Consider the following 72,089-nt stretch of genomic DNA (forward strand, 5'->3'; position numbering starts at 1 on the left):
AGGTGGTTACCTATAAATAGGTAGTGATGGCTTCAGGAAAAAGATGATGCATCTCATTCCTTCAGAGAAAATCTTCTAGCCGCCACCTTCCCTCTTCTTTTCTTCTGCAATTTCGAACCTTGAGTGAATGAGTGAGTGCCCACACACATCAAGTGGTATCTCAATCATAGTGTGGAAGATTGTGAAGAATCCAATCAACAAGAAAGAGAATCAGCATCAAAGGAAGGAGAGAAAGAGATCCAGGTTCAGATCTTGGTGATGCTCTGCTATAGAAAGGAATCAAGGGCTAGAGATCTGAACAGAAGGAGTCATTATATTCCGCTGCACCCAATGTAAGGTTTCCTAAACTTTATATGTGTTTATTTCATTGTTTTAGAATTCATATTAGGATGTTAATGAAACATACATAGTAGTAAATCTAGATCATGGTAAAATATTTCCAACAACTGGCATCAGAGCCATGGTAATGATTTACTTTCATTAAATATGAATTATGACGATGATATGTGTTGATTTGGATAGTTTCATGTTGATTTGTGGGTTATATGATGATTGATTGATGCTTGTGAAATTTTATGAAAAATAATTGAATTTTCATTTCTGGAATTATTTTTATTGGATAGTTTGGAAAAAATTTAGCAATTTATTTTTTTTACAGAACTCAATTTCGATTTTATTTGAATTAGTTATGATTTTTTGAAGTTTTGAAAAAAATCGGGGGTGGTGACACACCCTTGTGCGCGCGGATGGCTGCTGGCAGCACCCTTTGTGCGCCCAAGCAGCCCCTTGCGCCCAAGAATGTGCACTTGTATGGTGTGCTTTGCAGACCATCCGTACAGCTCACAATTTTTTCGTTTTTCTTTGATTTTTCATGCTATTTCATGGAATTAACTTCCGATTTTTGGTGTAGTTTTGTGTTTAGATATTTACTATTCCCATTTCAATTCTAATTATCAGAATTAAATTAATTGAATTTTTTAAAATTAATTCATGGAGGACTTACTTAATGCTTTTAACATACCTTTAAGGTTTGTTAAGTGGATTATGGGATGTCTTCGAGCTACATCTTATTCCTTAGTTATGAATGGTAGAGTGCAAGGTGGCTTTAAAGGGGAAAAGGGGTTGAGGCAGGGAGACCCGATCTCTCCTCTCCTTTTTGTTCTCATAATGGAGTATCTCACGAGATGTCTCCAACTGTCAACCTCCCATTCAAGCTTCAGGTATCATCCATTATGTAAGGGCCTTAAGATTATAAATCTCTGTTTTGCTGATGATTTAATTTTGTTCAGCAAAGGTTCCTAAAGCTCAGTAATGGTGCTTAAGCAGGTTCTTGAGGACTTCAGCTTGATATCTGACCTCCATATTAACTCGAGCAAATCCCAGATTTACTTGGGAGATGTGAAAATTGAGGCGAAGCAAGCTATCATTGATGGGTTTCACTTAACAGAGGGCACCTTCCCCCTCAAATATCTAGGTGTTCCCTTGAGACCGACAAAGTGGAAAGCCGAGGACTGTGGGATCATTGTGGATAAAATCAAACAGAGATTACATACTTGGTCGAGCAGACATCTTTCATTCGCTGGTAAGGCTCAACTAATTCACTCTGTTTTACTTGGCCTTAGGAATTATTGGATGAGTATCTTTGTTCTTCCTCATAGTGTAACTAAGGAGGTTGAAAAACTGTGTCGGGGCTTTCTTTGGGGAATGAATGGCAATAGAAGCAAGATTCATGTTGCTTCCTGGGAGAAAGTTTGTCTGCCAAAGGCATATGGTGGCCTAAGTTTTAAAAATGGTCTCAAATAAAATCAATCAATTTTGGCCAAGTATGTCCGGCGATATCTACTAAACATGATCTTTTATGGGTTAAATGGATAGATAATGTCTATCTAAAATCAGGGAGGTTTTGGGATTATGAGCTCAAGTCTGACACTAGTTGGTATTGGCGCAAGCTATGTCATTTGAGGGAGAAATTCAAGAGAGCAGATATCCTTAAAGCAGGAGCTAAGGACCGATTCAAGACTAACTGGTTATGCAATACCAGTCTAGTCCAAAACCAGGTCAATTATCACAAAGCTATCTGGAGCTCAACCATTGTGCCAAAACACAGATTTATCCTTTGGCAGGTGGTTAACTCTCATCTGCTCACAAGGGACAAGTTAGTTCGATTTCAGATCGAGCTAAGTTCTACCTTGTGCCCGATGTGTGAAGCTGAGTTGGAAACCCATGAGCATATTTTCTTCTCTTGTGTGTTGTCGAGCAGGGTTCTTGAAATGGTGTTTAATTGGATGGGATATAGAGGGTGACCGACTGATTATGCGGGTTGGTGTATTTGGTTAGCATTGCGAGGGAATGGATCTATGCACAGGATCAACTTGTCTATTTTGGCAGCTGTGGTCTATAATATCTGGCTCAATAGAAACAGATGTATCTTTAATCGTTTCTCGAAATCAGTTCGTGGTGTTGTGAATGATGTAAAGAATGCAGTAAAGTATAGATTACAAATTGTGAACACTAGAAAGCTAACTACTCTTGAGAAAAGATATATGTCAAAATTACAAAGTAGCTAGTTCTAGTGTAGTTGGGTCACCTGCTCCTTGTTTGGAGTTTGTGTTTGGGTCCTGTGTTTATTATTGGTGTTTGTATTTGCTCAGTTGATTAATGAAGTTCTTCCTTCTTGATCAAAAATATTTATGATATTAGTGTAATTTGAACTTGAAAATAGGTAAATATCTATCTTTTTTGCTTAATTATCTATCTTATTTTTAAATTTGATTATTTTATCTTATTTTTAAATTTAAGGTTAGATATTACCTTTTTTTTTTTTTTTTAATTATTCTATTTTTAAATTATTTGACCTTATTTAAGTTTAAAATAAGATTATTATAATCATGGTATTTTAAATAGAAATAAGATATTTTTTTGCTAACTTCTAAATTTTGTTATTTTTTATTTAAATTAAATTATAAAATCAGAAAAGGATATTTATTTATCTTTTTTATTTTATTGAATATTTAATTTATTAAATAACATGAAATTTAAAAGGTGGTTAGCAATTTTTTTTTTAAATGATATTTAGGTTAGTTGAAACCTAATTTTTCAAAATTGTACGTTTAATTTTAAATATTATTTTATTTCTTTTAAAAAATCTAAAAATATTTTTTAATTATTATTTAATAATTTTCGAAATTTAATAAATTATTTAAAATTAAATAAATCCTACATCAAACTATCCAAATTGAACTTGTTGCAGGAGTATATGTTTTAGCTTGTTTGTAAGTTTTCTAAAACCTATTATTGCTTGATCTAAATTGCCATGCTTAACTTGTTGACAGATCCAATGATCTGATTTTAACCCATGGCTCAATCGTCAATAGGTCAAGTAAATAATTTGTAACAGGTAAATTTTACATTCTTCTTTCATCTGTGTATGACCTAGTAACATGATAGGATCCATCCAAATCTGTGTGCCTGTGTGAGCCTATATGTTTACTTTATGTTTAGATGCATATAGGTTGTTGCTAAATAAAATGTCACACCATGATAGATTTTATTTAAGCCCATTTAGTTTTTGGACATATTCAATTAATAACAGTTGTTGATTTTAAGGTTAAATTCCTCTCTTTTGGGCCTTGTGTGAGAGTTGGGGGCTAATAGAAGTGGGTACGACATACTGAACCCAACTCTCCCTCACATGAACTACCCCAATTGTGAAGGCCCATTTGCCTGATTTGGATAACTGTGGTTGGTTAATTAAATTAGTTTAACCTAATAAAATTGATTAGCAACATAATTAATTTCAATTTTTTTTTTGAAATTAATTTAAGAAAAACACAATTAGTTTAATGAATTAATTTCTAGATAAACTATTATATTTTTCTTGTATTTAATTATATAAAGAATTATAACTAACTAGATTCTTTCTGAAGCTTATTTTAATTATTTCATTAAATATTCCTAATTAAGTTGTAAATTAGTTATTTCTAACTAATTTTATCTATCAACTTAAATTTGAATATCTTTTGAATTTCAAAATTAAGTCGAGGAATTCTAGGAATTGGTTATTGAAGATTCTTAAGATATTTTTTAAGTTGATATTTTTTTTAAATCAACTTAAAATGGAATATTTTTCAAATTAGGTGGTTACAACTTAATTTTGATATTTAATTAAATTTTATTTGAAAAATATTTAAGTTGGATATTCTAGATTTTTTCTATAACAACTTAAATTAGATATTTTTTCAAATTTTAGAAAAACACTTACTTATTGAAATATATTTTAGATAGTTATTTCTAGAACTAGTTATTTTTTCTACAATTTAATTAGGAAAATATTTAAGATTGTAAAATTAGTTATTTAATAATTAATTTTTGGTTCAATCTAAGTTAAGAATATTTTCTGAGTATGAAACTAGAATTAATAATTAAGTCTCCTCTATACTTAATTATTTATTTTTTGAATTTAATACATTTAATTAAATTGAAAATTTAAATATCTAAGTTGATTTTCATCATGATACTTAAATATTGTTATTTTCATGATATTTAATTAAATAGAAACTTATTTTAAGTTGGAAATTTTCTTTAAAATTTCATAACAGCTTAAATTTAAATAATTTTCAAAAAATATTTTATTTTATTTTATTAATCTTTTTCCCACAATTTCGAAATTGCATTTCTTAAATGCAGAAATTTCGAATTTTATTTGAAAATAGATTAAAGTTGAAAATTATTTATTGTAATTTTTGGATCAACTTAAATCAATGATTTTTTCATTTAATGATTAATTAAAATAAATGAACTAAAATATATTATTATTAGAAAATGAATTAATTAGTCAATGAAAATCTAGATAGATATTATATGTTTTGCTTAAAAGTATTTTTTTAGTGATATTTAATTAAATAGAAAATTAATATTAAGTTTTCATCATGATACTTAAATATTTAAAAATTTTCTTAAATATTTAATTAAATAGGAAAATTATATTTTTGTTGTAAATTAATTTTATTAATTAATTTTGGGCCAACATAAAATTAAGATAATTTTTCCAAGATTTATTTTTATTTTATTTTAAAAGCATTTTTTTTTTCGAAAATTGTATTCTTAAATACTTTAATTTTTCGAAATGCGATATATATTTATAGAAAATTAAATTTGAGTTGTAAATTAATTTAAATTAATTTTGAAACAACTTAAATTGAATATTTTTCTAAATATTTATTGGAAATTATTACTAAGATGGAAATAATTCATGTTATTTTCATATCCATCTGAGTATAATTTATAAATATATCAGTTAAATAAATATATATTTAAAATAAATAGATTAAAATAAATAATAGAAGAAAATACACTTTAAATAGTGAGCTTTATTATTAGGACATTCGATCTCCATTGTTGGTTCTACATAGTTCTTGTTTTAGTGAGCAATCCTCCCTAATGGAGGAACGTTCATTAGCAATTTAACAACGTAGAATCTCGAAAGATAATATTATTTGTAAGTGTTTTATATTAGTATTGATCACCCTAATGGTGACGATTGTATTTGACTTACAAAAGTATGAAACAATGGTGGAAGCTCATAAGATACAATAGCCTTGACTCTCGCCTAAACGGGACAACGCTGGATTCCAATCTTGATCAAATAAAAGGTTGCTAGAATGTTTATCATTTTAGATGAGCTGACAACTCTATTCAATGGATGGTATCACTGACTCTCGCCTAAACGGGACACTGATATCAGTTTGTTGAAGACCTTGAAAATTATTTAGGATTGTATGTTTTAGTATTTTCACTTGTCATTCCTACTTGCTATGTGTTTAATAATTTCTGAATTGTGTATGAATTTATATTGAGCCATATTATTTTCTGTTATTAAATTGTAGTTTAATTTTGAATCTTCATTGTTGGTCTAACTTGGTTTGTTGTTCTAATGGGACAAATCTATAATGGATTGTCACCATTAGACAAACATAATAGTGTTGGATCTTGAAAGATAAATATTGTAAATGCAACATCTAGCTATTCATCAATTGATGACACCTTAGACTAGTATTCACAATATGAAACAAGAAGATTGTATAAATAAGATTACTTTGATTCTCGCTAATCGAAGCATCGTTGGATTCTTATTCAAAAACGAAATTATCCTAATTCCTCTTAGCTTATTCATTTCGAATTAGCTCAATAACATATCATTGGATGAATGGTCTATAAATCATTTAATGTCATTCTATTTTCTCTTAAGAAATTAAATGACGCATATAATTATAATCCCAAAATGATATTAATCCTCAATCTTAAAAATCTCCTACTTGTATGGGCAAATCAGACTTAGAGTTAAATTAGTAGTGGTGGTCCAAGAAAGAATTATTCATTATACAGTTACACTTTCACAAGTGTTTAATAACCATTTTCTATCAATGGATCAGAAATAAAACCCACTTCAATATAATCAGATTTACTTATTAATAAAGATCAGAAATAACATTTTATGTTGCATGGTTCACATGATTTATTTCATGATTATATATATATAATGTATGAATTCTATTTAAGTCCAGAACATATGAATTTATTAATGATTATAGTGTTGTCAGCACAGTGGAATAAAATCTTAATGATATGTTCGAAAGTTTATTCCCTAATTTGTCAGTTCACTGGATTAAGACTGGCATGATATAATCAGCGATAGGTATTCTTACACCTTGGATAAGTGTTATGTCCTTTCCAGGGCATTGGCAAAGTTTACCAGTATCGGATGTATGGAGTATACATCGGAAGGGACTGATATTGAACATTAATTAGATATATTAAAATTTACCGTAATATCTATTCAATTCAATATCACCCGTTGATCCTAGATCAAATGATCTTAATCCTGATATAGTTAGGTTCGATCTCAAGAGTATTATACATGTTCTTTGATTTGTTAGTTAAGCCTACTTTTGGGTCAGGGTGATATCTACATTTTGCGAACATGATAGTATAATTGAGTGGGAGCGCTAACATAAATATGGAGTCTATAACTTCTATAGGAATTAAGAAGTGAAACGATGATATCCTTCGAGTTTGGCTAAACAGAGATAAATGGTTGAGATCTCATTTCACTTCGCTGAAATATCATTTATACGGAGCTAAGTGTTTTAAGGATAAAATACATTGAAGGTGTAACGGTAATTTAGTTCCTATTCAATGTAGATCATCTATTAGAGGGTCATTGATCAAATTAGGATTATAACAATGGATAACTAATAGCGTATCTATATCGTGGAACATATAGAGCGTTCTATATGTCTGAGAGTGCAATTCCAAGTTCTAAGTGTGGATTCAATAAGGAATTAATAAGTTAGGGAATTTACTTGGTAAATTCGGTTCGGCTTATTGGAAGCTCGGTTATATAGGCCCATGGTCCCCATACTAGTTGAGACCATACTGCTTGTAAGACTCAGTTAATTTATTTTAATTAATCAATTATAATTATAAAGTTAGACTATGTCTACTTTATGAATTTTCACTAAGCAAGGGAAAAATTGTAAGAAAAGAGATTCTAGGTTTTATTTGTTAATTAAGAGACTTTATATGTCTAATTAATAAATATATTAAATGACAATATTATTTAATAATTAATTTTTAGTTATTAAATAATTAGAATTGACATTTAAATGGTTAAATTGGAAAATTAGCATTTTTGAGAAAATGAGATGCAGAAATGATAAAACAGCAAAATTGCATAAGTAAGGCCCAATATCCAAAGCCCATGGTCGGCCACACTTAATGGATTTTATCATTTATTTTTTTCATTATTTTAATGTCAAATAATTATAACCTAAACCTAGGTGGTTACCTATAAATAGGTAGTGATGGCTTCAGGAAAAAGATGATGCATCTCATTCCTTCAGAGAAAATCTTCTAGCCGCCACCTTCCCTCTTCTTTTCTTCTTCAATTTCGAACATTGAGTGAATGAGTGAGTGCCCACACACATCAAGTGGTATCTCAATCATAGTGTGGAAGATTGTGAAGAATCCAATCAACAAGAAAGAGAATCAGCATCAAAGGAAGGTGTAATACCCGGGATTAAAAAAAAGGATTAGCAAAACCCTAACTAGATAATTATGAGTTAATTGAGGAATTATATTATTATATAGTTCAACATATGTGAAATTATATGAAATTTAACATGTTAAAGACCCCGTTGGTGAGCCAGGGGCATTTTGGTAATTATGACCCGAGAAGGGTAAATTGTTGAGATTAATTTAATTACGTGCTTAATAGAACTATATTATTATATAGTATGCCTGTGTTGTCTTTTCAGGTGTGTTCTGACAGGTTGGCGCGGTATAGTCACACCCGGGAATTTCGGGCCGAACTGGGTTCGGGTCCGAAATGTAAATTGAATTGATTATTTGGCATTTTATTTGATATGTGATAATCTGAAATTTAATTGGCAATATTTGGGTGTGAAATGACATTTATGCCCTTTAAAATGAATATGTGTGTTTTAAGCCTTAAGGGCAAAATGGTCATTTGACCATAAGTGATTTACTTGAGCCAAAAATTGATTTTTGAGAGAAATTAAATTGTATTTTCTGGTATTCTCTCTCTCTCACCCTCTCCCTCTCCCTCTCTTACCCTCTTGATGTATTTCAACTTGAGTTGTGAAAATTGGAGCTTGATTTGAAGCTTGTGGGTTGAAAGAAAGGTGTTGAAGGCTTGAGGCTTAATTGTGCAAGTGTTTGAGGTAGTTTCTTGGTTTTAAATTATGTTTCCCTTGCTGAAATGTTGTGGTAGAAACATGTTTAGGTTATTTGGTTTTGATTATGCATGTGTTGTGAAAAGGGTGCTTGATCTTGTTAGTTTGTGTGTTAAATCTCTTGACTTGTGTGGATTAAGTTTAGAGAATAAATCATGGGTGTTTTCCAGCTTGAATTTGTTTATTTATTTGCTGCTTGTGGCTGGTTGTTGCTGGAATTAGGTGTGAGTATTGGGTTGAAGCTCAAGTTCTTGAGCTTGAGTTTTCTTAGTTCAATGCATGATTTAGAATTGATTGTGTAGTTCGGATTTTGAGGGTTATTGTTGTTTTAGCTCTCTGTTGTGATGATTCTTATCTGTAAGAAGTTAATTTTGGGTATGGATTGGTTAAGGTTTGAATATATGGTAAAGTGGGCATGTTTAGACCTTAAAATCTGGTTTTCTGGGTATTTCGAACCCAGTGGCCGCGGCCAGATCTATGGTCGCCGCGGCCATAAAACCTGGCAGTGAGTCATCTTTTTTCTGATTTTGTTTTGGCCATAACTTTTGACTCGGGGCTCCGTTTGGGACGTTCTTTATACCGTTGGAAAGCTCTTTTTGAGCTCTATGTGATTATATATATTTGAAATGCCATGAATTTAATTTATGAATGTGAAATCAGGGGTTAACCCTATTGGTGAAAATCCCGGATTGTGTGTGACTAGGATTACCGGCACCTGGTCAGGAGCACCCGGGGATTTGGAATCTCTACTATTGTGGGACAACAGGTAAGACAGTAGTTTGCACGTAGAGTATGCGCAGTGGCGCTTATGTTGAATATGATATATGTGAGTTATGGTAACCGGGATTTGGGTTATTACCCTAATAGGAACGGTCTAATAGCCTACGGTTATTACCCTAGTGATATATGTGTATAATGCCATGCCATGTTAATTGAAATGAAATTTAGGGATTATGCGCTCAAGGCATAATCAGGTTGGACTTCGTACACATAACCGAGATGAACCATTTCTAAGGCCTTAATGTATTTAGACGTGTGAGAGCAACACGTGTGTCTACGACACGTAGATTTAATTAGATGTGTGAGCGCAACACATAGGTCTACGCCACGTAGACATAAATGGGCATGTTAATATAGTGATCAGGTCTGTGCTATACAGGCATATGTAAATGAGCATATTATGTTTATTATGATTTATACTGTCTTGTTGGGCTTGGCTCACGGGTGCTCTACTGTGCAGGAAAGGGTAAGGCATTAGTTGATCAGCCATGAGTTTCAAGAGCAGGACGAAGAATGTACATGTTCCCGCCACTTCAGACCAAGCGGGTTATGGGTCTAACAGTGTTGACTTTTGTATTCTGTTTTGCCGCATAGGTCGGCTAGTAATAAAGAACTTGTAATAAGTTGTAAATATTTTTGGGATCCCAACTATTTTGAAAAGTTTAAATATATTACAAGTTTTATTTTCAGTCTGTTTAATATAAAAGTTTAAATTCTGCGCTATTTTAATTAGTAATCCCCATTAGGGGATTAGGATTCATAATCAGTTTTGGGTAGCGTGCCTAATTATTTAGGGCGTTACAATTTGGTATCAGAGCTCCAAGGTTTTTAAACTTCCTGTAGACCTGCTGAACATGTACATTCATCGTCAGAGATAAGCTCGACTCATGGTGCAGTAAGTATTGAGAGTAAATACTTGACTGTATGTGTGATCATCTGTTTACCGCTTTCTATTTTAGGCAGTATGCAAGCATCTAGAGTATGTATGTGTTATGTGATGCCATGCTATAAATGCTAATTGTCTATGTAAATATGTATGAGCTAAATAGATGAGTTAGGGTTTAAGGCAACAAGTGCGTAAGTGTGGTATCGGTGCTTAACTCGCTGGGGTTGTTGATTACAGGGGTACTAGTAATGGACCCTCCGCAATCATCCAGACCACAGGGCGAGCAAGTAGGGCTTGGGGCTACCCGAACCGATCCACCAGCACCGCCTCCACCTCCGCAAAATCTGGGCGATAATGCGGAGGCTGTTAATGCTAATCCTCCTACTGACTGGCAGCAGATGTTTCATGAAATGCGAAGTGTCATACTTCGTCAAGAGGAAGAGTTGCAACGTTTGAGGCAACAAGCTGTCCCAGCTAATCAAGGGTTACCACCAGCTCCTGTGCCAGTGGTTGGTAACCAAGGGTATGTTATGCCGCACCGGGACTCTGTGTTTGAGCGGTTTGTGAAGCTGAAACCTCCAGTTTTTCTGGGAGGTATTGACATTATTAAGGCCGATTAGTGGATGAGCACTGTTACCCGTATCCTCGATAATATGGGGGTGACGGGAACTGAGAGGGTAAATTGTGCGGCCTTTATGTTTCAAGATCATGCCCGCGTCTGGTGGGACATAGTGAATCAAACTCGGGATGTCAGTGTGATGACATGGGATGAGTTTAAGAAACTTTTTGAGGAAAAGTTCTATAATGTGGCTGTACAGACTTCACACCAGGAAGACTTTGTGAAGTTGACTCAAGGGAAGATGTCGGTGGCTGAATATACTCTGGAATTTGACCGGTTATCTAAATTTGCTGGTGATTTGGTGCCTACCGATTTTACCAGAAAACAAAAGTACGTTAGAGGACTGAATGCTACAATTAGTCGGGACTTGAAGATTACCACATCACATGACACTCTGTATAAGAGAGTGGTAGACTTGGCCTTAATTGCTGAAGAGGCCGAGCAGCAAGTAATGAAGGAGCAGGCTGCAAAGGATGCCGCCATGGCATCAAACCCTCCTGCTAGTGGTAATATCAGTAAGGGGACCGACAGTGGCAACCCTGAGCACAAACGGAAGGCTGAGGCTTCCGGAGCTTCAGGGGGAAATAGAAAATTTTTGGGAAACAGAGGTGGCCGTCAGGGTCGCGGGTCCTCATTCCGATCATATCCAAAATGTCCTAAATGCAAGAAGCATCATCCTGGTGAGTGCCGAGCCAAGGCATGTTTCCAGTGTGGTATGGTGGGCCACTTATCAGAGACTGTCCCCAAGCTAGGAAAGAAGAGCCTAAGAAGAATGTTGCTCAGAACCCGGGGCGACTTTTCACTATAACTTAGGCAGATGCTGATGCTAGTCCGTCAGTTGTGACAGGTCAGTTATCTATTAATGGTTGTGCTTATACTGTGTTATTTGATTCGGGAGCTACTCATTCATATGTATCGAGTAGGGTGATAGAAAGTTTACATAAGCCATGTTATATTTATGCTTCGGGGTTTGGAACCCTGTTACCCTCGGGAGACCTGATAGTATCCACAAGGTGGATTCAGTCCTTGTCTTTTTGGATTGACGGTTGTGAATTGACCGCCAATCTAATTGAACTGCAATTATCTGATTTTGACATAATCCTGGGAATGGATTTTCTATCTAAGTATGGAGCAATGATTGATTGTAAACGGAAGATGGTGGTGTTTGAGCCCGAGAGTGCTAACCCAGCGGTGTTCGTGGGTAAAGTTTAGGGGGCGCGCATACCGAGAATATCGTTGTTGAAAGCTAAAGACCTGATGGGTAGAGGTTGTCTAGGGTTCATAGCCACTGCAGTGGACACTAGCCAACCTGTGACATCAGGGCCTGAGAATACGAAATTGGTATGTGAGTTCCTTGATGTCTTTCCAGAAGATTTGCCGGGATTGCCACCTGTCCGGGAGATTGAATTTGTTATTGAACTGGCTCCGGGAGTGGATCCAGTGTCTAAGGCACCGTACTGTATGGCTCCAGCCGAGTTGAAGGAATTGAAGATACAGTTGCAAGAGTTATTAAATCTGGGATTCATTAGACCGAGCTACTCACCTTGGGGTGCTCCGGTTCTATTTGTGAAGAAGAAAGACGAAACCCTGCGAATGTGTATTGACTACCGAGAGTTGAACAAGCTTACCATTAAGAACAAGTATCCTTTACCTCGAATTGATGATCTGTTTGATCAACTGAAGGGGAAGACGATCTTTTCGAAGATCGATCTTTGCTCAAGCTATCATCAGCTGAGAATTTGAGAGGAAGATATCCCGAAAATTGCGTTCCGTACTCGGTATGGACATTATGAATTTCTGGTGATGTCTTTTGGACTCACTAATGCCCCGGCGACATTCATCGATTTGATGAATCGGGTGTTTAAGGATTATTTGGATAGGTTCGTGATTGTGTTTATTGATGACATCTTGGTGTACTTTGAGACCGAAGAAGAGCATGAGTTGCATCTCAGAGCGGTTTTACAAAGGTTACGAGATCACCAACTTTATGCCAAGTTCAAAAAGTGTGAATTCTGGTTATCCTGTGTCTCATTTCTGGGGCACATAGTGGATAAAGATGGGATCATGGTGGATCCGACCAAAATTGAAGCTGTTCGGGATTGGCCAGCACCGAAATCAGCTACAGAGGTTAGAAGTTTTCTGGGTTTGGCTGGTTATTATCGTCGGTTCGTTGAGGGTTTTTCAAAGATTGCTGTACCCTTAACGGAGCTGACCCGAAAGAACCAGAAGTTTGTTTGGACTGATCAGTGTGAGAAAAGTTTCCTGGAGTTAAAGCAACTCTTGATTACCGCTCCTATACTAACTCTTCCTTCAGATAAGGAAAAGTTTGTGGTATATTGTGATGCCTCGAGACAGGGTCTCGGCTGTGTGCTTATGCAGGCTGGGAGGGTAATAGCTTATGCTTCTCGGTAGTTAAAGGAGTACGAGCAGAGGTACCCTACTCACGATTTAGAACTCGCAGCAGTGGTATTTGCGCTAAAAATTTGGTGGCATTACCTTTATGGCGAGAAATGTGAGATATACACTGATCATAAAAGTCTGAAATATTTCTTTACCCAGAAAGACTTGAATATGAGGCAGAGGCGTTGGCTAGAGTTGGTGAAGGATTATGATTGTGAGATCCTTTATCACCCTGTTAAAGCCAACGTGGTTGCTGATGCCCTGAGTAGAAAAGGTCAGAATCAGTTGAATTCTATGAAGCAAATCTCCCAACAGCTGGCAAATGAAATGACTCGAGCTCAAATTGAGTTGGTTGTGGGGCAATTGGCTAATATTACCCTGCAATCCACTCTTCTTGAGAGAATTAAAGAAGCACAAAAGCAGGATTTAGATTTGGTAAAAACCCGAGCTAGGGTTTCGGCTGGGAAGGCTAGTGATTTTTCAGTAGATGAAACAGGAATGTTAAGATTTGGGAATCGAGTTTCTGTGCCTATAGATGAGAACATCAAGAAAGAGATCATGGATGAGTCTCACACGACTCCTTATTCGGTTCATCCAGGGTCAACGAAGATGTACCAAGACCTGAAAGCCATGTTCTGGTGGCCAGGCATGAAGAATGACATCGCTGAATATGTTTCAAAGTGCCTTACGTGTCAGCAAGTAAAAGCTGAACACCAGCGACCTGCAGGGTTGCTGCAACCGCTGAAAATACCAGAATGGAAATGGGAAGATATAGCTATGGACTTCGTGGTAGGTATGCCTAGAACCACGGGACAGTTTGACTCTGTGTGGGTCATAGTAGACAGGTTTACAAAGTCTGCTCACTTTTTACCTGTTCGGACGAATTTCTCCATTGATCAGTATGCTGAGTTATATGTTAGAGAAATTGTTCTTCTGCATGGTGTCCCGAAGTCCATTGTGTCGGATAGAGATCCAAAGTTTACATCAAGATTCTGGGAAAGTCTGCATCGAGCTATGGGAACTCAGTTAAAGTTCAGCACAGATTTTCATCCTCAGACGGATGGGCAATCCGAGAGGACCATTCAGATTTTAGAAGACATGCTACGGGCATGCGTGCTTGACTTTGAAGGATCATGGGTAAAGTACCTTCCCCTGATCGAGTTTTCTTATAATAACAGCTATCAGGCAACAATCGGGATGGCTCCTTATGAACTTTTATATTGAAGAAAATGTAGATCACCGATTCACTGGGATGAAGTAGGTGAAAGAAAGTTCTTGGGTCCCGAAGCTGTTCAGAAAACAAGTGAGGCAGTTGACAAAATTAGAGTGCGAATGCTCGCGGCTCAGAGTAGGAAAAAGAGTTATGCCGATCCAAAGCGTCGAGATATTGATTTTCAGGTCGGGGACATGGTATTTCTCCGAATATCTCTGATGAAAGGCATAAAACGCTTTGGGAAGAAAGGAAAACTTAGCCTGAGGTTCATTGGACCTTTTGAAATCCTAGAAAGGATAGGGCAAGTAGCGTACAGGTTGGCTATGCCCCCAGCGCTGGCAGTTGTACATAATGTGTTTCATGTTTCAATGCTTCGAAAGTATGTCTCAGACTCGTCCCATGTTCTGAGTTATGAAGCATTGGAACTTCAGCCGGACTTATCATACGAGGAACAACCAGTGCAGATACTTGATAGAAGAGAGAAAGTCTTGAGAAGCAAGACTGTGACACTGGTGAAAGTACTGTGGAGGAACAGTAAAGTAGAAGAGGCAACCTGGGAGCTCGAGACGGATATGCAGCAGAAATATCCGGTGTTGTTCAGGTAAATTTCGGGACAAAATTTCTATAAGGAGGGGGGTAATTGTAATACCCGGGATTAAAAAAAGGATTAGCAAAACCCTAACTAGATAATTATGAGTTAATTGAGGAATTATATTATTATATAGTTCAACATATGTGAAATTATATGAAATTTAACATGTTAAAGACCCCGTTGGTGAGCCAGGGGCATTTTGGTAATTATGACCCGAGAAGGGTAAATTGTTGAGATTAATTTAATTACGTGCTTAATAGAACTATATTATTATATAGTATGCCTATGTTGTCTTTTCAGGTGTGTTCTGACAGGTTGGCGCGGTATAGTCACACCTGGGAATTTCGGGCCGAATTGGGTTCGGGCCCGAAATGTAAATTGAATTGATTATTTGGCATTTTATTTGATATGTGATAATCTGAAATTTAATTGGCAATATTTGGGTGTGAAATGGCATTTATGCCCTTGAAATGAATATGTGTGTTTTAAGCCTTAAGGGCAAAATGGTCATTTGACCATAAGTGATTTACTTGAGCCAAGAATTGATTTTTGAGAGAAATTAAATTGTATTTTCTAGTATTCTCTCTCTCTCTCACACGAACCCTCTCCCTCTCTTACCCTCTTGATGTATTTCAACTTGAGTAGTGAAAATTGGAGCTTGATTTGAAGCTTGTGGGTTGAAAGAAAGGTGTTGAAGGCTTGAGGCTTAATTGTGCAAGTGTTTGAGGTAGTTTCTTGGTTTTAAATTATGTTTCCCTTGCTGAAATATTGTGGTAGAAACATGTTTAGGTTATTTGGTTTTGATTATGCATGTGTTGTGAAAAGGGTGCTTGATCTTGTTAGTTTGTGTGTTAAATCTCTTGACTTGTGTGGATTAAGTTTAGATAATAAATCATGGGTGTTTTCCAGCTTGAATTTGTTTATTTATTTGCTGCTTGTGGCTGGTTGTTGCTGGAATTAGGTGTGAGTATTGGGTTGAAGCTCAAGTTCTTGAGCTTGAGTTTTCTTAGTTCAATGCATGATTTAGAATTGATTGTGTAGTTTGGATTTTGAGGGTTATTGTTGTTTTAGCTCTCTGTTGTGATGATTCTTATCTGTAAGAAGTTAATTTTGGGTATGGATTGGTTAAGGTTCGAATATATGGTAAAGTGGGCATGTTTAGACCTTAAAATCTGGTTTTCTGGGTTTTTCGAACCCAGTGGCCGCGGCCATAAAACCTGGCAGTGAGCCATCTTTTTTCTGATTTTGTTTTGGCCATAACTTTTGACTCGGGGCTCCCTTTGGGACGTTCTTTATACCGTTGGAAAGCTCTTTTTGAGCTCTATGTGATTATCTGTATTTGAAATGCCATGAATTTAATTTATGAATGTGAAATCAGGGGTTAACCCTATTGGTGAAAATCCCAGATTGTGTGTGACTAGGATTACCTGCACCTGGTCAGGAGCACCCGGGGATTTGGAATCTCTACTATTGCAAGACAACATGTAAGACAGTAGATTGCACGTAGAGTATGCACAGTGGCGCTTATGTTGAATATGATATATGTGAGTTATGGTAACCGGGATTAGGGTTGTTACCCTAATAGTAACGGTCTAATAGCCTACGGTTATTACCCTAGTGATATATGTGTATAATGCCATGCCATGTTAATTGAAATGAAATTTAAGGATTATGCGCTCAAGGCATAATCAGGTTGGACTCGGTACACATAACCGAGATGAACCATTTCTAAGGCCTTAATGTATTTAGACGTGTGAGAGCAACACGTGTGTCTACGTAACGTAGATTTAATTAGATGTGTGAGCGCAACACATAGGTCTACGCCACGTAGACATAAATGGGCATGTTAATATAATGATCAGGTCTGTGCTATACAAACATATGTAAATGAGCATATTATGTTTATTATGATTTATACTGTCTTGCTGGGCTTGGCTCACGGGTGCTCTACTGTGCAGGAAAGGGTAAGGCATTAGTTGATCAGCCATGAGTTTCAAGAGCAGGACGAAGAATGTACATGTTCCCGCCACTTCAGACCAAGCGGGTTATGGGTCTAACAGTGTTGACTTTTGTATTCTGTTTTGCCGCATAGGTCGGCTAGTAATAAAGAACTTGTAATAAGTTGTAAATATTTTTGGGATCCCAACTATTTTGAAAAGTTTAAATATATTACAAGTTTTATTTTCAGTCTGTTTAATATAAAAGTTTAAATTGTGTGCTATTTTAATTAGTAATCCCGATTAGGGGATTAGGATTCATAATCAGTTTTAGGTAGCGTGCCTAATTATTTAGGGCGTTACAGAAGGAGAGAAAGAGATCCAGGTTCAGATCTTGGTGATGCTCTGCTACAGAAAGGAATCAAGGGCTAGAGATCTGAACGGAAGGAGTCATTATATTCCGCTGCACCCAATGTAAGGTTTCCTAAACTTTATATGTGTTTATTTCATTGTTTTAGAATTCATATTAGGATGTTAATGAAACATACATGGTAGTAAATCTAGATCTTGGTAAAATATTTCCATCAGTATCTTGTTCGTAGTGGTTTTGACAAGATCATTCTCTGCAAAGAGTTAATATCCCCATATCCACTGTTCATCTCATTCGCAGATGGATGTATATTCAGGGGTGGATATGAGTTTTCGTTGTATTCTTAAAACGATCACTCTAGATTTTACCTTCTGCAAAAGAAATTTGAAATGTTTGAAAAATTTCATGAATTTCTAGCAATGGTGATACACCATTAAGGTAAGTGGTTAAAGATCTTGCGAACTGATAGGGTTGGAGAAATAGTTAGTAGATATGCAGTTCAAAGATCATTAAGTTGATTTTTGAATTATATCCAAACTTACCTCCCTAGAAATTCAATTTGCATATTGATGATTAGTTACTAGTCGTTGCCTAAGTCCTTCTATGGTAATACAATTTCAGAATGATGTAATGGTTGGATACTTAGTGTAAACCATTACTAGATTCATGGAGGACCTAATCGAAAAGCTAGAACTGTTAACCATGGAGGACCATCTTCTTCTCCTTTCTTCTCTAAATTTTTGAACCTTGAGTGAATGAGTGAGTGACCACACACATCAAGTGTTATCTCAATCATAGTGTGGAAGACTGTGAAGAATCCAATAAACAAGAAGGAGAATCAACATCAAAGGAAGGAGAGAAAGAGATCCAGGTTCAGATCTTGGTGTTGCTCTGCTACAAAAAGGAATCAAGGGCTAGAGATCTGAACGGAAGGAGTCATTATGTTCCGCTGCCCCCAATGTAAGGTTTCCTAAACTTTATATGTGTTTATTTCATTGTTTTAGAATTCATATTAGGGTGTTAATGAAACATACATGGTAGTAAATCTAGATCCTGGTATAATATTTCCAACAGACACGTCTTCAACCCTCCTTCCCAGGATGGAAGGACTGTTTAAATTTTGTTTCACTCCTAGTGATGTTTTCACCCTTTGATCGTTTCAAGCGAAGTCATTGCTTAAATTTTTATGCAACTTTAGCCTTCCCTTGTGGAAGCCAAAGCTTTTTTTATAAAAATTCAACACGACTCTCGAATGCATGTTATTTTTGTGCAGGAAAGTTCACTGAGGGTGTAACACGTCTTCAACCTTCTTTCCTGGAGTGGAAGAAATGCTTGAATTCTGTCGCGTGCCCAGTGATGGTTACCTTTAGCTTTTGCAAGCAAAGTTATTGTCCGAATTTTTTGTGCACTTCAAGCCTTTCCTTGTGAAAGACAAAAGTTTGCCGCTATGAAATTCAAAAATGCATGACTCTTGCTTATTGAAACAGACCTCAGCATAGGAGAAATTCTCACGCAAGAACACAGGCCAAGCTTTCCCTCTAGGAAACCAAAAGCCTGCCATTCCGCGAGAGCCTATACTCTCCCTTACGAGGCCCATGTCATGAAGGAACTGTTTGAGGACATCCATCCATCTAAGTTTTCACCTATAATCCCACGACTCTTCCCCTAATAAGGCCAAGAGATTACTGCTAAACTTTCAAGATTTCCCCTCCAAGTAGTCATGTAGAGGGAAGACATGGCTTGGATTAATAATACGCTTCCCGGAGCAAAGTAGAACCGCACTCGGAGCCCCTCCTTGAAGATTGGAAAATGATAGGAGTTAAATTTCAAGCAAATGACCGAGAATTTAAAACCAAAATTCTCAGCTCCTTTTGGGGGTATGGTGCACCCGGTTGCTGACGACTACAATTTCTTACGTCCACTTGCCAAAGTTATTAGCTCAGCATACTTATGCAACCAAAAGAAGGAAATGTTTACAACCAAGTCTTCCTAAGGGAAACACACTTGAATTCTTTCCTCAAAGGCTAAACTTATGTACGAATCTGGGGATAAGATGCATATTCGACTAAAAATGTTAAAATGAAAAATCTACAAATATTCCTTCTTACAAACTGTTATCCCATTTTTTGCACTGTGATGTGGCAAAGTATATAAGTGACACGTCTCCTACATTCCTTGCATCTGGGCGGAGATGAATATCCCGAACAGACTTCAATTAGCACATCTGCACGTATAACGTCTATTTGCCCGAGCAGGGTAATTGCAGACTACCCAAGAAGGGGCATGTTTGGCTTTCCGAACTACTTACCAGGACTTGACTACTTCAGAATGATATCGTGGAGTCCAAGCACGAAGGCAATCCCTACAATCATGGGATTGAATTAGAGGGACACAACAAGCTATCTCAATCCCCTATTTTGTGTATTCTATTTTTGTAATGAATGTTCCTTCCTATTATAGACATTGTAAGCAAAAGGGAAACCTTCCTTCATGCATTAAAGCCCTATAAATAGTGATCTAGTGTCACTGTAAAAGGGATCGAAAGAATTGCTTTAGAGAGAGATCTAAGAGAAATACTCAGAGATTTCAAGAGCTTAGAGAGAGAAACACTGTGTTCTTGTTCTCTAGTGGATACAATCTGTGGGGAGTAGGCTATTACTGTACTATAGGGCCGAACCTCTTCAAAATCTAGTGTTCTTTATCATTTATTGGTTTTTGTTTTATTTTTATTGTATTCTTAATGGCTTAATGATTGACTCACTATCGTTGACTAAAAGTGAGGTCAACATTTTGGTGCTTTCATTGAGAGCAAAAACCCAAGTTTGTTCTTTGTCTTAAGTCTTAACAGGCATAGAGAATGATGGTGCAAACTCACAGAGGCCTTGTCGATCAGGGTGACCCAATGGTGATAGATTCTGCTGTACAAACCCATGGGAACACGAGGGTACCACCAAGGACCGATCCCGAGCAGGCCAACACACAGCCACCTACTGTGGGCCATGGTGTGACTTCCCCTTTGATTGGGATCACACCAGGTGTGCAAGAGATTGGGAATACCAGTTCTGCAGCTGACCAAACCACTCCCAATACTAGAGTCCCGTCCACCACCAATGCTAGAGGTGGTGGGGGATGATACTGAGATCCAAGACCTCCATGTTGTCCTTGGACTCATGCAAGTCCATAATAACGCCTTGCATCATGATCAGGAGGATCTCTATGCTTCTATAAACCCTGTGTTCGATGAGCAGCGACACCAACTCATTGAGTGGAGGGACAGGGAGATGGAAACATTGAAGGCTTAGCAAGCAGCCATCGATGACCGCACAAGGTAGGCTACCATACTGATATGGAGGGCCTACCAGTTTTCTAATCAGCAACCAGCTACCGCGTCTAGTATCCCACTGGGCGGTATAGGAGAATTTGCTACTGGGCATACCGTCTAGACTCATAATGGTCAACCGTCCAGTCCCAGCCACAGGTCCAACCTGTGGGCCAAGTGGTAGATAGCCAGATCCTACCTAATCGCTCTTCATGTGGAGTTATACCTCATAACTTCATCCAAACAGATAGTTCTGACCAACCCACCGGTCAAACCAATCAGACACCGAGACCACCTAGTACGTAGGTATTCAATAGATTGGGTGCGGCCCATGACCTCAGGGCTGACCTGAACAAAAGAAGAGGTCTGGACAAACAATAGGTTCAACCAGGTGCTTAGCCGGGTATCCACATCCAAGACCCAGTTCCAAGAGATCTTGATGTGAGACAGGTTGGTCAAGAGGTTGAACCGGTTCATCCTTCTATGCAAGCATAGTTGGATCAACTGAACAATATGGTACAAGGCCTGACCGGCCGAAAACTCACTGATCTCGAGCTGGACCGAGCACCCAGATTACCCTTTACTCCGAAGATCGATGTTCTTGAATTACCCCTTAAATTCAAGATGTTGACGTTGATGTACACAGGGAAAGAAGATCCCTTATCACAACTTAAATATTTTGAGATGCAAATGGATCTGCAGGGAGTACGAGGTGATGTGCGATGTAGAGCCTTCCCTGCTACACTTGTAGAAGCTGCCTAACAATGGTACTTCAAGCTATCACCAGGGTGGTTTAATTCATGGAAAGCCTTCTCCTCAGAATTCCACGCACAGTTCTCCTCCTCTCGTCAACTCCCCTCGCACCTAGAAGACCTAGTCAAGGTAAAATAAATATCGGGAGAACCCTTCAGAGCCTACATAATCAGTTTCATGATAGAGGCTACAAAGGTTGCAAGGTTAACCGAGGAGGGAAGGCTAACCGCCATACTGGGGCATTGAGCCACTCAGAGAACTGTGGAAGGACATCCAAAGATGTGGCCCTGTGGGGTCTATGGCAGAATTTTTGGACCAAGCAGATGGGTTTATTAAGTTCAAGGAAGCTGTTCAGTGAGTGGACACCGATGGGCATAAGAAAGGGTGACCACATATCTCCTCAGCAGGGGCACCTGCTCAGAGTCCACAATATCCTATCAACTCAACTCTGAGCGGGAAAAGGTCCAATAACAGTGGCACGCAAGACAATTGGAAAAAGGGAAGGTTCACAGGCAATGGCGAACATAACCCTAGAGAAAATGCCTCCAAATTTACTCCCTTCTCCATCCTAACTGACAACCTAGAGACAATCTACGCAAAAATTTAGTCTATGGTCCCATACAAAAAACCTGCTCCCATGAAGAAAGACGTAAGTAAAAGAGACACGTCTAAGTTCTGTCGTTTTCATACGAATTATGGCCATGACATTAATGAGTGCAACAACCTGAAGCAAAAAATTGAATTCTAAATCAGAAAGAATAACCCGCACTTGCAAAAATATGTCAAGGCCAACCAGAACCAGAGGGCCACCTAACACAGACAATAATCAAGATCTACTAATGGCCACACCGGTGGATGGGCATTTACAAGTCATTATTGGGGGCACACATCTAGCTGGAGACTCAAGCAAAGCTCGAGAAAAGTATGCCCGAGCCTTATAGCACGAACAGAAGGAAGCAGTTTTGGCCGTAGAGGAGAGAAAGCCAAAAATACCACGGGTAGGGGAACCCACTATAACCTTCACTAAAGCAGATGTTATCCACGTCCACTTCCCACACAATGATCCCTTGATTGTGGAAGTAAAAATAGCAAACAAGACAGTGGCAAGGACCATGATAGACAATGGAGCCTCCTCAAACATCCTGTTCAAAACAACATATGAGAAGATGGGGCTCCAGCTTAAAGATTTAATCCCCTGTACCCAACTGGTGTATGGTTTCTCCAGCCAAAGTGTTGCACCTTTGGGGCAAATCCGGCTACCCCTCACTATTGGGCAAGCTTCGAGGAGCATAATTGTGATGGCACAATTCCTGATAATTGATGTTCCATCAACTTTCAACGTCATGTTCTGCCGACCAGCCCTATATAACCTAAAAGCTGTCACATCAGTTTTTCATTTGTGCGTCAAGTTCCCAACAAAGAATGGGGTAGGGTGCCTCAAAGGGAATCAAAGAATTGCCCGAGAATGCTATAACCTTTCCCTGACTAAGGTCAAAAAGGAAAATACTTCTAGGTAGAGTTTGGGCAAGGGGAAAAGTGTTTCCAATTAGGAAGTCGCCTAAGGCGGGGATGAGGATGTGGATCCCCGACTTGGGAACCAAATACAAATGTAGGGCCAGTGGAAGAACTGGAAGAGATAGAAATCGACCCAAATATCTCAACCACAAAACTCAAAATTGGCAAAGGTTTGCAGCTCGAAGTAAAATTAGCCTTAATAAAATTTCTAAGAGAAAACCTAGACATTTTTTCTGAACACACAAGGATATGGTCGGTATCGATCCTTCTGCAATATTTCACGCCCTAAACATCGATCCAAACTTTCGTCACGTTCAATAAAAAAGAAGACTATTGGACTAAGAACGGGCATAAGCATTAAAAGAAGATGTAGAAAAGCTGCGTAATAACAAGTTCATCATTGAAGCTTTCTATCCGGCTTGGGTAGCTAACCTCGTACTGGTACCCAAGCCTAAAAAAATGGCGATTATGTATTGATTTTACAGATATCAACAAGGCGTGCCCCAATGACTGTTTTCCACTTCCAAGAAACGATCAACTCGCGGATGCAACAGCCGGGCATGAGATCCTAAGCTTTATGGACGCCTATTCGAGGTATAATCAAATCAGAATGCATCCACCAGACCAAGAACTACAAGTTTTCGAACAGATATGGGTCTGTACTGTTATAAGGTCATGCCATTTGGTTTAAAGAATGCTGGAGCTACCTACCAGAGGTTGGTGAATAAAATGTTTAAAGACCATATCAGATAAAATATGGAAGTATAAGTGGATGACATGCTCGTCAAATCTAGGAAGGTTGGGGGGCATATAGAGGACCTGGATGAATGCTTCAAAATCCTCAAAAAATACAACATAAAACTCAATCCCTTAAAGTGCTCTTTTGGAGTTAGCTCGGGTAAGTTTCTTTGTTTTATTGTTAACGCCTGAGGTATCGAAGCCAATTCAGAGGAAATACAAGTCCTCCTAGATATGAAATTGCCAATAAAAACTAAGGAAGTCCAAAGCTTAACTGGTCGGATAGCCGCACTCAGTAGATTTCTTTCAAAGTCAACAAAAAAGTGTGTTCCTTTCTTCAACATCCTTCGACGTAACAAGAAATTTGAATGGACAGAGGAATGCAAGAACGCCTTTTAAGAACTAAAAAGACAACTTGCGAAGCCTCCTCTACTCTCAAAACCCATGGACGAAGAAGAGTTAGGAATATACCTAGCTGCTATAGAATATGTTGTGAGTGCCGTGCTGATTAGAGAAGAGAACAATGTCCAGCATCCAGTCTACTATATCAGCAAAAGACTCGTTAAAGCTGAAGGACAATAACCATTGATAGAAAAGCTTATTTACTACTTAATCTTAGCAACAAGGAACTTAAGGCCTTATTTCCAGGCTCACCCTATTCAGGTATACACCGACCAACCACTACACCAAGTATCGCAAAAACCCGACACTTTTGAACGGTTACTTAAATGGGCGGTAGAGTTCGGTTAGTGCGAAATAATCTTTCAACATTAAACAACAGTCAAAGGATAGGCCCTTGCTGACTTTGTAGTTGAGCGCATGGGCAAAGAAAAAGCACCTTAAGCGACAACCCAAAGCCAGTACAAGAATCCCTGCCGAACAATAACAAAGATAGACCTACCTAGAAATTGCACGTGGACGGATAAGCTATAAATCAACTGTTTGGTGCAGGGATTGCCCTTGTCACACATGGGGGGCAACACCTGCACGAGGCATTCAAATTTGGATTCAAAGTTGTAAAGTCATTTTTTGGCAAGTTAGTTGACAAAATAATTTTTCTTTTATGGTAAGATTCTTGTGCATTCAAAACCGATTTCTTACCTTGTTTATTCGGTTTACAGTTGCTCTTTTCCATGTTAGGAAACTTGCACTTTTCAGCTGAACTTTCCTTTGTTTGGAAACTTCTTAAAAGAGAAGCAATTCTCTTTTGGAGAGTTGTCTTTTTTAGGGAAACTTTGATTATTGCCTTTTCCTTAATGATTTCGATTGTATCTTGATACAATCAGAATATCTAATCTGTTTTTGGTAGGAATCAAGCATTGATAGAGGATCAGACCCAATTATAGCAAGTTTCTCGTTTCTGGTCTGATCTGTTGCGTCAGCATCCGAATCTGATGTAGCAGATCGTGTTTTCTTAGGAAAGCTTTTGTACAGCTTTAGATTCGACCTTGTGACTGTCGCTAAGGTTTCTATGTTCTATAAATAGAGCCTAGAGAGCAGTCATTCGAATCAACTCTTCTATTATTCATTTTTTGCACTTATCTTATTTGAGAGAAGAGAGTTTCTTTGTTTTGTGAGAGCCTAGTTGTTCATCTAGGTTCTAGTTGTTTATTTCTGTTCTTACTCTGTCCTAGAGGTTGTGAAGAACTACTTAACTAAACAAGAGATTGTTCTTCGGGAGAAGACTTGATAAAGCCTTACTTCGGGAGGAAGTAAGCACTTGGTCTTCGGGAGAAGACTTGTTGAAGCCTTACTTCGGGAGGAAGTAAGCACTCACACTTCAAAGACGAAGGGAGTTTGGGCTTGAAGGTGTTTCAAGAAGTCAGATTCATAAAGTGGATTACAAAGGATTGCGGCAATACTTTAGAGGGAGTCTAAACTTGTTTAAGTCAATTGTCTTTGTAATTTTGATACTTTATTAATTGATTTCATTCTCTTGGTGTGGCCCCGTGGACTAGGAGTGTTCGCGAGAACACTGATACCACGTATAAATCTCTTGTGTCAAGTTATTTATTTTTCTACAAATATTTTATATTCTGCCTTTTTTGTTTTGCTGTAGTAGAATTACTTTCTGCTTTTGCAGACGCATACAGTTTTATATTTTCTTATATATAACTGACATTTGCAAAAACACGATTTTTCAATTGGTATCAGAGTAGGACACTAAACTCTTAGTATGGCCCTATAACGTTTTTGTGTTAAAATGTCATTTTTTGCAGAAGGAAGTTCTATTTCTAGACCACCGTTGCTTAATGATTCTAACTATCCTTATTGGAAAGTTAGAATGAGGGCCTTCATCAAATCTCAAGATGAGAAAGCTTGGAGGATGGTTCTATCAGGTTGGTCTCTTCCAGTAGAGACAGATTCTTCAGGTAATACTACTATAAAATCTGAACTGGAATGGTCTATTGAAGATGATAAACTTTCTGCCTACAATAGCAAAGCTTTGCATGCTATATTTAATGGTGTAGGTGAAGGTTATATTAAACTTATATCATCTTGTGTTTCTGCCAAGGAAGCTTGGGAGATCCTTCAAACTCAGTTTGAGGGAACTTCTGATGTTAAGCGATCTAGATTTATTATGCTTCAAACTAAATTTGATGAGCTTAGAATGTCAGATAATGAAACTTTAACTGAATTCTATGAAAAATTATCTGATATTGCTAACGAATATTTTGCTCTTGGTGAAAAACTTGATGATTCTGTTCTTGTGAGAAAAATTGTTAGAGTTCTTCCAGAGAGGTTCGATACTAAGCTTTTGGCAATGGAGGAAGCTAAAGACTTTAGCACAATGAAGGTGGAAGAATTAATGGGTTCTTTGCGCACTTTTGAATTGAATCAGCAAATGAAGCAGAAGGACAAACCCAAGTCCATTGCTGATAGAGGTAAAGGTATTGCTTTTAATGTTACTGAAAAAGAAACTTCAGATGATGAAGAAGATGATGAGATGGATGTTTTAACTAAAAACTTTCAAAAATACATGAAAAAGATAAGTGACAAAAAGAATTTTCCAAAATTCTCCAAAGGTAATATTTTTTCAAAACCTTCAATGACTAACAAAAAGGGAATTCAGTGCAGGGAATGTGATGGTTTTAGACATATTCAATCTGAATGTGCTAATACACTGAAAAAGAATAAGAAAAGTTTCAATGTCACATGGAGTGACGATGAAACTGATAGTGATGAAGATATTTCTAAAAATGTTGCACTAACCTCAGTTTCTTCTAAGTTTGTTTGTGATTCACAGGTGAAAGAAAGATTGGTATGTTTGAATAATACCATTGAAAAAGAAAATTCTGATTCTGATTCTGATGAATCTGACATCTGTGAGGAGTCACTGGCTGAGTCTTACAAGGTTATGCATGAAAAGTGGATACAGGTTACTTCTGAAAATAGATCATTGTCAAAAATAAATAAACAATTGTCTAATCAAACTGAATCTCTTGAATCGAAAATTAAAGAATTTGAGACTGATTTTTGTTTAAAAGATGAAGAAATTATTCTATTAAAGAAGGAACTTGAAAATTTCAAGAAAAATATTCAAATGCTTAACCCTGGATCTTCTATTTTTGAGGAAGTTCAGAATGCAGGTCAAAGAGGCTTTGCTAGTCTTGGATCAAATGGTATTGAAAGTTCTGGAAAAACAAAATTTGTAAAATCTAGTGTTCCAGCGAATTTACCTGATGCTGCAAATTTAAGATCTGCTGCAACAAAAATGTCGTCTACAGAAGCAAAGTCTCCAGTAAGTTCAAAAAGGATAAGATCTCAGGTAAGAAGCTTTGTTCCAATCTGTCATTTTTGTGGTATTAAAGGACATATCAGGCCTAAATGTTTCACGTTGCAAAATATGTTTAAAACAAATTATTTTGGTAATTTGAAATTTTTTCAAAAGAAACATAGTGCTTTGAAACAAAAATGGATTGAAAAAGAAAAATGTCTAGCTGGTTTTTCTGATAAAAGTGCTGCTTCTCAAATGTGGTATTTTGACAGTGGTTGTTCTAGACATATGACAGGTGACAAGGATTTTTTAGTGAATATCAGACCAATACAATGTGGTGACGTCACGTTTGGTAATGGTTAAACAGGAAATGTCATTGGTATGGGAACTCTCAATTTTGAAGGGTTACCAAGGTTGAAAAATGTTATGCTTGTTGAGGGACTAAAAGCTAATTTACTTAGCATTAGTCAGATTTGTAATCAAGGGTATACCTTCAATTTTGACAATGATTATTGTTTTGTTCTTAACAGTGATAAATAATGCATTTTACAAGGGTTTAGATCTGTTGATCATTGCTATACTCTCACATCTATTCTTACTTGTCATTCTGCATGTGAAAATACCAGTGCCATAAATATTTCTAAAAATCCTGTTCAACATTCTAGAACAAAGCACATTGATATAAGGCATCACTTTATCAGGGAACTTGTTGAAAATAAATCTTTGCAAATAGAATATGTTGATACTGAAAAACAATTAGCTGATATTTTCACCAACACCCTAGATTCAAGTCGCTTTTACTCCCTCAGAAAGTCTTTGGGAGTTTGCATTGTCTAATCTCTCTTGTTCATATTTTTTTTGTACAATATTGTTAAGTTTTTTCTTTCTAGCATTTAATCTTCTTTCATTTTAATTTGACAAATTATGTTTATGCTTTTGGAATATAATTAGTTAGGATCTCATTTTTATCATACTTTTTGAAATTGAGTTAAAAGGTTCATGTTACTTTTTATTTGTGTCTGGGATTAAATAATGTTCTTATACAGAGTTGAGCGATTTTTGTTTCAGTTGCTTGTCAGGCCCCTTGCTGGAATAGAGCTACCCATACTGATGTGTGAAAGCCATCTTTTGAGTAAGTTGGAACATTGTAATTAGCAACTATGATGAGGATGCACTACCATAGAAAAGGGCTACCTTCAGTATGGTGTGATAGCATCCAGTTGCGGGATCAAATTGAAAAAGGCGAAAATGAAAAATCTTGCGAAAGACAATGATCCTATTTTCACTGCACACACTTATGTTTGACAAGTGTGTTCAATTCTGTAAGTCTCCTCTACTAAAATAAATTAAAAATCTTGGTTCACAATTGTTAGTAACATGCATATCTTTTTCCTCAACATCAATTAAGTATGATTTGTTCTTGAGATACTAACTATTTATACTCTTTCGAAAGCATAACATGTATTTTTGTCATTTGTAATGATTTTTGATTAAATTGCTTGGTTTAGAATTTCTTATATTTATTGTACATCTTTTATTTTATTTTTGGTTCTTTAAAATTAAAAAATAAAAAAAATATAAAGAGAGGGAGGTGTTGGTGACTTGATTCATGGGCTAAAGGAAATTTGTGCTTAATTGGTAAGTATCAATATTTATTCTTTCTTGATTTATTTTGATATGTTTCCATTTAAAGATTGATCTCTTATATGGTAATGTGTTTTAATCTTGAAAGATTGTTTTAAATAGGATATTTTTGGAAATAATGTTGGTATTTCTAGTTTCCCTTATTTTTTTTTTAAAAAAAAAAGGAAAGGAGAATTTTTTTTTTTGCAAGATAGTGGGGCGGTTTCCTTTTGTGTTCTCGGGCTGGTAGTTTCTCTCTTTGAGTTGGTTTCCTCTTTCGATCCTCTCTCTCTCATGATTATATAAACCAACTTCCTTTGTCTTTTATTTTCATAACCTAGCTACCCGATTCCTATTTCTTTGTGTTCTTGTACTTTGTTTCTCATTCTTACTTTCAGAAATTCATGGTTAAAACTAAGAACCTTGGGCATCCAAGGAAAATGGTGGAATCCGATCAAGGCCCCACAAATGCTCCTCTTGTTGCTCCAATCGTCTTGCTGCCATGGAGGAGGTTTAGCAAAAGATGTCCAAGCAGCTGTCCTCATTGATCAAGCTTTATGGGGCATAAGTTTTCTTTCTTTTTGTTTTTGTTGGACATATTTCTATATTTTCATTTCTTTTTGTCTTTGGCCCTTATAGATAAACAAAAAGGGGGAGTAATTGGGTTTTTAATTGTATACTCAACTGTCTAAGGGGAGTTGAGGTTTGTGTTTGTGTTTGTGTTTGTGTTCGTCTTTGGTCAAAGTTAGCTTTTTATTTTGGTTTAATGTTGTGCTTCTTAGGGGGAGTTTTTTATGTTTGTTTCGCTAACTTTGTTTTGTAAGTGTTTGTGAATTAATAATATTTTGATTATCTAAAGTGCCAAAGGGGGAGATTGTTAGGTCCTTTTTTGGCAATTTAGTTGTCAAAATATAATTTAATTAATGTGCATTTTATTGAGCATTCAATTTGTTTTTATCAACTCTGGACCCTTTTTCCAGGGGGAGTTGTGTTTGGTACTTGTGAACTTATTTGGATTAAAAGTTAGCATGTTGTTTTGTTGTTTTACAATTTCGAGTGTGTTACTCAGGGGGAGTTGTTATTTGTTCTTGCTAACTTTAATTTGCAAGTACTTTGTGTTAAAAAATATTTTGTTCATCTAAAGTGCCAAAGGGGGAGATTGTAAAGTCCTTTTTTGGCAAGTTAGTTGACAAAATAATTTTTCTTTTATGGTAAGATTCTTGTGCATTCAAAACCGATTTCTTACCTTGTTTATTCAGTTTACAGTTGCTCTTTTCCGTGTTAGGAAATGTAAAGACCGCTTAGTTTAATTTGGAAATTAGCAGTTAATTACGTTTAATTATGAAAATTATTTATAGATATTTAAATAATTATTTATGCTGTTATTATTGAATTCTGAAATGCATTTTATGTCATATAGTAAATTTCATGATTTTGCATTTCCGGTGCCTGGCAACATGGAACTCAGTGTTTGGCTTAGTAAAATAAAAATTTAGTATTTCAGTACAGTGGGACGGTTATTTAGACATTGGGAATGTCGGGTGTGGTCGGGAATTTAGAATTTCCTAAAATACCCCTTTAGTGCCCTTTATGTTATTTTAGCATGGAGGGGCAAATTGGTCATTTTGCCCCATTTATGATTTGTCCTTTAGTGGACTTAGTGTAATGTGTTATGTGATTATGTGGCATCTTGTTGGCTGAAATAAGGATTTATTATATGCATTTACTCTTTATTTTATTCAAAGTTAGAAAAAAAGGAAAAATCAAAGAAAAAGAAACAAGACCAATTTTTTCTTTCTCTCTCTCTATTCGGCCCTCTTTGAGCAGCAAGAAGCTGGCCATTTCTCTTGGTTTTTCAAGCATTTTCAATCAATCTAAGTGTAGTTCAAGTTGTTGGTAAGATCCTTGAACTTGTCTTGTTATTTTCTTGAGTTTTTGAAGAAAATGGTTAGGTTGCATGCTTAGTTTTGGTTTATTGTTGCTGTTGTGTTTATGGTTTGTTTCCAGAGGTTTAAGCATGTTGGATTAAGTGGAATGAATCTGATTTTAATGCATGTTTGGTTGATTTTAAGCTTTGGAATTTTGACTCAAAACTATGATTTTTGATAAAATGTGGAAATAGTTGTTGTGATTGTTAATGGTGCTTGAGTTTGTTTTCTGAGGTTATATTATGCTTGTTTGAGTAGATTCAAGCAAGGTTTGATGCATGTTTGTTAGATTTAACCAAGTTTGAGTTTTGAACTCAAAGCTTGGAGCTTTAATGGTGATTTTTGATTTTGTGCATGAAGCTTTGTTTTATCACTTGAAGAATGTTTATTAGGGTCTAATTAGCAGGTCTGGAAAGTTTGGTTGAGTTTGGAAACGTTTTGGTTGGGGATTTGTTGTTTGTTGGTTTTCTGGGTAAAACTGGCTAATCGGTTTTACACTGCCTGTAAAACCGGTTACCCGGATTTTGCAGTAGGGTGTGAAACTGGTTTTCTCAACTTGTCGTTTCATGCTAGTTTCGGGTTTTCAGGCAATTTTCTCTCTGCTAGTTTGGGGTATTTTTGTATTAAGTTGCAGTAGGTTAAGTTTGGTTTTAAAACCTTTGTCCCGGTTGTGATTTAGCGTGTCACTTATCGGTGTTGTGATTGTTACGGTTTAGGAGCCTGTAAATTGTCGTGCAGTTCGTTCCACTCAGGTTGACTGGCACACCTGAATTCGAAATCGAGGTAAGATTAGTATAACAGTATGCATATGTATTACATGTTTAGCGTGCATGTTAGGAAGCCTGTTAGATTACATTAGATATGTATGTTGGCTTCGTACCATCCGACCAAATCACATCGGTTAGGCTAGTGTATGACTAACAACTGGAGTATGACCAGTGTACCGAGTATAGGCTGATTCTAGGGTTGGTGGTACTGTGCTATTTGACCGTATAACATCGGTTAGGCTAGAGTATGACTAGCAGCTGGAGTATGACCAGTGAACCGAGTATAGGCTGATACTGTAACACATCGGTACAAGCTAGAGTATGACTAGCAGCTGGAGTATGACAAGTGTACCGAGTATAGGCTATTACTTGTCAATAGTACCGTCGTACGAACGTTCGGGACTCAGTATCGTGTGGGACACGGCAGTTAGGGTTATGGTCAGGGGTATGGTCGTCTGATCATAACCCGGGATTTATGTATGACTATGATTTATGCTTTTCTTACTGAGTCTGTCGACTCACATTGCTATGTTTATGTGTAGGTAAGGGCAAGGCCAAAGCTGAGGAACCGTGAGGACGAGCCGATGAAGATTGTAAATGCCGGGGCGGTTAGGCCTGGAGCGTACGATCCTCGGGACAACAATGCTTTTGTAATTAGTCGCTAGACGACAAGTATTTTGTATTAGTTAGTAAACTTTTGTAAGGTATTTTGTAATCGGGATCCCGAGTATTTTTGTATAAAATATTTTATAAGTTTAATTAAAAAGAAAATTTTTTAATTAATCACGATTTCCATAAACCTCGTTGATTAGCAACAAGCTGCACAGTATGTTTAAAAATCACGTAATACGCCTATGCTAGTTAGGATGTTACAGGAAAGTTGCACTATTCTGCTGAACTTTCCTTTGTTTGGAAACTTCTTAAAAGAGAAGCAATTCTCTTTTGGACAGTTGTCTTTTTTAGGGAAACTTTGATTATTGCCTTTTCCTTAATGATTTCGATTGTATCTTGATACAATCAGAATATCTAATCTGTTTTTGGCAGGAATCAAGCATTGATAGAGGATCGGACCCGATTATAGCAAGTTTCCCATTTCTGGTCTGATCTGCTGTGTTAGCATCTGAATCTGATGTAGCAGATCGTGTTTTCTTAGGAAAGTTTTTGTACAGCTGTAGATTCGATCTTGTGACTGTCTCTAAGGTTTCTATGCTCTATAAATAGAGCCTAGAGAGTAGTCATTCGAATCAGCTCTTCTATTATTTATTTTTTGCACTTATCTTATTTTTGAGAAGAGAGTTTCTTTGTTTTGTGAGAGCCTAGTTGTTCATCTGGGCTCTAGTTGTTTATTTCTGTTCTTACTCTGTCCTAGAGGTTGTGAAGAACTACTTGACTGAACAAGAGATTGGTCTTCGGGAGAAGACTTGATAAAGCCTTACTTCGGGAGGAAGTAAGCACTTGGTCTTTGGGAGAAGACTTGTTGAAGCCTTACTTCGGGAGGAAGTAAGCACTCACACTTCAAAGACGAAGGGAGTTCAGGCTTGAAGGTGTTTCAAGAAGTCAGATTCATAAAGTGGATTACAAAGGATTGCGGCAATACTTTAGAGGGAGTCGAAACTTGTTTAAGTCAATTGTCTTTGTAATTTTGATACTTTATTAATTAATTTCATTCTCTGGGCGTGGCCCCGTGGACTAGGAGTGTTCGTGAGAACACTGATACCACGTATAAATCTCTTGTGTCAAGTTATTTATTTTTCTACAAATATTTTATATTCTGCCTGTTTTGTTTTGCTGTAGCAGAATTACTTTCTGCTTCTGCAGACGGATACAGTTTTATATTTTCTTATATATAATTGACATTTGCAAAAACACGTTTTTTCAAAAGCTTCCAACAATGAGGCGGAGTATAAAGGCCTCATTGCTGGCTTGAAGCTTGCTCGGGAGCTCCATGCTGAACACATTGAGATCTATAGTGACTTGCAATTGGTAGTAAATCATGTTTCAGGAGAGTACGAGGACCAGGGAGAGAAAATGATAGCTTATCTGAGCAAAATACAGGATCTGCTTGCATAATTCAAGGGTTACACTCTCAAGCAAATTCTAAGAGAAGAAAACACAACTGTTGATGCCTTAGCTCGACTTGCGAGCAGCACCATAATAGATAAGACTAATTTAGTCCCAATTCAATTCCTAGAAGAGCCCAACATCACTTATGAGGAGGAAATTGAAATGATAGACACAGCTCCGAAGTACATGATAGATTCTGTGGCAACCACGTAGTTGAGTAAAGCCTATCAAAGAAAATACTATGGAAAAAAAAAAAGAGAAGAAGTGTGGGGAGAAATGACAAGAAGATATTGGAACATCAATTTGGAAGAGATGATGGAAGCAGGAGTACATTTTGGTCATGGTACTAAGAAATGGAGTCCTAGAATGGCACCTTATATATCTGCAAAGCGTAAAGGTATTCATATTATAAATCTTAATAGAACAACTCAATTTTTATCAGAAGCTTGTGATTTAGTTTTTGATGCAGGGGAAAACAATTCTTAATTATTGGTACCAAAAATAAAGCAGCTGATTCAGTAGTCGGGGCTGCAATAAAGGCTCGGTGTCATTATGTTAATAAAAAATGGCTTGGTGGTATGTTAACAAATTGGTTACTATAGAAACGACGCTTCATAAGTCCAGAGACTTGAGAACAAAATAAAAGACGGGCAAACTCAACTGTCTTCTAAAAAGAGATGCGGCTCTGTTGAAGAGACAACTTTCTCATTTGCAAACATATTTGGGCGGGATTAAATATATGACGGGGTTACCTGATATTGTAATAATTGTTGATCAGCAAGAAGAATATACGGCTCTTAGAGAATGTATCACTTTGGGAGTTCCAACGATTTGTTTAATCGATACAAATTGTGACCCGAATTAAGTAGATATTTCGATTCCAGCGAATGATGATGCTACAGCTTCAATCCGATTAATTCTTAACAAATTAGTATTTGCAATTTGTGAGGGTCATTCTAGCTATATACGAAATTCTTGATTAATAATAAGATAAGGAAATAAGGAAATTATTTTGGGAACTCCATATAATATAGATTTATTGAACCAGTTAAACGAAACTAGATCTTGTGGAATCATATTAAATATTTGACGATACATTCCGTACCTTACTAAAAAACTGCTCCTTTTTTTCCAACCACACATTGTCTAACCAAATCCAATTCTCTCTCGATATGTTCCTCAAAAAATCCGATTCGTGCGAATTCTTCCCCCAACTAAAGAAGAGATCTTGGCGGAATTGCCACATATGAAATTGAGCACAATTTTGCAAAGAAATAGCCCACTTGTTTCTCAAGAAGATATGGGAAACATGATCAATATCATTTGATTGAATAGTTTACCCAGCTCCTTGTTGTTTGAAGAAACCCTTCGCTTCAATTGGTATTTTTTCACGAAAAGCAAACATGAGATAACAAATCCAGTCTTTCACTAAGATTTCGAATAGCTGTGCCGAATTCAAGTTGATTATGTTTCGCCTCTTCCTCGGAGAAATCAAACAATTCCCAATCACGGTCCTTCCGGATCGGATCATCCATATAATATACAAAAAGAAACTCCAGATATTTGATATCTTTCTCTTTGAATGAGATCTCAATTCCAGCGACAGTTTCATTAGATATCTTACAACTAGAATCCCTCCTTTTTCTGAGCCAGTTCCTCCACCATTGCAAGCCCCAGTTAGATTCAGGCATGATACACTTTTAGTTATTGGGTAATATTTCTGGCCGACCATGATGAAAGATTCAAAGGCCTATCTAAAGAAATGTGATAAATGCCAGAGATTTTTGAAAATAACCGTGCACCGCCCAACGAGCTAACTCAGATGCAAAGTCCTTGGCCTTTTGTTATTTGGGGAATTGACCTGATCAGACAATTGCCTAAAGGTAAGGGCGGAGTACAATATGCAGTGGTCCCAGTTGATTATTTTACCAAGTTGATAGAAGCCGAGCTATTGGCAACAATTACATCTAAAAAAGTATTGGACTTTGTGGTGAAGAATATAATATGTCGGTTCAGACTCCCGCACAAAATTGTCTCAAACAATGGCAAACAGTTTGACAGCTAATTGTTCACAGATTTCTGTACGGATCATGGAATCATAAAAAGTTTCTCCGCAGTGGCACACCCTCAATCAAATGGTTAGGTCAAAGCAGTCAATAAGACACTCAAAGACACTTTGAAAAAATGACTTGAAGAAGCTAAAGGGAATTGGCCAGAGGAACTACCAGAAGTAATATGGTCATACCGCACAACTGAAAAAACTGCAACTGGACAAAGTCCATTCGCTATGGCCTATGGTTATGAAGCTATGTTGCCTGTAGAATTAGAACATCCGTCCCATAGAAGAGTGGCCTATGATCAAGAAGCCAATCATGCTCTCCTAGCAGAATCACTTGACAAAATTGAAGAAAAACGAGCCATAACAAACCTAAAGTTAGTGGCCCATCAACAAAATGTGGCTCGGTACTTCAACAAGCAAGTGAAGGCACATAAATTTTTTGAGGGACATATGATCCTTAGAAGAGCATTTCTGAACACAAAAGACAGCACAACTAGTTTGCTTAGACCAAATTGGGAAGGACCGTATCTATAACACCCTAACTAGCATAGGCGTATTACGTGATTTTTAAACGTACTGTGCAGCTCGATGCTAATCACCGAGGTTTATGGAAATCATGATTAATTAAAATTTTTGCTTTTTAATTAAACTTATAAAATATTTTATACAAAAATACTCGGGATCCCGATTACAAAACACTTTACAAAAGTTTATTGTCTAATACAAAATACTTGTCGCCTAGCGAGTAATTACAAAAGCACTGCTGTCCCGAGGATCGTACGCTCCAGGCCTAACCGCCCCGACATGTACAATCTTCATCGGCTCGTTCTCACGGTTCCTCAGCCTTGGCCTTGCCCTTACCTACACATGAACATAGCACTGTGAGTCGACAGACTCAGTAAGAAAAGCATAATCATAATCATACATAAATCCCGGGTTATGATCAGACGCCCATACCCCTGACCATAACCCTAACTGCCGTGTCCCACACGATACTGAGTCTCGAACGTTCATAAGACGGTACTATTGACAAGTAACAGCCTATACTCGGTACACTGGTCATACTCCAGCTGCTAGTCATACTCTAGCCTGTACCAATGTGTTACAGTATCAGCCTATACTCAGTACACTGGTCATACTCCAGCTGCTAGTCATACTCTAGCCTGTACTGATGTGATACGTCAAATAGTACAGTACCACCAACCATAGTATCAGCCTATACTCGGTACACTGGTCATACTCCAGCTGCTAGTCATACTCTAGCCTGTACCGATGTGATACAGTGTCAGCCTATACTCGGTACACTGGTCATACTCCAGCTCCTAGTCATACTCTAGCCTGTACCGATGTGACACAGTCGGATGGTACGAAGCCAACATACATATCTAATGTAATCTAACAGGCTTCCTACATGCACGCTAAACATGTAATACATATGCATACTGTTATACTAATCTTACCTCGATTCCAAATTCAGGTGTGCCGGTCAACCTGACTGGAACGAACTGCACGGCGGTTTACAGGCTCCTAAACCATAACAATCACAACACTATTAAGTGATACACTAAATCACTTCCCGGGGACTTAAACTAAAAACTAAAAGTTTCCCGATCGATAAAAAGCATGGAAATACCCCAAATAACATAAAAATGGGAAAAACTAGAGTTCCTGAAAATCCCCCAACCGGTAGACCGGTTCTGCAACCGGAATTACGGTTTTGGGAATTCTTGATCCCTCATCTGGAATTTCGGTTGCACAACCGGAATTCCGGTTGCTCGCAGAAAACTATCAAAAATTAATAACTCTTTTAAATCAAACCCAAACCAAACCAAACCTTCCAGACCTGTTCTATATACCCTAAAGAACCTTTCTAAAGCATCAAAACAACCCAACAAGTACAGATACAAAAAATGCCATGTGAGCTCCAAGCTTTGAGTTCAAAACTCAAACTTGGCTAAAGCTCACCTACAAGCATCAAAACTAGAATCAAACTACATAATCATGCATAATAAAACTGCAGAAATTATTCTCAAACTCATGCAAGAAACACAACAAACAATTTCACAAGTTCTCTTTGAAAACTATAATTTTGAGCTAAAAATTCCACAATTTTAAACAACATAACAATCATGCATCACAAGCAGCTTTATTCTACTCAAATAAACAAAATTAAACCTCTGAAATCATCACACAAACTCAGCAGTAACAACACCTCAAGAAATAGCATGCAAATCATCATTTTCATCCAAAAATTCCAAGAAACTTAAAAGAGAGCTATAGAAATCATACCAATTAACTTTTGAACACTAAATCTTGATAAAAAGAGCTTGAATCACCAAGAAAATATCCACTTCCTTGCTGCTCAAGGAGGGCCGAATAGAGAGAGAAAGAGAGAGAGCTTTTCACACTTTTTTTCTAACTTTTCCAATTTTGTAAAATGAAAATAAAGAGTTTCAAATCCTCATTTCAGCCAATATAACAATACTCAATTAATTATTTTCACAACACTAAGTCCACTAAAGTATAAAATAACATTGGGGCAAAAAGACAATTTTGCCCCTCCACACTAAAATAACATAAAGGGCACTAAAGGGGTATTTTGGGAAATTCTAAATTCCCGGCCAATCCCGACATTCCCAATGTCTAAATAACTGTCCCCTAATACTAACATACTAAGTTGTGATTTTACTGAGCCAAACACCGAGTTCCATGCTACCGGGCACTGGAAATGCAAAATTATGAAATTCACTATATGACATAAAATGCATTTCAAAATTCAATAATAACAGCATAAACAATTATTTAAATATCTATAAAGAATTTTCATAATTAAACATAATTAACTGCTAATTTCTAAATTAAACTAAGCGGTCTTTACAGTATCAGGTGGTCAAAGTTCTAGAATCAGGGGCATACAAGCTTGGGCGGTATGATGAAAACATGAAGCTCGTTCTAGTACCAAGGTATTGGAATGGGGAACATTTGAGAAAGTATTATCAGTGAATGTATCAGGTCGGATGACCACTTTAAGTACAAAAAGCAAGAACATTTACTTTTAAGTAGATGGCCTTCTGGGCAGACCCCGCCCAAAGGTTTTGATGAAATGATTAAGTACTCAGGTCGGATGACAACTTTTGAAAGTACAATTTCTTTTTATAAGTGCAATTTTTTTATGTTTAAATTTAGCTAAAGATCAATTTGGATCATATAATAGCTTTTATGAATGTAAGTTACTACGGTAACAAAACTATTCCGACAATGAATGAATAACGATGTCTATTTAAATTCTGATTGTGTTGATATCATTAGCAAGTTATAAATTTACCATTAAATGCGTACACAGGTTTCCTTGAGTCCAAAACGCTGAACAGATGAAAATCATACTTGTGAAATACAAGTGACCAAGAGTCATAAGTCTTCTCGATCAATTGGAGGGCAACTATACCCATACAAAGCATTGGTAAAAGTAAATAACAAGCTAAAAAAACATAACAATTTGCACAGATAATTATCAAAATAAGGGAAGTATTCATTGAAAAAGATAAGAAGACACGGTGAACCCGAGATTAAAGGCTGCCCGGTCAGCTAGTTGTCTCAAAGTGAAAGAACATAATCCAAGTTTAAAAATCACTTGGCCAGTCATTTTTGTCTCTAATAAAGGCCCATGGGTCGAACAGATAAAAAAAAGAAGAAAAAATGTTTCAACGGCAGGGGTCCCGATCTCCTTGTACGGATCAGCTTGGTCTGTGGGGGCCAGAGGCTCAATATTCTGGGCGGTAGGGGTTTCAGTGCTCTGGTCGGTCAGAATTATAGAAGTGGCTGCCTCAGGGTTTTCTTTAGCTGCCTGACCTACACAGTAATCAAGATATACATCTTTGGAATCATTGAGGTAATCGAAATTGCCTGAGGGGTTGGCCTTCCAAAACTCGTAGAAGACCTCCGGGGTAGCCGTTTCCAAGCTTTCCACCTCCTTCAAGAGTCCTTCCTCCCTGGTCTGCCCAGTAGTGGCATCCTCCTCCAACTTTGAGCGAAGAGTGCGGAGACTCTCCCTCTCGTCTTTGAGCTCATTGACCTCCTTAGACAAGGCATTATTGTCTGCCTCCAACTGGGCAGTTGATGGCATATCTTGAATCTCTTTTATGAGCTCTTCAACCCATTTATTGACAGCAAGGAGCTTTTTGTTCACCTCTCCAAGCTCGTTTCGCACGTCCTAAACCTCCTTTTTACCCGCATCCACCTCCCTCTGCAAGGTGTTAGTGTTAGCAAGGTTCTTTGCCGCTATGGACTTGGCTCAGGAATAGGCGTAAGCCATCTTCTGATTGACCTGGATGGAAAAAAAGTTAACACTTGAACTAGTAAAAGGCAGAACAAAAATAAAGGAAATGCTTACCCGAGCAGCCTCTTCAAAATTCCTCCCATGACCAATTCCAAGGACATATCGTTGTCCACCCCAGACAGATGATCGCTCACCTCGGGAAGTGACCGATCAAGGTAGTACTAAAGCATGTCCTTTCCTTTCTTGGCCTCTGTGCTCAGTACCACGGCTGTTGAGGAAGTCTTGGTCTAACCAAACCCATCCGAGCTCCCCCTTTGGAACTCCTAGATTTTGAGACCTTCTGGACTGAGGGTCCATGGCAGGCACTACCTTAGAGAGGTTAATTACTTCATCGGCTGACACTTTCTCTTTGGATGGAGCCTCTTCGCCTTGAGATCTATTGGGCAGGGGAGTCTTGCCTGAGCTGTCACCAACCCTCTTCTTCAAAGCTTGGAGTACTTTTTGGGACATGACTGCACAAACAAAACCAGAAAGTTAGAAGCAAGTGCAATATAAGGCATGTCAGGAAAGAAATAAATACAAGTCAAAAATACCCTGCACGTGGGCAAGAGCATTCTTCCGAACGAGTAGGGATGGAGCCTTAACATCCGAAGAGTCTTCTTCCTGCTCGGTTAGGACGACTTTCCCTTTTCCCTCCATTCGGGTAGACGGCTGGACAGGTCTATCAGGTTCCCTAATCCTGATAGCACGCTCCACTAGTACCTAGTCAGTAGGAAGAGCCTTCTTCCTCTTCTTGCTTAACTTCTCCTCCTCGGTCACCCCAACCTGGTTGGCCTTTGCCTTCTTCTTCTTCTTCAAAAGCCTTGGCACAAATTCCTCTGGGAAGAGTTTGTACTTGACAAAATTGGCCTCAGTGGCCAAGAAGGTAATGTTCCGAGCAACGTCCGACAATTGAAGGATTTTTTGTGCCCTCTCCCTAAGCCCCAATGTGAAGGGAGGATGACAGTATGAGGGAATCTGCTGGAATCGAGTGTGGACGGTATCCATGCTGTGGAGGAAGTAGTACTCGTCCAAAAAATTCCCTATCTTACTGACATTGGAGTCCACGGTGCCCGTTAGCCACTTCTCCTCGATCTGAGAAAAATAGAAATACCTTAACCTGCTCTGCTTGGGGATTGATTTCAAATCAAAGAGCCAGTTGATGTCGTGCGGGGATGGCTCACCCCATCCCTCTGAGGCATAAAGAATGAACAGGGCAGATAGATACATGATGCCCTTCGAGGTGAAATGAGTCGGATAGAGATGGTACTGATCCGTAATTCTTCTGAAGTATAGAAGCAAGGGCAGCATTGCACCCTGCTTAGTGTGAGCACTCGACCAACCGCAGTACCCTTCTCTTGGACTGGTTTCCCGATTATTTGGAGAGGGAAGGAAGAATTCGACTTCCGCCAAGTAACCGTGCTCCTGCAAATTCTTCATTTTTCCCTGGGTCACTATGAATGGAGGAGAAACCCACCGAGCTTCTGTTGCACTTTGTCTTCTCTGAGGAACAGCCTCGGTGTATTCCTTAGTAACATAGTCTTCACCGGCCTTAGACACAGGTTCTCCATTTTCATTAAACCCACCAAAGGGTAAGCTCCGAGCCGCACCTTCTTCCTCAACTTCAGAAAGAGTGTCAGGACAAACCTTGCCCTGATCCTCCATCTCTTGGACTTCACCGTCCCCTTCAACGTCTTCCTCCTCAACAGCAGGCCAAGCCTGCTCTGCACTCGGCATTGTGGAAAGCCGAGCTATGTGTGGGTCAGTCAAAGAAGACTTTTGCACTATTTGTTTAGTGCGTACCATCATCCTATTCCTAGATAGAGCCTAAGTGGTATGTCTAGCAATAGTTACGGCGAATGTAGCGATGGGTGTACCTACATCAGTAGGATTCGGTAGGCCTACGGGTAAAGTGTCAACTATATCTGGTCGGACAATATATGTCCAGTTGGATGGTAAATATTGCCTCCACCCCTTTCTAAGCTGCCAAATGAATCGTCCGTAGCCTTGGCCTTCGATTTGGCTGGGGTAAAAATGGTGTTGCACTTCGAGTTCTAGAGAAGGCGTAGGTTCGCTACTTACCTCCCAATATTCAAAGCTTGAATTTGATAGACCATCACTAGATGAGGACGGACTAGCACAAAGACGAGGATGATCCTCGTACAGAAGTTGGAGAAGGTCTTGGTCGATACAATGTTCGCTTCCCCAAAACTCACTAGAGTTCATCTACAAAAGGTCGGACGCAAGATGAGTATTTGGCCGAAATAAAGAACATAAGCAGATTGGTTACACCGATCAAGTCCGATCAAGGAATAAAAAATAAAAAATTTACATGATATTAAGGTTTACAATCAAGAATTTCAAAACTTTAAATTAAGGGTTATTTTCACTGAGCCCCGAATGGGCAAGTGAAAGTTAATATCGTGGAATCAAAATCAAAATGCAGTTATAATCAAGCAACATTGTTAAGCATAGTCAAGATTTCACATTCTTGAACCTAAATTTTCTATGGTTTTCCTAGAACAAGTTCAAGAACTATCAAATTTTTCGCAGTGGAAACCCAAAAAATAAATATTCAAGCATAAAAGAGGAAAGAGATGAAGAACGTACTCACTGTTCGAAGCTTTGTAGTTGATCGGATGACATTGCTCGATGTTTCCTGTTGATTCTTCAAAGGATTTGAAAGAAAAAGGTTTCTTGCTCTGATTCTTCAAGAATAAAAATGGCTAAAAGAGGTTGATTAGGGAATTCAGCCCTATTTATAAGCTAATTAGTGAGGCAATGTAATCATTTCAAAATTTGAAAACCTTGATTTCCCCCCAAAAGTGTATGTTGAGCACTCAATTGCTTGAATGGTAACCATCAAAACGTGCTAATTTTTAGGCATGGTTCGATGTATGTCACTCAGCTTTAATGAGCCGAAAATTGAAGAGACCCTTGGTCAGAGTCACATCAGATCGTCAATAGGCACTTCAAACACGTGCCACCTGTTTAGCTAAGGATCTAGATCGAGTGAAGTCCATGTGCGACCTTAAAGGTCTCACACATACTTGGGGGGCAAATGTTATCCCATTTTTTGCACTGTTATGTGGTAGAGTATATAAGTGACGTGTCCTACATTCCTTGCATTTGTGCAGAGATGAATATCCCGAACAGACTTCAAGTAGCACATCTGCACGTATAATGTTTGTCCGAGCAGGGTAAATGGTAGACTACCCAAGTAAGGGCATGTTTGGCTTTTCGAACTACTTACGAGGACTTGACTACTTCAGAATGATATCGTGGAGTCCAGCACAAAGGCAATCCCTACAATCATGGAATTGAATTAGAGAGATACGGGAGGCTGTCTCAATTCCCTATTTTGTGTATTCTATTTATGTAATGAATGTTCCTGTTGGGCTTTGTGCCCTAAATTAAACTCTATTTCAATGTAATCTTTATCATTTTATTATCAATAAAGAGACATAAGTATTTTCATCACTTATTTAGTGTGTCATTTGGTTCATGTTATAAATTCATCCAAACCCTTATCACATTGATATTCCTATTTATTGTGTCGTCAGCACAGTGGAAAGTAATCAAGATTGGGTGATTAAATGTATTCCTAGATTTATCAGTACACAGGGTTTAACTGATATGATAATCTACAACATAGTTTACTTGCACCTTGGATAAGTGCTATGTCCTTTCCAAGGCATTGGTTAAAGTAAAGCTTGGATTGGATGCATGGAGTATGCATTGGAAGGGACCAATATTGAACTTGGATTAGATATGATAAATTTACCGTAATATCTATTCAATTCAATATTACCTAGTTGATCCTAGATAAAATGATCTTAATCCTGACATGGTTAGGTTCGATCTCAAGAGTATTATTCATGTTCTTTGATTTGTTAGTTAAGCCTACTTTTTGGTCAGGGTGATACGTACATTTTGGGAACATGGTAGTGCAATTTAGTGGGAGCTCTAATCATAGATATGGAATCTATAGCTTCTATCTGGACATAGAAGTGAAATGATGATTTCCTTCGAGCTTGGATAAACAGAGATAAATGGTTGAGTACTCATTTCAGTGATTATGTTAGTTCACTGAAATATCATTTATAGGTGGCTAAGTATTTTAAGGATAAAATACATTGAAGGGTGTAGCGGTAAATTAATCCCTATGCAATGTAAATCATCTATAGAGGATCATTGATTATTGGGATTATAATAATGGATAATTAATAGCGTATCTATATCGTGAAACATATAGAGCGTTCTATATAATTGAGAGTGCAATTCTAAGTTCTATGCTGGATGCAATGAGGAACTAATAAGTTAGTGGATTTACTTGGTAAATTCTAGATCTGCTTATTAAAAGCTCGGATATATAGGCCCATGGTCCCCATACTAGTTGAGACAATGCTGCTTGTAAGACTCAGTTAATTGGTTTTAATTAATCAATTATAATTCTAAAATTAGACTATGTCTAGTTTATGAATTTTCACTAAGCTAGGGCTTAATTGTGAAGAAAAGAGATTCTAGGGTTATATAACTGAGTTTCCAATAAGCAGACCAAGAACTTACCAGGTAAATTCACTGACTTCATAATTCCTTGTTGCATCCACGCATAGAACTTGGAATTGCACTCTCAGTTATATAGAACACTCTATATGTTCCACGATATAGATACGCTATTAATTATCCATTGTTATAATTCTAATAATCAATGATCCTCTATAAATGATCTACATTGCATAGGGATAAAATTACCGTTACACCATTTCAATGTATTTTATCCTTAAAACACTTGGCCACCTATAAATGATATTATAGTGAACTAATATAGCCACTAAAATGAGCGCTTTATCATTTATCTCTATTTAGCAAGCTCAAAGGAAATCATCGTTTCACTTCTAAATACCTATAGAAGCTGTAGATTCCATATCTATAATTAGCGCTCCCACTCAATTACACTACCATTTCCCAAAATGTACATATCACCCTGACAAAAAAGTAGGCTTGACTAATAAATCAAAGAACATGTATAATACTCTTGAGATCGAACCTAACTATATCAGGATTAAGATCATTTGATCTAGGATCAACTAGGTGATATTGAATTGAATAGATATTACGGTAGGGTTATCATATCTAATCAAAGTTCAATATCGGTCCCTTCCAATGTGTACTCCATACATCCGATACTGGTAAACTTTGCCAATGCCCTAGAAAGGACATAACACTTATCCAAGGTGTAAGCATACCTATCGCTAATTATCATGCCAGTCTAAATCCAGTGAACTGAAAAATCAGGGAATTAAACTTTTGAACATATAAACATAATTATATTCCACTGTGCTGACAACACTATAATCACGAACAAATACATATGTTCTGGACCTAATAGAATTTATACATTAAACAATCATGAAATAAATCATGTGAACCATACAACATAAAATGTGATTTCTGATCTTTATTAGTAAATCTGATTATATTGAAATGGGTTTTATTTAGGGCATAAAACCCAACAAACTCCCACTTGCACTAATATAAAACATAAAGTGCATTTCAAATAATCTCAACACCTTGATATTCAAATCAAGTGTAGTATGTAGTGTACTCTCTGTAATAGGATCTGATAGGTTGTATTCAACACAACCTTTTCTCCACCATTACATTTCCTTAATCACAAAATACTTGATATTGTGAAATTCCTCTCTATATGTCTACTCCTCTAGGGATACTGGATTCTTTACTTTTTGGCAACTACTTTTGCATTAATCAGGAAGTAACACTAGTAGTTAATAAGTGTTAGAACAATGAAAAAAATGTATAGAACTTTCCTTAGACTGAATAAGTATCTTTCCTGCAACTTTAACATTCAGTCTCTCTCTGGCAGACTTAGAGACTTCAGATAGGTTTTTACACTTCTCCAAAATCACTAGTCCACCTCCAGAGTAATCACCATCTCATCAGCAGACTTTCTAGCACTAAGGAAAGTCTAGAAATTTGATTTGGTGTAGTCTAAGAGTATCAAATACATCCTTATCGACTAACATATAGTTCCTCTTCTTGATCTTAATATTCACTTGATTGTCTTCCAATGTTCCTTTCCTGGATTAATCTGATACCTACTCTTTACTCCCACTCAACAGCAGGTGTCTGGTCTAAGGCATACTAAAGCATATCTGAGACCTCTCACTGTTGATTCAAAAAATTCCTTCATGGCTTTATCTTTTCCAGAATAGTTGAAACTTTTCCTTAGATAAATAAAATCTATATCTAGAAGTCAAGAAGCTTCTATAGATTGCCATTAGAAAAATGCTTCAGCAACTTACTAAAGTAAGTTGCTTGCACTAGAGTATTGGGATTTTATGCCCTAAATAAAACCCATTACAATCTAATCTGTTTTGTTATCAATAAAAGATTAGAAGTCATTTATGTTTACATGTTGTTTTCATGTTTATGGTTTAATATATATACAAAATCTGTTAAGTCCAGAACATATAGTCATTTACAATTACAGTGATGTCAACACAGTGGAATGTGATTGTGATTATATGCTTCGAAAGACAAAGTCCCTGTTTCATCAGTGCATTGGATTTACACTGATGTGATAATCAAAGATGAAGTGTACTTACACTTTGCATAAGTGTTATGTTCTTTCCAGTACATTGGCAAAGTATACTAGCTTCGAATGTATGGAGTATACATTGGAATAGACCGATATTGATCTTGGTTAAGATATTATAATACTTACCACTGTATCCTTCCAAGTCAATATCACTAGTTGATCTTAGATCAAAAGATCTTAATCCTGATATGCTTAGGCTCAATCTCAGGAGTGTTATTCATGTTCTTTGATTTGTTAGTTAAGCCTACTTTTGTGTCATGGTGATACGTACATTTTGGGAACATGATAGTATGATTGTGTGGTAGCGCTAAACATAAATATGGAATCTATAGCTTCTATAGGTTTTTAGAAGTTAAATGATGATTTCCTTCGAGCTTGGCTAAATAGATGTAAATGGAAGAGCTCTTGTTTCAGTGATTATATTTTAGTTCACTAAAACATCATTTACAGGTAGCTAAGTGTATTAAGGATCAAAATACATTGAGGGGTGAAACGGTAAATTTATCCCTACCCGGTATAAATGATCTATATAGAGGATCTTTGATTTTAAAGATTATAACGATGGTTAAAAGTTATAGCGTATCTATATGGTGGAACATAAAGAGCGTTCTATATGACTGAGAGTGCAACAAGGAATTAATAAATTAGGGAATTTACTTGATAAATTCTGGTTCAGCTTATTGGAAGCTCAGTAATATAGGCCCATGGTCCCCATTCTAGTTGAGTCCATACTGCTTGTAAGACTCAGATAATTGATTTTAATTAATCAATTATAATTCTAAAATTAGACTATGTCTAGTTTATGAATTTTCACTAAGCAAGGGCTAAATTGAGAAGAAAAGAGATTCTAAGTTTTATTTATTAATTGGAAGACTTTATTATGTCTAATTAATAATTATATTAAATGAAAATATTATTTAATAATTTATTTTAGTTATTAAATAATTAGTTTTGGCATTTAAATGGTTAGAATTGGAAAATTGGCATTTTTGAGAAAATAGAAATGAAAATTATCAAAATTGTAAAATACCAAAGTGGGGCCCATTAAAACTATGGCCGGCCACTTGATGTGGTTTTTCCAATTAATATTTTCATTATTTTAATGCCAAGTAATTGCTAACCTAAACCTAGTGGTTACCTATAAATAGATAGTGATGTCTCACACATAACAAGAGATTGAAAAATAGAAATTTTCTCCTTAAGAAAAAATTGAGCCTCCTATCCTATTGTCTATAGCCGAACCTCTCTCTCCCTCTTTTCTTCTTCAATTTTTGAAACCTTGAAAGATAGAATGAGTGCCCACACACATCAAGTGGTATCTCAATCATAGTTTGGAAGATTGTGAAGAATCCAAACTGAAGAGAAGGACACTCGGGCTCAGATCTTGGTGATACTTTGCGACAGAAAGGATACAAGGGTTAGAGATCTGAGTGGAAGGAGACATATTATTCCACTGCACCCAATGTAAGGTTTTCTAAACTTTATATGTGTTTATTTCATTGTTTTAGAAATTCATGTTAGGATGTTAATGAAACATACTTGTTAGTAAATCTAGATCCTGGTAAAACATATTCCTGTTGGGTTTTATGCCCTAAATAAAACTCATTTCAATATAATCAGATTTACTTATTAATATAGATCAGAAATAACATTTAATGTTGCATGGTTCACATGATGTATTTCATGATTATATGTACATAATGTATAAATTCATCTGAAACCCTTTTCACATACTTGATCCTGTTTATTGTGCCGTCAACACATTGGAAAGTAAACATGACTATGTGAATAAAGTTTCCTAGATTTATCAGACATAGGGTATTACTGATATGATAATCTACAACAGAGTTTACTTGCATTTGGAGAAATGCTATGTTCTTTCCAGAACATTGGTTATAGTAAAGCTCAGGTTGGATGCATGGAGTATGCATCGGAAGGGACCGATATTGAACTTTGACTTAGATTTATTAAACTTACCGTAATATCTATTCAAGTCAATATCGCCTAGTTGATCCTAGATCAAATGTTCTTAATCCTGTTATGATTAGGCTCAATCTTGAAAGGCTATTCGTGTTCTTTGATTTGTTAGTTAAGCCTACTTTTAGGTCAGGGTGATACGTACATTTTGCGAACACGGTAGTGCAATTGAGTGGGAGCGCTAACACAAACATGGAATCTATAGCTTCTATCTGGCGAATAGTAAGCAAAGGATGATCTCCTTCGAGCTAGACCAAACGAACATAAATGGTGGAGTACTCATTTCACATAAGCTGAAATATCATTTATACGGGGTCAAGTGTTTTAAGGAATAAATACATTGTAGGGTGTTACGGTAATCTAATCCCTTTACAGTGTAGATCATTCATATAGAGGATCATTGATCACATTAGGATTATAACAATGGATAACTAATGATGTGTCTATATGGTGGAACATATAGAGCATTCTATATACTGAGAGTGCAATTCTAAGTTCTATGCGTGGATTCAACGAAGAATTAATAAGTTAGTGAATTTTAGTGCTAAATTCTTGATCTACTTATTGGAAGCTCGGTTATATAGACCCATGGTCCCCGCACTAGTTGAGATAATATTTCTTGTAAGACTCATATAATTGGCTTTTATTAATCAATTATAATTCTCAATTTAGACAATGTCTATTTGTGAAATTTACACTAAGTAAGGGCGAAATTATAAAGAAAGAGTTTTAGGGGCATATTTGTTAATTATGATACTTTGTATGGTTCAATTAATAAATATGATAAATGATAATATTATTTAATAATTATTTATAGTTATTAAATAGTTAGAATTGGCATTTAAATGGTTGAATTTGAAAATTGGCGTTTTTGAGAAAATCAGATGCAGAAAAGGTAAAACTGCAAAATTGCAAAAAGTGAGGCCCAAATCCACTATGTAGGGCCGGCCAATTTTTTAGGGTTTTTCCCTCTGATATTTTCATTATTTTAATGCCAAATAATTCAAACCTAACCCTAGTGGAATGCTATAAATAGATAGTGAAGGCGTCAGGAAAATTACACTTTTTTTCTGACACTTTCTGAATCAGAAAAACCTGAGCCTTTTCTCTCCCTATCTTTGGCCGAACCCACTCTCTCTCTCTTCCTCTTGAATTTCGAAATTCTTAGTGTATGAGTAGTTCCCACACACAGCAAGTGATACCTCAATCATAGTGAGGAAGATCATGAAGAAAGACTTTCAGCAAGAAGGAGTTTCAACATCAAAGATTCAGAGAAAGAGATCCAGGTTCAGATATTGATAATGCTCTGCTACAGAAAGGAATCAAGGGCTAGATATCTGAACGAAAGGAGTCATTATATTCCGCTGCAACCAATGTAAGGTTTCCTAAACTTTATATGTGTTTATTTCATCGTTTTAGAAAGTTCTTATTTAGGGTGTTAATAAACATACTTGTGAGTAGATCTAAGATCCTGGTAAAATAATTTCCAACAACTGGCCTCAGAGCCATGGTAATTGATTTACTTGCAAGAAATTTGGACTTTAAAACGATTGTTTGTTTGTTTTTGGATGGTATCATGTTGTATTGAGTGTTATTTGATGATTGATTGATGTTTGTAAATTTTCGTGAAAAATAATTGCAATTCTGTTTCTAGAATTATTTTTATTGGATAGTTTGGAAAAAATTAAGCAAGTTACTTTTTTACAGAACTCAAATTCGATTTAATTTGAATTAGTTATGATTTTTTGAAGATTCGAAAAAATCGAAGCTGTGCTGAAATTTTCCTGCGATCGCGAAAACTGTCCGTACAGCTCACAATTTTTTTCGTTTTTCTTCATTTTTTCATGCTTTTTCATGGAATTAACTTCCAATTCTAATTATCATTTTGAATTAATTTAATATTTTTTAAATTTAATTCAAGATATTAGTGTAATTTGAATTTAAAAATAGTTAGTATCTATCTTTTTGCTTAATTATCTATCTTATTTTTAAATTTGATTATATCTTATCTTATTTTTAAATTTAAGGTCAGATTTTAAATTTTTAAATTAAATCTTTTTTTTTAAATAATTTGACCTTATTTAAATTTAAAATAAGATAACTATAATCATGTAATTTTAAATAGATATAAGATATTTTGCTAACTTTTAAATTTTGTTATTTTATTTATTTAAATTACATTTAAAATCTGAAAAAGATATTTATTTATCTTTTCTAATTTTTTATTTAATTTTTATTTATAAAATAACATTTAAATTGTAAAAGTAGTTAGCAAATTTTTGAAATGATATTTAGGTTGGTTGAAACCTAATTTTTCAAAATTGTAGGTTTAATTTTAAATTTAATTTTTTTAAAAAAAAAAATTCGAAATTTTTTTATTTTTTTTAATTTTTGAAAAATAAATATTTTATGTATTTAATTAATTATTTCGAAATTATTTAATTTAAAATTAAATAAATCCTACATCCAACAATCCACCTAACCTTGTTGCATGAGTATGTGTTTTAGCTTGTTTGTAAGTTTTCAAAACCTATTATTACTTGATTGCAAATAGCCATGGTTACTTTTTGCAAGATCTAATGATCTGATGGCTCCCTTGCTCAAGATAGTAATTTGTAACAGGTATATTTACAATCTTCTTTCATCTGTGTATGACCTAGCAGCATGATAGGACCCATCCAAAGTGTGCCTGTGTCAGCCTATATGTTTAATTTCATTATAGATGCATATAGGTTGTTGTTGCTAAAATAAATTATCATAGTTCTTGATAGAGTTTATTTAGGCCCATTTAGTTTTTGGGCCTATTCAATTAATAACAGTTGTTCTTATTAAGGTTAAATTCCTCTCTTTTGGGCCTTGTGTGAGAGTTGGGAGCCATAGAAGTGGGTACGACATACTGAACCCAGCACCCCCTCACATGAACCACCCCAATTGTGAAGGCCCATTTGCCTGATTTGAATAATTGTACTAGGTTAATTACACTTGTTTAACCTAATAAAATTGATTAGCAACATAATTATTTTCATTTATTTTGAAATTAATTTAAGAAAATTATAGTTTAAAGAATTTTTTATTCTAAGCTAAACTATATGTATTTTCTTTTATTTAATTAAATATAGAATTATAACCATCTAGATTCTTTCTGAAGCTTAATTTAAATTTTTCATTAAATATTCCGATTTAAGTTGATATTTAGTTATCTACAACTAACCAACGTAAATCTGAATATCTTTTGGATTTAAAATTTCAAAATTAAGTTGAGGAATTTTAGGCATTGGTTATTAAGATTCTTTAGATATTTTTTAAGTTAATATCTTTTCGAATATTAACTTAAAATGGAATATTTTAGATAATTTTTTTAAGTTAATATCTTTTCGAATGTTAACTTAAAATGTAATATTTTTAAATTAAGTGGTTACAAATATTTAATTAAATTTAAATTTGAAAATATTTAAGTTCTAGATTTTTTTCTAATACAACTTAAATTAGATATTTTTTCAAATTTTGTGGAAAAGATACTTAGTCAAATAAGATATTTTCTAGATAGTTATTTCTAGACTACTTATTATTTCTAATATTAAATAGGAAAAAATTGTACATTGTGAAATTAATTATTTAAATAATTAATTTTGGTACAATTTATTTTAAGTATATTTTTTCCTAGTATTAAACTAGAGATTAATAATTAAGCCTTTTCTACACTTATTTATTTATTTCTTGAATTTAATACATTTAATTAATTTGAAAATTAAATATCTAAGTTGATTTTCATCATGATACTTAAATATTTCTTTTTCATGACACTTAATTAAATAGAAAATTATTTTAGTTGAAATTTATTTTTTCAACTAAATTTAAATAATTTTCAAAATAAATATTTTTTTCTTTATTTTATTAATCAAATTTCGAAATTGCATTTCATAAATGCTGGAATTTCGAATTTTATTTGAAAAATAGATTAAAGTTGTAAATTATTTATTTTAATTTTGGACCAACTTAAATCAATGATTTTTTCATTTATTGATTAATTTAAAATAAATTGAATTAAAGTATATTATTAGAAATTGAATTAATTAGTCAAAGAAAAATCTAGATACATGATATTTTTGCTTGAAGTATTTTTCTAGTGTATTTAATTAAATAGAAAATTAATATTTAAGTTGATTTTCATCATCATACTTAAATATTTGAATTTTTTTTTATACATATTTAATTAAATAGGAAAATTATATTTTTTGTTGTAAATTAATTTTATTAATTAATATTGGGCCAACATTAAATTAGAATAATTTTTTCAGGATTTATTTTTTTATTTTAATATGCAATTTCGAAAATTGTATTCTTAAATACTTTAATTTTTCGAAATGCAATATATATTTATAGAAAAATTAAATTTGAGTTGTAAATTAATTTAAATTAATTTTGTAACAACTTAAATTGAATATTTTTCTCAATATTTATTAGAAATTATTACTAAGATGGAAATAATTCATGTTATTTTCATATCCATCTAAGTAAAATTTATAAATATTAAATTAAAATTTATATTTAGAATTTTTCATTCTAAATTGGAAATTTTAATTAGTAAATATATATATTTAAAATAAATAGATTAAATAAAGAGAATCAAAGAAAATACAACTCTCTTTAAATAATGAGCTTTATTATTAAGATATTCGATCTCCATTGTGGGTTTTACACCGCGTTTGTTTTAGTGAGTAATCCTCCCTAATGGAGGAACGTTCATTAGTAATTTCGCACCGTTTAATCTCGAATGATAAGTAGTTTGTAAGTGTTTTGTATGGTATGGATCACCCTAATGGTGGCGACCATACTTGACTTGCAAATTGCGAAACAATATGGAAGCTCATAAGATAAAATTGCCTTGACTCTCGCCTAAACGGGACAACGCTGAATTCCAATCTTGATCGAATAAAAGGTTGCTAGAATGTTTAACATTTTAGATGAGCTGACAACTCTATTCAATGAATGGTAGCTTTGACTCTCGCCTAAACGGGACACTGATATCAGTTTGTTGAAAACCTTGGAAATTATTTAGGATTGTATGTTTTAGTATTTTCACTTGTCATTCCTACTTTCTATATGCTTATAATTTCTGAATTGTGTATGAATTTATATTGAACCATGTTATTTTCTGTTATTAAGTTGTAGTTTAATTTCGAATCTTTATTGTTGGTCTAACTTGGTTTGTTTATCTAATGAGATAAATCCCTAGTGGATTTTCACCATTAGACATTCATAATAGTGTTAGATCACGAAAGATAAATATTGTATATGCGACATCTAGCTGTTCATCAATAGATGACACCTTAGACTAGTATTTTAACGATATCAAACAAGAAGATTATATAAATAAGATTACTTTGACTTTCGCTAAGCGAAGCATCGTTGGATTCTTATTTATAAACGAAATTATCCTAATTCCTCTTAGCTTATTCATTTCGAATTAGCTCAATAACATATCATTGGATGAATGGTCTATAAATCATTTCATGTCATTCTATATTTTCTCTTAAGAAATTAAATGACGCATATGATTATAATCCCGAAATTCTATTCCCAATTGATATAAATCCTCAATCTTAGAGTTTGTATTAGTAGTGCTGGTCCAAGATAGAATTACTCATTATATTTGGTATAAATTTAAGTCTTTGACTTTAATTTTAGATTCCAAATAGAAATTTTCTTATATTTCTAATTCTAGAATACAATACAGTTACACTTTCTCAAGTGTTTAATATCCATCTTCTATTAATGGATTAAAACTGTATGGAATATGAGTTAGGTATTCTGTGACCAGGATCCACTTGCAGTATTCTAAGAACTCTTTGATGTAACTAAACCTATGTCATCAATAGACACTACCACATTTTTTTAATCTATGGCATTTGTATCTTCTTCATAGTGGATTTAACAAGATCAATCTCTGCAAAGAGTTAATATGCCTATATCCACTGAAAGTAGTTCATCTCATTCGCAGATGGATGTACATTCAGGGGTGGATATGAGTTTTTCGTTGTATTCTTAAAACGATAACTCTAGATTATACCTTTTAGCAAGAGATTTGAAATGTTTAAAAAAATTTCATTAATTTCTAGCAATGGTTAAAACCATTAAGGTAAGTGGTTAAAGATCTTGCGAACTGATAGGGTGGAGAAATAGTTAGTAGATATGTAGTTCAAAGATCATTGAATTGATTTTTGAATAATATCCAAACTTACCTCCCTAGAAATTTCGAGTTGCATGTTGATGATTAGTTACTAGTCGTTGCCTAATTCCTTCTATGGTAATACAATTTCAGAATGATGTAATGGTTGTATACTTAATGTAAATCATTACTAGGTTCATGGATGACCTAATCAAAATCTTAGGAAAAGCTAGAACTGTTAACCATGGTTTGTTAGCTGTTCTAAGTGATTAGGGGTGGACCATCCCATTGTCAATAGATAAGAAAGTGTTTGTTCAAACAAATACTACTTTTCTAAGAAAATGACTAAGTCTGAAAATCAAGTAGCAAATAAAGGAGATATTTTTCTTGATTCCAAAAGTGTTCTATCATCTTATTTGACATATGATGATCCCACTGCCTCTGTTGTCTTGTCACAACCAAAGAGGTTAATACCATTTAGTTTTCTTAGACATAATTCACGGTACATTGTCGTAGTGGGAGAGTTTCTAGGAACTCACCTTCTTATGACTTGGGAGACACTAGTGATTAAAATCCATTGTGAGTTTAAACAAGTAATGGATTGTCAAGATAAGGAACTAAGAAGAAAGCCAATAGAACTATGGTTTAATCCATTCACATGGAGTAACCTAAAGTTTTCTATTACAAGGACATAAAAGGAAATTTTCGTTTATAAGTCTATTCAATGGACTTAACAAACTTCCTGTTCCTAGTATTATAGTTTTGAGTTTATCTAAACCTATGGCTTGTGGTATACCTGGTAATTACTTACTCTAATGCAAGCAACTTACTTTAGTAAGATGCTGAAGCATTTTCTTTCTAATGGCAATCTATAGAAGCTTCACAACTTCTTAGGTATAGATTTTATTTATCTAAGGAAAAGTCTTAACTATTCCAGAAAAGATAAAGCCATGAAAGACTTTCTTATATCAACAGTGAGAGGTCTTAGATATGGTTTTGTATGCCTTAGACCAAACACCTTCTGTTGAGTTGGAGTAATGAGTAGGTATCAGATTAATCCAGGAGAAGAACATTGGAAGACAATCAAGTAAATCTTAAGATTAAGAAGAGGAACCATATGTTAGTCTATAAGGGTGTGTTTAAAACTCTTAGACTACACCATATCAGATTTCGAAATTTGCCTTTGTGCTAGAAAATCTTTCTGATAAGATGGTGATTACTCTAGGGGTGGAATAGTGATTTTGGAGAAGTGTAAAAACCTATCTGAAGTCTCTAGGTCCACCAGAGAGAGACTGAATGTTAAAGTTTCTGGAAAGGTACTTATTCAGTCTAAGGAAAGTTCTATACATCTTTGGCACCATTCCAAATTGCCTTAAACTACTAGTGTTAATTTCCTGATTAACCAAAAGTAGTTGCCAAAGGTATAGAATCCAGTATCCCAAGAGAGTAGAAATATAGAGAGGAATTTCACATTATCAATGATTTTGTGATTAAGGAAGAGTAATGGTGGAGAAAAGGTTGTGGTTAATTCAATCTTTCAGATCCTATTACGAGGAGTTTACAACTACTACACTTGATTTGTATATCAAGGTGTTGAGATTATTTGAAACGCACTTTTTGTTTTATATTAGTGCAAGTGGGAGTTTGTTGGGTTTTATGCCCTAAATAAAACTCATTTCAATATAATCAGATTTACTTATTAATATAGATCAGAAATAACATTTAATGTTGCATGGTTCACATGATGTATTTCATGATTATATGTACATAATGTATAAATTCATTTGAAACCCTTTTCACATACTTGATCCAGTTTATTGTGCCGTCAACACATTGGAAAGTAAACATGACTATGTGAATAAAGTTTCCTAGATTTATCAGACATAGGGTTTTACTGATATTATAATCTACAACAGAGTTTACTTGCATTTGGAGAAATGCTATGTTCTTTCCAGAACATTGGTTATAGTAAAGCTCAGGTTGGATGCATGGAGTAAATTACTAGGCATACCACAAGCCATAGGTTTAGATAAACTCAAATCTATAATACTAGGAACAGGATGTTTTGTTAAGTCCATTGAATATACTTACTAACGAAAAATGCCCTTTCTTGTCCTTGTAATAGAAAACTTTTGGTTGTTCCATATGAATGGTTTTAACCATAGTTTTCTTGGCTTTTCTTCTTAGTTTCTTATTCTGACAATCCATTACATGTTTAAACTAACAATGGATTTTCATCACAGGTGTTTTCCAAGTCATAACAGGGTGAGTTCCTTGAAACCCTCCCACTACGACAAAGTACCGTGACTTTTGTCTAAGAATCTAAATGGTATTGTCCTCTTCAGTTGTGTCAACAACAACAGAGGCAGTGGGATCATTATATTTCGAATAAGATGATAGAAAACTTTTGGAATCAAGAAAAAAAATATCTCCTTTATTTGCTACTTTATTTTCAGACTTAGTCATTTTCTTAGAAAAGTAGTATTTGTAAGAACAAACACTTTCTTATCTAATGACTATGGGATGGTCCACCCCTAATCACTTAGAATAGCTAACAAACTTGCAAACCTTGGTTAACAGTTCTAGCTTTTCTTAAGATTTCGATTAGGTCATCCATGAATCTAGTAATAGTTTATACTAAGTACACAACCATTCCATCATTAATGAAATTTTCCTTTCATTAGGGTATTTCCTTAGAAGGACTTAGGCAACGACTAGTAACTAATCATCAATATACAAATCCAATTTCTGGGGAGGTAAGTTTGGATATAATTCAAAAAATCAACTTAATGATCTTTGAACTGCATATTAATCAAATATTCTCCACCCCTATCAGTTCGCAAGATCTTTAACCACTTACCTTAATGGTTTTTCACCATTGCTAGAAAATCATGAAATTTTTTAAACATTTCAAATTTCTTTGCATAAGGTAAAATCTAGAGTGATCGTCTTAAGAATATAACGAAAACTCATATCCACCCCTGAATATACATCCATCTTCGAATGAGATGAAATTACTTTCAGTGGATATAGGCATATTGACTCTTTGCAGAGATGGATCTTGTCAAAACCACTATGAACAAGATACAAATGCCATAGATACTAAAATATGGTTGTGTGTTTTGATGACTTAGGTTTAGTTACATTAAAGAATTCTTAGAATAGTGTAAGTGGATCCTGGTCACAGAATACTAAACTCATATTCCATACTTTAACATACAGTGTGAATCCATTGATAGAAAATGGTTATTAAACACTTGTGAAAGTGTAACTGTATTGTGTTCTGGAAAAGAAATATAAAATTTCTATTTGGAATCTAAAATTTAAATTCAAAGACTTAAATTTATACCAAATATACATGAGTATTCTTCTCTCTTGGACCACCACTACTAATCTAACTCTAAGTCTGATTTGCCTAAAGTAAGCATATATATAAGTAGGAGATTTCTAAGATTGAGGATTAATATCATTTTGGGATAGAATGTCGGGAATATAATCATGTGCGCCATTCAATTTCTTAAGAGAAAATAGAATGACATTATATGATTTATAGACCATTCATCCAATGATATATTATTTAAGCTAATTCGAAATGAATAAGCTAAGAGGAATAAAAGATAATTTCGAATTGAAAAATAAGAATCCAACGATGTCCCGATTAGCGAGAGTCAAAGTTATTCTTATTTTTATAAACTTCTTGTTTCATATTGTAAATACTTGTCTAAGGTGTCATCTATTGATGAACAACTAGATGTTGTATTTACATTATTTATCTATCGAGATGTAACACTGTTATGTTTGTCTAATGGATGAAAATTCATTAGGATTTGTCCCATTAAAAACAACAAGCTTAGTTAGACCAACAATGAAGATTCGAAATTAAACTACAACTAATAATAGAAAATAACATGGTTCAATATAAATTCAAACACAATTCAGAAATCATTAAACATATAGAAAATAGGAATGACAAGCGAAAAAACTAAAACATACAATCCTAAATAATTTCTAAGGTCTTCAACAAACTGATATCACTGTCTTGTTTAGGCGAGAATCAAAGATATTCCATTGAATAGAGTTGTCAGCTCATCTAAAATGATAAACATTCTAGCAACCTTTTATTCGATCAAGATTAGAATCCAGCGTTGTTCCGTTTAGGCGAGAGTCAAGGCCATTCTATCTTATGAGCTTCCACCATTGTTTCATACATTTGTAAGCCTTATTAAAACTCGCCACCATTAGGGTGATCCATACTAAAATAAACACTTACAAATAGTACTTATCTTTCAAGATTCTACGGCGTTAAATTGCTAATGAACGTTCCTGCATTAGGGAGGATTACTCACTAAAACAATAACTATGTATAACCAACAATGGAGATCGAATGTCCTAATATAATAAAGCTCATTATTTAAAATGTATTTTCTTCTAATATTTATTTTAATCAATTTATTTTAAATATATATTTATTTAATTAAAATTTCTAATTTAGAATGAAAAATTCTAAATATAAATTTTAAATTTAATATTTATAAAATCATACTTAGATGGATATGAAAAATAAAATGAATTATTTTCATCTTTGTAATAATTTCCAATAAATATTTAGAAATTTTTCAATTTAAGTTGTATCAAAATTAATTTAAATTAATTTACAACTCAAATAATTTTCTATAAATATATATTGCATTTGCAAAAAATAAAGTATATAAGAATACAATTTTCGAAATTGCTCTAAAATAAAATAAAAATAAATCCTGAAAAATTATTCTAATTTTATGTTGGTCCAAAATTAATTAATAAAAATTAATTTTCAACAAAAATATAATTTTTCGATTTAATTAAATATTAAGAAAAATTTCAAATATTTAAGTATCATGATGAAAATCAACTTAAATATTAATTTTCTATTTAATTAAATATCACTAGAAAAATACTTCAAGCAAAACAGATAATATCTATCTAGACTTTCATTGACTAATTAATTCATTTTCTAATTATAATATATTTTAGTTCATATATTCTAATTAATCATTTAAATGAAAAATATAATGATTTAAGTTGGTCCAAAATTAAAATAAATAATTTTCAACTTTAATCTATTTTTCAAGAAAAAAAATTCAAAATTTTCTGCATTTAAAAGAAATGAAATTTCTAATTGTATAAAAAAAATGATTAATAAAATAAAATAAAATATATTTTGAAAATTATTCAAATTTAAATTGTTCTGAAATTAAAAAAAAAAAATTCTAACTTAAAATATTTTTCTATTTAATTAAATGTCATGAAGATAATAATATTTAAGTATTAAGAATGAAATAAACTTAAATATTTAATTATCAATTTAACTAAATGTATTAAATACAAGAATTAAATAATCAAGTATAAAAGAAACTTAATTATTAATTCTAATTTAGTACTAGGAAAAATATTCTTAATTTAAGTTGGTCCAAAATTAATTAAAATAAATAATTAATTTTCAACTTAAAATATTTTCCTAATTAAATATTAGAAAATATAACTAGTACTGGAAATAACTATCTAGAATATATTCAATTAACTAAGTGTTTTTCTAAAATTAACTTTAAAATATTAAATGAAAAAAAATTTCTTATATTTTAAAAGTTAATTATGTTGCTAATTCAATTTTAATTAGGTTAGACTAATATAATTAAACTAATGCAATTATTTAAATAAGGCAAATGGGCCTTCACAATTAGGGTGGTTCATGTGGGGGAGGGCTGGGTTCATTATGTTGTACCAACTGCTATTGGCCCCCTAACTCTCACAGAAGGCCCAAAGGAGAGGAATTTAACCTTTAAATAAATAATTGTTATTAATTGAATAAGCCCAATTCTAATTGGGCCTAAATAAAATTACTTATGTCAAATTTTATTTTAGCAACCTAGTCTATTTACTTAGTAAAACTTAAATGGGCTTTTTATATGCATCTAAGCCCAATAGCAAACATATAGGCTCACACAGGTCAAATGATTTGGATGGGCCCTATCATGTTACTAGGTTTACACAGATGAAAGAAATTACAAAATTTACCTGTTACAAATTATTTATAAGATCTATTGGCAATTAGAATATGATTAAAATCAGATCATTGGATCTGTCAACAAGTTAATCATAGCAATTTAGATCAAATAAATAATAGGTTTGTAAAAAAATTGAATATACATAATAAAATAATTAAACAATACAAACCAAAACACGTAACTGATCTGGAATATCTGGAAAGTAAACTAAAATATCTCAATTTTAAAATTTAAAAAAAAATAAATTTTAAAATAAATATCTTAACTAGAATTTAAATTTAGATTGTTAGAGAATATTTAAAAAAATTCAAAACCTAACAAATGTCCTAAATATCCTAAATTCTAACAAAAAATCAAAAAACATCTAACCAATTTTCAAATTTCAAGTTTATTTAAAATTTCTAATAAGATAATATAATAAAATATCTTAAATTTTAAATTTAGATATTTCAATATTATATTCTAAGTCTTATAATTTAATAAATTTAAATATTACAAAAATAAACTATTTGAAAAATTAGATATTTTATATATTGTTAGAATATTTTATTAAAATAATAAAATAAAACAAGTTTGAAAAAATTACGGTTTGAGACCTTAAAATTTCTATTCAAACCTAAACTAACAAACTTTTCAAATCTTCATGTTATTTTTGTCAAAATATAATTTTAATAAGAAAAATGTCTAATAAGATAAAATATTGAACCTGACATATTCCTAATCTTATAATTTTAATTAATAAAATACATTTCGAAAATAACAAATTTGAAAAAAAAAAATATGTTATGGTTAGCAAACTTTGAAATTTGAACAATATTATTTTAAAAGATAATATTTTAATATCAAAGTAAGATCATTCAAATTTAATAATAAAAAAAATGTAATATCTCATCTTATAATTAAAATAAATAAAATAATCTAAAATTTCAACATTAACCATAAGGCTATTTTTGTGAGAAATCAAAAATTTTCAAAATTCAAAGCCTACTAATATCTAAAACTAATTTTAATTAATTAAAACATTAATAAAATTAATTTTAATTAATTTTATTCTGACAATTAGATTTTTAATTGAAAATTCAAATTCTACACAAAATTTTACCAAAAATTGGCTTTTATTTCAATAAAAAACGATTTTTGAATCAAAAGTTATGAAGAAAACAAGTTTGAGGCACATTGGGTATGCAATGCATACCCCTGCGCGAGCGGAATGCCCCATCTGACCAAGCATCAAGGCTGCATGCAGCCTACCTGACCGAGGGACATGGGCGGGACAAGGGGCAAGCTTCGAACACGTTGGTTGTCTGAAGTGAATTTGTTCGAGCGAGCCTCTCTTGTGCCCATGCGCGCGAGTGTGTGCATTCAAAACCCGATATTTTCATTCAAATTCAAAAAAATCATAATTCATTAAAAATCCAAATTAGGTTCTGTAAAAGCCTAAATTTATTAATTTTTTTGTCTACTTTCGAGAAAAAATAATTCCAGATCGAATTAAAAAATATTTTAGTAACATACATTGCGATTTCTAAACTATCATCACATAAGCACATAAACCACATGAAGCCATCCAAATCAACACAAATCATCGTTTTAATTCATATTTCATGAAAGTAAATCATTACGATGGTTCTGAGGCCAGTTGTTGGAAATATTTTACCAGGATCTAGATTTACTAACATGTATATTTCATTAACATCGTAATATGAATTTCTAAAACAATGAAATAAACACATAAGGGTTTAAGGAAACCTTACATTGGGTGCAGCGGAATATGATGACTCCTTCCGTTCATATCTCTAGCCCTTTATTCCTTTCTGTAGCAGAGCATTATCAAGATCTGAACTTGGATCTCTTTCTCTCCTTCTTGAGCCCGATTCTCCTTCTTGTTGATTGGATTCTTCACAGTCTTACACACTATGATTGAGATACCACTTGATGTGTGTGGGCACTCACTCTATCACTCAAGGTATGAAAATCTGAAGGAGCAAAGAGAAGAAGTGGTTTTGGCCTAAAGTGAAAGAAGGCTCAGGAAAATTTCTGAAAGTGAAATTTCATCAATCTTTTAAAGTGTGAGCCATCACTATCTATTTATAGGTACCACCTAGGTTTAGGTTAGAATTAATTAGCATTAAAATAATAGAAAAATAAATGGTAAAATCCACACTAAGTGGCCAGCCATGTATTGGATTGGGCCCCACTTTGCAATTTTACCATTTTATCATTTTCCATCTTATTTTCTCAAAAATGCCAATTTTCCAATTTAATCACTTAAATGCCAATTCCAATTATTTAATAACTAAAAATTAATTATTAAATAATATTGTCATTTAATATATTTATTAATTAGACGTATAAACTCTCTTAATTAATAAATAAAACCTAGAATCTCTTTTCTTCACAATTTTGCCCTTGCTTAGTGAAAATTCATAAACTAGACATAGTCTAATTTTAGAATTATAATTGATTAATTAAAATCAATTAACTGAGTCTTACAAGTAGTATGGTCTCAACTAGTATGGGGACCATGAGCCTATATAACCGAGCTTCCAATAAGCAGACCCAGAACTTACCAAGTAAATTCACTGACTTATTAATTCCTTGTTGCATCCACGCATAGAGCTTGGAATTGCACTCTCAGTTATATAGAATGCTCTATATGTTCCACGATATAGATACGCTATTAATTATCCATTGTTATAATCCCAATAATCAATGATCCTCTATAGATGATCTCCATTGCATAGGAATAAAATTACCGTTACACCATTTCAATGTATTTTATCCTTAAAACACTTGGCCACCTATAAATGATATTATAGTGAACTAATATAGCCACTAAAATGAGCGCTTTATCATTTATCTCTATTTAGCAAGCTCAAAGGAAATCATCGTTTCACTTTTAAATACCTATAGAAGCTATAGATTCCATATCTATGATTAGCGCTCCCACTCAATTACACTACTATTTCTCAAAATGTACGTATCACCCTGAACAAAAAGTAGGCTTGACTAATAAATCAAAGAACATGTATAATACTCTTGAGATCGAACCTAACTATATCAGGATTAAGATCATTTGATCTAGGATCAACTAGGTGATATTGAATTGAATAGATATTACGGTAGGGTTATCATATCTAATCAAAGTTCAATATCGGTCCCTTCCAATGTATACTCCATACATCTGATACTGGTAAACTTTGCCAATGCCCTAGAAAGGACATAACACTTATCCATGGTGTAAGCATACCTATCGTTGATTATCATGTGTTGGGTTTTATGCCCTAAATAAAACTCATTTCATATAATCAGATTTACTTATTAATAAAGATCAGAAATAACATTTTACGTTGCATGGTTCACATGATTTATTTCATGATTATATGTATATATAATGTATGAATTCTTTTTAAGTCCAGAACATATGAATTTGTTAAGATTATAGTGTTGTCAGCACAGTGGAATATAATCTTAATTATATGTTCAAAAGTTTATTCCCTGATTTTTCAGAACACTGGATTTAGACTGACATGGTATAATCAGCGATAGGTATTCTTACACCTTGGAAAAGTGTTATGTCCTTTTCAGGACATTGGCAAAGTTTACCAGTATCGGATGTATGGAGTATACATCGAAAGGGACCGATATTGAACTTTGATTAGATATATTAAAATTTACCGTAATATCTATTCAATTCAATATCACATGTTGATCCTAGATCAAATGATCTTAATCCTGATATGGTTAGGTTCAATCTCAAGAGTGTTACTCGTGTTCTTTGATTTGTTAGTTAAGCCTACTTTTGGGTCAGGGTGATACGTACATTTTGAGAACACGGTAATACAATTGAGTGGGAGCGCTAACATAAATATGGAATTTATAGCTTCTATTTGGCAAATAGAAAGTAAAAGATGATTTCCTTCGAGCTTAACCAAACGAAGATAAATGGTGGAGATCTCATTTCACTTAGCTGAAATATCATTTATACAGGGTTATGTGTTTTAAGGATAAAATACATTGAAGGTGTAGCGGTAACAGTAGTGCCTTTTCAGTGTAAATCATCTATATAGAGGATCATTGATCACATTAGGGTTATAACAATGGATAACTAATGACGTGTCTATATCGTGGAACATATAGAGCGTTCTATATGACTGAGAGTGCAATTCCAAGTTCTGAGTGTGGATTCAATGAGGAATTAATAAGTTAGGGAATTTACTTGGTAAATTCGGTTCGACTTATTGGAAGCTCGGTTATATAGACCCATGATCCCCATACTAGTTGAGACCATACTTCTTGTAAGACTCAGTTAATTGATTTTAATTAATCAATTATAATTCTATAAGTTAGACTATGTCTACTTTATGAATTTTCACTAAGCAAGGGCGAAATTGTAAAGAAAAGAGATTTTAGGTTTATTTATTGATTAAGAGACTTCACAAGGCTAAATTAATAAATATATTAAATGGAAATATTATTTAATAATTATTTTTAAGTTATTAAATAATTAGAATTGGCATTTAAAAGGTTAAATTGGAAAAAGTGCATTTTTGAGAAAATGGGAATGGAAAATAACAAAATGGGAAAGTTGCAAAGTGAGGCCCAATACCCTTTGTATGGCCGGCCACTATGCATGAGAATTTTCATTTGTAGTTTCTATTATTTTAATGCCATACAATTCTAACCTAAACCTAGAGGGTTTTCTATAAATAGAAAGTGTTGGCTTTAGGAAACAGACACACAACATTGAACATTAGTTTCCTTCAGAAAAGGCCACACGCCACCTTCTCTCTCTCTTTTCTTCTCTGTAATTTTGAATTCCTTGAGTGATGAGTAGTACCCACACACATCAAGTGGTATCTCAATCATAGTATGTAAGACTATGGAAAATCTGCATCAAAGAAGGAGAAAAGAAGATCCAGGTTCAGATCTTGGTGATGCTCTGCTACAGAAAGGAATCAAGGGCTAGAGATCTGAACGGAAGGAGTCATAATATTCCGCTGCACCCACTGTAAGATTTTCTAACTTTATATGTGTTTATTTTCATTGTTTTAGAATTCATATTAGGTTGTTAATCCAACATACTTGTTAGTAAATCTAGATCCTGGTAAAATAATTTCCAACAACTGGCACCAGAGCCATGGTAATGATTTACTTTCATATAATATGAATTAAAACGATGATTGATATGTTTTTGTGTTGATTTGGATGGTTTCGTGTTGGTTTATGTGTTGTTTGATGAATGTTGATGTTGTACAGTACCTTTTCCATGAAAAATATTTTTTTCGATTTTTGAAAATATTTTATTTGGATTCCTTGTGAAAAATGAAGCAATTTTCGATTTTTACGGAACATGATTCCGATAAAAATTGAAAAAGTTATGAATTTTGGAAAATCGGGATTTCGGGTATGCATGGTGCTCAATCGCGCGCGCGTGAGACGCTCGTGTCACCCTGCATCTCGCCCAGATGCAACCTACAGCTGACCGAGTTTTCTCGGTCAGGCACCCTACAGGCGCCGAGAATTCTCGGCAGTTCCCCCCCCCCCCTCCGCGCGCGCATGAAGGCTGCGTGCAGCTTGTTGTACGCCCAATCCTGGGCAGTTTCCCAAAAGTTGCGATTTTTTGGGATTTGTCCCCAAAAATCCAAATTTTTCATGGGATTGTTTCCCAAAATTCATTTTTCCATTTTTAAATATTTCTAAATTGAAATGTTTCCAATTTTAAATATTTTCAATTTGGAATTTTTCAATTTTTTAAATATTTCTATTTTGGAATGTTTCCAATTTTAAATATTTCCTATTATGGTTAGATTTAAAAATTTGCTAACCTCTTTAATATTTATTTATTATTTAATTATAAGATTAGATATTTTGATATTTAAGATATTTTAAATTAAAAGATAACTTTTTCTTTTTATTTAAAATATTATATTAAAATTATCTTATATGACAAATTAAATAATTAATAAATTTGAAATTAACATAGATATTTTTATAGATATACTTACGATAATGTTTTCAAATTCAAAAATTTGTTATTTTGTTAAATATTTAATTATTTATAAATTATAAGTTTAAAAATGATATTTTTTCTATATATATCATTTTTTTCCTTATTAGAAATTTATAAATCATATCTTAAATATTTAAATAACATAGATATTTTTGTAAAGATTTGAATATTGCTTAATTTGAGATATTTTGACATATAATTATGGTAATTATTATTCATTTATTATTTTATTCCTAAAATAATAATTATCTAACCAAATCTATTTTAAAATTGGTTTATTAAATTATAAGATCTGAAAATGATATTGAAGATTCTTTCCTTTCAAATCATTGATCTTATTAGATATTTTATTTGATTCAAATAAACCTAGATATTTTAAAATTAGTTTCCTTTATTTGGTTAGTTTAAGAATAATAATTTAATTATATTAATATCTTATTTCACATCTGTTACATAGACAATGTTTGTTTAATTTTATATTGTTTATTCAATATTTTTTTTAACAAACCTATTATTTATCTAATCTAAATTGCTATGATTAACTTGTTGACAGATCCAATGATCTGATTTTAATCATAGTCCAATTGACGATAGATCTTATAAATAATTTGTAACAGGTAAATTTTGTACTTCTTTCATCTGTGTAAACCTAGTAACATGATAGGGACCATCAAAATCATTTGACCTGTGTGAGCCTATATGTTTGCTATTGGGCTTAGATGCATATAGGAAGCCCATTTAAGTTTTTACTAAGTAAATGGACTAGGTTGCTAAAATAAATTTTGACATAAGTAAATTTATTTAGGCCCAATTAGATTTGGGCTTATTCAATGAATAACAATTGTTTATTTTAAGGTTAAATTCCTCTCTTTTGGGCCTTGTGTGAGAGTTGGGGGCCAATAGAAGTGGGTACGACATACTGAACCCAGCTCCCCCTCACATGAACTACCCCAATTGTGAAGGCCCATTTGCCTTATTTAAATAATTGTATTAGGTTAATTATATTAGTCTAACCTAATTAAAATTGAATTAGCAACATAATTAACTTTTAAAATATATGAAATTTATTTTTCATTTAATATTTTAAAGTTAATTTTAGAAAAACACTTAGTCAATGATATATATTCTAGATAGTTATTTCTAGTACCAATTATTATTTCTAATATTAAATAAGGAAATATCATTGATTCTGAAATTAATTGTCTCTTAATTAATTTTGGTACAATCTAAGTTTAGTATATTTTCCTAGTATTAAACTAGAATTAATAATTAAGTTTCCTCTATACTTAACTATTTATTTCTTGAATTTAATACATTTAATTAAATTGAAAATTCAATGTCTAAGTTGATTTTCATCATGATACTTAAATATTGTTATTTTCATGTTATTTAATTAAAGTTGAAAATTATCTTAAGCTTGGAATCTTATTTCAGAATAACTTAAAGCTGAATAATTTTCAAAATATATTTTATTTTATTTTATTAATCATTTTCCCAAAATTTCGAAATTGCATTTCTTTAATGCAGAAACTTCGAATTTTATTTGAAAAATAGATTAAAGTTGAAAATTATTTATTTAACTTTGGAACAACTTAAATCAATGATTTTTTCATTTGATGATTAATTAAAATAAATGAACTAAAATATATTATAATTAGAAATTGAATTAATTAGTTAATGAAAGTCTAGATAGTTATTATCTGTTTTGCTTGATGTATTTTTCTAGTGATATTTAATTAAATAGAAAATTAATATTTAAGTTGATTTTTTAATCATGATACTTAAATATTTGAAATTTTTCTTAGATATTTAATTAAATAGGAAAATTATATTTTTTTGTTGAAAATTAATTTTTATTAATTTTCGGCCAACATAAAATTAGAGTAATTTTCCAGGATTGATTTTATTTTATTTTAAAGGACTTTCGAAAATAGTATTCTTATACAGTTCATTTTTCGAAATGCAATATATATTTATAGAAAATTAAATTTGAAGTTGTAAATTAATTTAAATTAATTTTGAAACAACTTAAATTGAATCATTTTCTAAATATTTATGAAAATTATTACTAAGATGGAAATAAGTCATGTTCTTTTCATATCCATCTATGTATAATTTATAAATATTAAATTAAAATTTATATTTGGAATTTTTCATTCTAAATTGGAAATTTTAATTAAATAAATATATATTTAAAATAAATTGATTAAAATAAATATTAGAAGAAAATACAACCTTCATTAAATAATGAGCTTTATTAATAGGATATTCGATCTCCATTGTTGGTTTTACATAGCTATTGTTTTAGTGAGTAATCCTCCCTAATGGAGGAACGTTCATTAGCAAGTTACAACCGTTTAATCTCAAAAGATAAGTAATCTTGTAAGTTTTTTATATAGTTTTGATCACCCTAATGGTGGCGACTATATAAGACTTGTAAGAATATGAAACAATGGTGGAAGCTCATAAGATAGAATAGCCTTGACTCTCGCCTAAACGGGACAACACGGATTCACATCTTGATCGAATAAAAGGTTGCTAGAATGTTGATCATTTTAGATGAGCTGACAACTCTATTCAATGGATGGTAGCTTTGACTCTCGCCTAAACGGGACACTGATATCAGTTTGTTAAAAACCTTTGAAATTATTTAGGATTGTATGTTTTAGTATTTTCACTTGTCATTCCTACTTGCTATATGCTTCATAATTTCTGAATTGTGTATGAATTTGTATTGAACCATGTTATTTTCTGTTATTAAATTGTAGTTTAATTTCGAATCTTCATTGTTGGTCTAACTTGGTTTGTTTTTGTAATGAGATAAATCCCTAATGGATTTTCACCATTAGACTAACATAATAGTGTTAGATCTCGAAAGATAAATATTGTATATGCAACATCTAGCTGTTCATCAATTGATGATACCTTAGACTAGTATTTTACAATATGAAACAAGAAGATTGTATAAATAAGATTACTTTGACTCTCGCTAATCGGAGCATCGTTGGATTCTTATTTAAAACGAAATTATCCTAATTCCTCTTAGCTTATTCATTTCGAATTAGCTTAATAACATATCATTGGATGAATGGTCTATAAATCATACAATGTCATTCTATTTTCTCTTAAGAAATTAAATGAAGCATATGATTATATTCCCGAAATTCTATCCCAAAATGATATTAATCCTCAATCTTAGAAATCTCCTACTTGTATGGGCAAATCATAGAGTTAGATTAGTACTGGTGGTCCAAGAAAGAATTACTAATTATACAGTTACACTTTCACAAGTATTTCATAACAATTTTCTTTCAATGGATTCAAACTGTATGAGTTTAGTATTCTGTGACCAGAATCCACTTGCACTATTCTGACAACTCTTGGATGTAACTAAACTTAAGTCATCAAAAGATACAACCACATTTTATAAATCTATGGCATTTGTAATCTTGTTCATAATGGTTTTGACAAGATCATTCTCTGCAAAGAGTTAATATGCCTATATCAACAGAAACTATAATCATCTCACTCGTAGATGGATGTACATTCAGGGGTGGATATGAGTTTTCGTTGTATTCTTAAAACGATTACTCTAGATTTTACCTTATGCAAAAGAAATTTGAAATGTTTTAAAAATTTCAAGAATTTCTAGCAATGGTAAGTGGTTAAAGATCTTGCGAACTGATAGGGGTGGAGAAAAAGTTAGTAGATATGCAGTTCAAAGATCATTAATTTGATTCTGAATTATATCCAAACTTACCTCCCCAAAAATTTGAGTTGCATATTGATGATTAGTTACTAGTCGTTGCCTAAATCCTTCTATGGTAATAAAATTTTAGAATGATGCAATGGTTGTATACTTAATGTAAACCATTACTAGATTCATGGATGACCTAATCGAAATCTTAAGAAAAGCTAGAACTGCTAACCCTGGTTTGCATGTTTGTTAGCTATTCTAAGTGATTAGGGGTAGAGCATCCCATAGTCATTAGATAAGAAAGTGTTTGTTTAAACAAATATTACTTTTCTAAGAAAATGACTAAGTTTGAAAATAAAGTAGCAAATAAAGGAGATATTTTTTCTTGATTCCATAAGTGTTCTATCATCTTATTCGTTACAAGATGATCCCACTGCCTGTTGTCTTAACACAACCGAAGAGGTCAATACCATTTAGTTTTCTTAGACATAATTCACGGTACCTTGTCGTAGTGGGAGAGTTTCAAGGAACTTTACCTTCTCATGACTCGGAAGACACTAGTGATTAAAATCCATTGTGAGTTTAAAGAAGTAATGGATTGTCAAGATAAGAAACTAAGAAGAAAGCCAATAGAACTATGGTTGGATCCATTCACATGGAGTAACCTAAAGTTTTTCTATTACAAGGACATGGAAGGAAATTTTCGTTCATAAGTCTATTCAATGGACTTAACAAAACTTCCTGTTCCTAGTATTATAGGTTTGAGTTTCTCTAAACCTATGGCTTGTGGTACACCTGGTAATTACTTACTCTAATGCAAACAACTTACTTTAGTAAGATGTTGAAGCATTTTCTTTCCAATGGCAATCTATAGAAGCTTCACAACTTCTTAGATTTAGACTTTATTTATCTAAGGAAAAGTCTCAACTATTCCGGAGAAGATAAAGCCATGAAAGAATTTCTTAAATCAACAGTGAGAGGTCTCATATATGCTTTAGTATGGCTTAGACCAGACACCTGCTGTTGAGTGGGAGTAATGAGTAGGTATCAGATTAATCCAGGAGAGGAACATTGGAAGACAATCAAGTAAATCTTAAGATTAAGAAGATGAACTATATGTTAGTCAATAAGGGTGTTTTTTTGAAAACTCTTAGACTACATCACATCAGATTTCGAGACTTGCCTTTGTGCTAGAAAGTCTGCTGATAAGATGGTGAT

This window comes from Cannabis sativa, chromosome 9, assembly GCF_029168945.1.
Source record: "Cannabis sativa cultivar Pink pepper isolate KNU-18-1 chromosome 9, ASM2916894v1, whole genome shotgun sequence".
In the NCBI taxonomy this organism is placed as follows: Eukaryota; Viridiplantae; Streptophyta; class Magnoliopsida; order Rosales; family Cannabaceae; genus Cannabis; species Cannabis sativa.